General features: G+C 38.3%; 1 protein-coding gene, 1 long non-coding RNA gene and 1 pseudogene across 2 annotated transcripts; all 3 read left to right on the forward strand.

The window, feature by feature from the left end:
- The first annotated feature begins 40,044 nt into the window (after window positions 1–40,044).
- Window positions 40,045–50,544, forward strand: LOC126582779 (methyl-CpG-binding domain-containing protein 11-like; annotated as a pseudogene).
- Window positions 44,560–47,866, forward strand: LOC126582780 (uncharacterized). Its single transcript, XR_007609587.1, has 2 exons — window positions 44,560–44,856; window positions 45,771–47,866. It is a non-coding gene; the product is annotated as an uncharacterized LOC126582780 (long non-coding RNA).
- A 932-nt stretch (window positions 50,545–51,476) lies between the features above and the next one.
- Window positions 51,477–53,325, forward strand: LOC126582778 (glucan endo-1,3-beta-glucosidase 14-like). Its single transcript, XM_050246971.1, has 3 exons — window positions 51,477–51,812; window positions 52,010–53,043; window positions 53,134–53,325. Exons 1-3 carry the CDS (start codon window positions 51,755–51,757, stop codon window positions 53,179–53,181), a joined length of 1,140 nt encoding a protein of 379 aa, XP_050102928.1. The 5' UTR covers window positions 51,477–51,754; the 3' UTR covers window positions 53,182–53,325.
- The last annotated feature ends 18,764 nt before the right edge of the window (window positions 53,326–72,089 follow it).

Raw genomic sequence — 72,089 nt, forward strand, 5'->3', positions numbered from 1 at the left:
ACTACTTCATGTAATTACAACTAGAACCCAAAAATTTCAACAAAAACAAAAACTTCATTAAAGGAGCAAAACAATTTGTCCTTTAGTGATTTTGGGCCTTTACGTAAAAACGTAAACTTTCGGGTCAAGGTGCAAATACACTAAAGTCTCAAAACTTTATGTAATTGCATAAAAGCCCCAAAAGTACCCCCATTATAGGGGTGGCAGGTTATGGTAGTGATAATGAGTGATGGGTTGGTTTTTGTTGAAAATTCAAAGTCAAGTACGTTGAAAAAGATAGGTATGGTGTTGAAATAAAATAGGTATGAGTGTGAAAGTAAAGTATCAATCATGTACATCAACCATGACTAGCATAATTTCAAACACACTTTTTCAAAAGTGACTCGTTGATAGAAAAGTCACACCAACCATCATAAATCAAGACTTTATGTAAACAACATAAAAAAATTCAACAAAAACAAAAACTTCATTAAAGGAGCAAAATAATTTGTCCTTTAGTGATTTTGGGTCTTTACGTAAAAACGTAAACTTTCAGGTCAAAGTGCAAATACACAAAAGTATCAAAACTTTATGTAATTGCATAAAAGCCTCAAAAGTACCCCCATTATAGGGGTGGCCGGTTATGGTAGTGATAATGAGTGATGGGTTGATTTTTGTTAAAAATTCGAAGTCAAGTATGTTGAAAAAGATAGTTATGGTGTTGAAATAAAATAGGTATGGGTGTGAAAGCAAAGTATCAATCATGTACACCAACCATGACTAACATAATTTCAAACACACTTTTTCAAACGTGACTTGTTGATGGAAAAGTCACAACAACCATCATAAATCAAGGCTTTATGTAAACAACCAAAAACTTTGAATCAAAACACCCAACGTTTTGTTCTTGGCAAGAACAAAGCAAGAACATTGAAGAACATCCATGAAAACCCATAAGAGCTCCATGAATGTTTTCACTCAATAAAACTCAAATTTTCACTACTCAAAAGGGTTAACATCCTAGGGTACTTAGGGGGTTCCAAAAGTCACTTTAAAACACTTTGAATAAGACAAACATGAACCCAAAAATCCACCCTTTGGATTTGGCCGAATTTCCCCAAAAACATGGCACCAAATTTTAGCTCCAATGCATGCTCATATGAACTATATCTACAACATTTGAGATGGCAAATTTTCTAGCAAAATTTACATTCAAAGAAGCAAGAATAAAGCTTGTAATAATTACAACATTCAAATTAAAGACTATGAACTATAAAACCCAAAAGGATTCACCAACTACTAGACCTAGGCTCTGATACCACTTGAAGGAAATATTTGTGATAAACAAGTTCATTTGAGCAACATCCACAACATGAAATTAACAATTAAAGGCAGAATCATGCTTGTATGCACTCAAAAACAAAAATTTACCCATGAAATTCAAGGCCTAGTGAGTGTGGTGAACCAAGACTCAACTCAAAACCAAAGTGAGTTGAGAAATCTTATACCTTTGTTGATTCCTCTTTGCATAAGCAAAGGTTAATCACCTAAGAGATAGGGTCTTCATTCCCTTACTTCTTAATTCCATGGATTTCTTGGATGATGATAGTAGAATGGATTCTCCAAGTTCCCAAAATAGAGAACCTCTAAGTGTCCACATCAAGGAGAGCATTGATGAAGAGATCAGTGACCTAGAGGCAGTAAGATTGATAGCTATTTTCCTTTAGTGTGGCCAGCCTCTTAGAGAGAAAAGAGAGCATTGTGTTCTCATCTTTTCTCCAAAAGAAACCATAAGGATGAAATGGCTATAAAGCTGCATTTATACCACCTCACTGTGGAGTGGCAAACTTGCAATTAAGGCAAGTTCACTACCCTTCTCTATATGGCTAGCCTTAAGGGTTTATTGGGCTTTCAAGCCCTTTGTGTTTTCAAGTTGTCATACAACTTGAGTTATTGGGCTCATTGGGCCTTGCTGCCCAAAATTAACCCGATGTCTATAACGAACTTATTCGTTTGATTAATTAACATATTAATCAATCCTAGCCATAAATAATTAAACCATTTAATTATCCTTACTCATCTCTATTGTTTCTTCAATCTCTACTTTACTCGGTGTACGATCCATTAGGTTCCTTTTAGCGAGGCAGTGTGCGATTAGAACTCTTCAAATCAATTGTGAATTGAAACTTACTTTCAATTCTCCCTTTAGCGATTACTCACCTTTAGGATTACAATGCAATACAGTATTTCTCTAATACAATACTCTTGACCATATTGTTTGGTTTGATAGTTTATTTATGTCTACTATCCAATATGATTATTTTACTTATATGATTACCTTGAATGTGAACAACTTCCTAAATCTCATTCATACTCTGGCCAGAGATTCTTAATCATATCATAGAGTATTCTCCCTCAAATGGTTTGAAGGCTAGAGATCTCTTGTTGCGCATTCACTTGCCTCCGTGGCTAAGTGGCTTAACCCCAACTATGTCGTGGACACCCTCTGACGGAGTGACTTTGACATAGTCAAAGATCAAGGACCTAACCACAAGACAACTATAATGCCTTAGGTCAAATGACTACTTTGCATTATCCCAACCATGAGTTCTCATGTGACATGAGTATGAAAACTCCTCGTTGATCGTGTTCAATGGACTCATTCTTTATTGAGCACCTACATGCTTATCTTGGTGTCAGTCACACCAATGACTCGAGACCAGTCACTCTCCCTAAGAGAATACATAATACGTATTGATCTTAACGGACTATCTATGCCCAATTGGCAATCATATGATCAGGAATGTTTAGGATATGTTTACGAAAGAGAATGGTCTCATGAATTTAACTTCTTTAGATCACATTCTCCCAATTGCATATTCCTTGGACTTATTGTGTAAGCATATAACATTTATATGAGATGACTTAAAACAATAATCTTTGCCCTTTATATTAAACTAGATTAGTTTAACATGTGAAATGTCCGTAAAGTATCATCATATAATTGGTTTTAGGGCACATTTCCAACAATTCTTGCCTATAATTGTAATAAGAACTTTTTATATGTCTTATATCACAACAACAACAACAACAACAAAGCCTTTTCCCACTAAGTGGGGTCGGCTATATGAATCCTAGAACGCCATTGCGCTCGGTTTTGTGTCATGTCCTCCGTTAGATCCAAGTAATCAAGTCTTTTCTTAGGGTCTCTTCCAAAGTTTTCCTAGGTCTTCCTCTACCCCTTCGGCCCTGAACTTCTGTCCCGTAGTCACATTTTCGAACCGGAGCGTCAGTAGGCCTTCTTTGCACATGTCCAAACCACCGGAACCGATTTTCTCTCATATTTCCTTCAATTTTGGCTACTCCTACTTTACCTTGGATATCCTCATTCCCAATCTTATCCTTTCTCGTGTGCCCATACATCCCACGAAGCATCCTCATCTCCGCTACACCCATTTTGTGTACGTGTTGATGCTTCACCGCCCAACATTCTGTGCCATACAACATCGTTGGCCTTATTGCCGTCCTATAAAATTTTCCCTTGAGCTTCAGTGGCCTACGACGATCACACAACACGCCGGATACACTCTTACACTTCATCCATCCAGCTTGTATTCTATGGTTGAGATCTCCATCTAATTCTCCGTTCTCTTGCAAGATAGATCCTAGGTAGCGAAAACGGTCACTTTTTGTGATCTTCGCCATATTGCTCCGGTCATTAGTGTGGATAAGTATATAAATGGATAGAGATAGGAAAGCAAACACAAGATGTACGTGGTTCACCCAGATTGGCTACGTCCACGGAATAGAGGAGTTCTCATTAATTGTGAAAGGTTTACACAAGTACATAGGTTCAAGCTCTCCTTTAGGGAGTACAAGTGAATGATTTAGTACAAATGACATTAGGAAATATTGTGGGAGAATGATCTCGTAACCACGAAACTTCTAAGTACTGGAGTGTGGTATCGTCTTGACTTTCCTTATCTGTCTCATAGGTAGATGTGGAATCTTCTCTGGAAGTACTCTTCCTCCATCCAGGGGTGGTATCTGTAACTGGTGGAAATGCACAAGGTAATGTATCAATGTCACTTGAAGCTTACTTGTAGTTTCAGGCTTGGTCAAGCGCGATACAAACCATGTAGTAGGAGTCCCCCAAGTCGCCGAGCTAGGGGATCTGCTGAAAGAGGTAACAGACAAGGTAAGCAATCAGAGCTCCGACTGATTGTTCACATTCTCCCTATCTTGCAGGCAGCATGAAGGATAAAGAGAAGAAAAATGAGAAGAGATGATATGGGATACTTTTGCTTTTGAAGAAGTAACTTTCCACAGGCTTATTCTTGAACTGGGCTGGAGGGTTTTCTGGTTTCCTCCAAAGTATAAGGCCGACTGAAGAATTTGAGGGTCAAAACAAGTCCATCAAATCTAGAGTACGTTCGACCCTGCTGATATGGGATACTTTTGCTTTTGACAGAGTAGTGGATGTATCGGCACGTGTGCTGTTACGCTTGTCTCCACATGCTTCCTTGTATCCTTCTCACTTGCCCTATCTGTTCCTCAGGCAGATGCGGTATCTTCCCTGGAAGCATAAGATGTTGAAGATGAGTACTCGAGAGCAATGCCAGGGTAGGGGGTTCTAGGCAGTCAGTTCCTGGCTGGAAGCTTGATTCCAAGTGCTGACTGATTGCTCTCTTTCTCCTTGTCTTGCAGGTAAGAACAAGGCCAAAGGAAAAGACAGGGAAAAAGCATGATATGGGATACTCTTGCTTTTAACCCTGATGATATGAGATATTCTTGCTCTAGTATAGCTTGTTTACATAGGTATTATCGGGGGGAAAGAAAGTTGAATATTTCGAAAGGCTTCGTTGAGAGTGCCCTCTCAGATAAGAGGAAGGGTTGAGCATTTTTGCAGGTCTGCCTGTCCGTTGGGGATGGAGGTCGACATATATAGGAGTCTCCCTAACATCAAGTAATAATGCTATTCTTTTACCCTGCTTGGTCATAGCACGGTAGTGGGAGCTGCCAGCTTCACAAGTTTTAACTCTGTCAGAGCACTTTGAAAAAGTGGTATGTGGTATCTGGAAAGCTGATGTTGCGTATGAAGATTACATACAAGCTTTATCCAAGGAGATCCGGCTCTTGAAGTTGGGAAAGTGGTGCCTCTTCGGTTTTCGAACAAGCAATCATGTCGGGGATCTGGCTCTCGAGATTCGGAGAACGATGCCTCTTCGATTTTTGAGAAAGCAATCATGCTGGGGGTGTGGCTCTCGAGATTCGGAGAGCGGTGTCTTCGATTTTTGAGAAAGTAATCATGTTGGGAGTCTGGCTCTCGAGATTCGGAGGGCGGTGCCTCTTCGATTTTGGAGCAAGCAATCTTGTTGGGAGTGTTTTCTCGAATATGAGTAAAGGTTGGGCATGTTTGCTAGTCTACCTTGCCACGAAGCACAGAGGTTGACACACAGGGACTTTCCAATTATCCAGCAGTGGTACTGTTCCTTTACCCTCTCTTCGATTTTTGAGAAAGTAATCATGTTAGGAGTCTGGCTCTCGAGATTCGGAGGGCAGTGCCTCTTCGATTTTGGAGCAAGCAATCTTGTTGGGGGTGTTTTCTCGAATGTGAGTAAAGGTTGGGCATGTTTGCTAGTCTACCTTGCCACGAAGCACAGAGGTTGACACACAGGGACTTTCAAATTATCCAGCAGTGGTACTGTTCCTTTACCCTCTCTTCGATTTTTGAGAAAGTAATCATGTTGGGAGTCTGGCTCTCAAGATTCGGAGGGCGATGCCTCTTCGATTTTGGGGCAAGCAATCTTGTTGGGAGTGTTTTCTCGAATGTGAGTAAAGGTTGGGCATGTTTGCTAGTCTACCTTGCCATGAAGCACAGAGGTTGACACACCGAGACTTTCCAATTATCCAGCAGTGGTACTGTTCCTTTACCCTTGTGGGTAATAATATGGTAGCTAGGCCTTCAAAATTTATGTGTCTAAACTTTGTTAGTGTTGTTTCTTTGCTATTCTTTTACCCTTCTTGGTCAGAGCGATGTAGTGAGAGTTGCAAGCTTCACGTGTCTCGACTTTGTCAGAGAACTTTGGCAAAGTTATATGTGGTACCCATGAGCTACTGTTGCGTGTGGGAAGTGGGTGATTGAACAGTACGATTCATGTGCTTTCTACTTCGCCAGAAATCTTCGACAGAATGCCCATAATTTTCGCAAAGCTGAGTGTGCGTGTGACAGGTGCTGACAAGGCTGGAAAAGTAGTCTCCACTTTGTCAGAGAACTTTGGCAAAGTTATATGTGGTACCCATGAGCTACTGTTGCGTGTGGGAAGTGGATGATTGAACAGTACGATTCATGTGCTTTCTACTTCGCCAGAAATCTTCGACAGAATGCCCATAATTTCCGCAAAGCTGAGTGTGCGTGTGACAGGTGCTGACAAGGCTGGAAAAGTAGTCTCAACTTTGTCAGAGAACTTTGGCAAAGTTATATGTGGTACCCATGAGCTACTGTTGCGTGTGGGAAGTGGATGATTGAACAGTACGATTCATGTGCTTTCTACTTCGCCAGAAATCTTCGACAGAATGCCCATAATTTCCGCAAAGCTGAATGTGCGTGTGACAGGTGCTGACAAGGCTGGAAAAGTTGGTGCCTCTTCGATTTCTGAGATCGGCCCTCGTGGTCTCTGAGCAGCCCAGCTTTTGAGAAAGCAAACCTCTTCGATTTCTGAGATCGGCCCTTGTGGTCTCTGGGCAGCCCAGCTTTTGAGAAAGCAAACCTCTTCGATTTCTGAGATCGACCTTCGTGGTCTTTGAGCAGCCCAGCTTTTGAGAAAGCAAACGCCTCTTCGATTTCTGAGATCGACCCTCGTGGTCTCTGAGCAGCCCAACTTTTGAGAAAGCAAACGCCTCTTCGATTTCTGAAGCTTCGTCGAGTGCAGATTTTTATAGAGGCTGACATTAAGTTCCAAAGCACACTTGAATATCCACCAGTAGAAGCTCCATTCTTGCACTTCTAAGATCTTGATTTGTCCGACCTCTTCTCTCTTCTACACCTTTGAAAATGTCTGGCCTCTCCGACCGTCGTTTTGACTTGAACCTTGTTGAAGAGGCAGCCCCGCCTTCTCCAGACAACATATGGCGCCCATCCTTCGTCTCCCCTACTGGTCCTCTTACCGTTGGGGATTCCGTGATGAAGAATGATATGACCGCTGCGGTAGTGGCCAGGAACCTTCTCACTCCCAAAGATAACAGACTACTTTCCAAACGGTCTGATGAGTTGGCTGTTAAGGATTCTCTGGCTCTTAGTGTTCAGTGTGCAGGTTCTGTGTCTAATATGGCTCAACGCCTATTTGCTCGAACCCGCCAAGTTGAATCATTGGCGGCTGAAGTGATGAGTCTCAAACAGGAGATTAGAGGGCTCAAGCATGAGAATAAACAGTTGCACCGGCTCGCACATGACTATGCTACAAACATGAAGAGGAAGCTTGACCAGATGAAGGAATCTGATGGTCAGGTTTTACTTGATCATCAAAGATTTGTGGGTTTGTTCCAAAGGCATTTATTGCCTTCGTCTTCTGGGGCTGTGCCGCGTAATGAAGCTCCAAATGATCAACCTCTGATGCCTCCTCCTTCTAGGGTTCTGTCCAGTACTGAGGCTCCGAATGATCCCCCTCCGGTGCCTTCTCTTTCTGGGGCTCTACCGACTGCCGAGACTTCTCCTAAGCAACCTTTGTGAAGGCTCCCTCTTGTTTGTTTATTTTGACTTAAGTATATGTACATATTTGTAATTTATCGGGGATATCAATAAATAAGCTTTCCTTCATTTCAACGTATTGTGTTAAATCACCAAAGCCTTCTTCGCTAAGTTCTTTGAATTTTCTTTTGTTGAAGCTTGTATGTTGGAGCTTTGTGAGTGGAGCATGTAGGTTGAGGTAGTGTTCCCTTAATTTCCCGAGCGAGGACAACTTAAACATGTTACTTTATTACTTTTATCTGGGAAATAGCTACACTTATTACATCTTTCTGTCATAAAACCTGAGTATTTTTTAAATTTATGAATACAATTCATTATATAGTAATATGGATTATATCTTTTAGAAGATGTATGGTTTCTGTTGAGAGTTGTACCACATTGGTGAGGGACAAGGTTTGCTATGTACTTATATGGCCTTGGGCTACTCCCCATATTGCCAATTGGTTTTATGGTGGAACCTCAATTTCATCATGGTATCAGAGCGGATTGTCCTCGTGTGAAGACAAATGGCCACACGCGCTCCACGTCACCTAGTTGTTGTCCACGTGTAGGCTTGAAAATCCACCACACATGGGAGGATATGTTGAGAGTTGTCCCACATTGGTGAGGGACAAAGTTTTGCTATGTGCTTATATGGTCTTGGGCTACTCCCCATATTGCCAATTGGTTTTATGGTGGAATCTCAATTTCATCAGTTTCATCATTAGAAAAAGATTATTTTTTCTGAAGAATTAAGCAATATTTTTTTTATATTCACTACAATATATACTATAAACTGATTCAACATCTGTATTATCAGAAATGCTTATAGACACTTGTTCTATATCTTCTATTATCTTATTATATTCTCTTGTTTGTCAATTCTGATTTGTTTTGTGGCATTTATTGGCTAAATGATCTTTTGAGTCAAATATATAACATCTACAATCCTTTCTTAATTTATTCTTATTATACCTCTTAACATGTCTTTTGAGACGATATTTGTTAGGATAATTTGTAGTTTTTCTAAACTTATATTTCTTTCGAAATGAAGTATATTTTGGACTACCTTTTGAAACTTGGTTTTCTTATGTTTAAAGTATTTCTTTCTATGTCTCTTCTTTTTCTCTAAGTAATCACTAAAACCGGGCGTATAAATTTCTCCAGAGCAACTATTTTCTTCTTTACTTTTCTTCATTTCCTTCTTTGTCAGTTCTTCTATACAATAATTTGTTAACTTATCAAAAACCAATCCTATCCTAAAAGCTAAATTATTTAACTGGAACATGTTAGTGGCTATTAATTTTCTAGTTTCTTCTGACACACCTGCTGAATTTTGCGAAAGTTTTTTTAGTAGTCTTCTTTGAATTCTTCATAAAACTCATTGCGTAATATTTGTCCTATCAATCAAGGTAACCTATTCATATATCCTTCACAAGTTGATTTTTCTAAAGCGAGTCCTACTCTACTAGTTAGATAGTAAAAAATTATTGTAAGGGGGACAATATTTTTTATTTTCTTAAGATTTGCTTGTTCTAAATGTGCTAATGCTATATTTTGATCTGCTACTCCTCTGATGGGAGCTACCCTTCCCGTCATTAATTCTCTTATAAAGATGGTAAAACTATAAATATTCATTCCTACTTCTGTTCTAGTGTTGAACTCGTTAGGATATTTTTCTTTAAAATTATTATAAACATTTGCTATATCTGGTCCTAAAAAGGTTTCTCCAAAATAAAAAACATCTGTATTCGTCTGTTATCAGGGCGTGTCTTATTAATTCACTTTCCCAAATATCTATAGTTTGCCCCCACATTTGTGGATGTACATGTGCTAATTCTAGAATTAATCCATTAATACTGGATCTATCTAATAAAGGTGTCTTAAATTTTTCATATCCTTTTCCTCTAAATCTGTATTCTTTTCCTGTTTCATTATAGTGATCTGTAGCACTTATATATGGTTCCACTTCCTATACCGACCTTTTTATTTCTTTTTGAAAATGGTACTGGTCTATCAAAATCAGGTCTTCTATATTCCATTCTTTCTGAGCTTTTTGGTTTAGGTTCACTCATTTCTTCGTCAAAAAAAAAAAAAAAAAAAAAAAAAAACTTCTTGTGAATAATCTTGATCTATAATTTTTTTCATTTCTTATATAGTTTTTTCTTGTTTATCTTTAAAAAATTCATAAAATGGTTTCTTTTTCTACAAATATCCTCTCAATTTTCATCTGTCCAATTGAAATATTTTTATACTTCACTTTCTAACTTATCATAATTCTGACAATGATTAGCTACCAATTCTATGTATTGATCAAGTTTTATCGGATTCATTAGTATAAATTTCCTTTAAAAATATTTATCTTTTTAGCTCCATTTATATTTCTTAAATTTTCTAGAAGTTGCTCTATCTTCCAATTAGGATCTTCATATGGTATAAGCTGCTTATCTTTATCTTGTACTAAATGTTTTTCTAAGAAAATAATTTTATTTTCAATAGATTCTAATTTATGCAATATTTTTAGAAGAAAATAATTTGTACTATTAAGTAATTTTAAGGTCTCTTTATTAGCTGATCCTGAAACGGATAGCTGACTAAAAATTATATGTGGTTGTTCTATTAAGTTATTTGTTTCTTTTACTGCCTCATTAAAATAGCTACTATCTTTGTATTTATCCATTGAGATTTTCCAAAAATTCTTCAATTCGGTCTAGAATTGCTGTAATCATTCTTGTCTTAAAGTGAATCTCTAATCTATTTATAAGTTCTGGACTTCTCATTATTGCTTTAACATGTTGTTCTGTTTGCAAAAGCTGATCTAAGAGTCTTTCTTTTATTACCAATAAACTATTTCTATCAGACCAATCTATATAAGATAGGTAAATAGTAGCTATTCATTTTAACTATAATCTATTATAGTCTTTTGTATTTTGTTTTGTGTTTCTTCAATGCTATCTATTCTGTTTTGTAGCTGAATTATTTGATTTTCAACCTTTTTCCATTCCTTTTTAATTTATCTTGTCCTTTCTTTAAATAATCCAAGTTTTCAATAATTCTTTCGTCAGGGAAGATTTTATGCTTTTGTCTTTTAATGGTTTTTAAGTTGTCTAATATTTGAGTAAATTGCTTAATTAAGTTTCTATTATTATCTTGAATTATTATTTTTTGAATATTCTCTTATTTCTTCATACTTCTTATCTTCCAATTTGTTTAGGATTCTAATGTTTATACAGTTTATAAAATTTAATTGTGCGGATAAAATGTGATTATCTATTGTTACATTATGTGTAACATCCCATATCGTTCAGGGGAGTGGATCTTGTAAGCCTTATATATATATTCTTATCTCTACCTAGCACGAGGTTTTTTGGGAGCTTACTGGCTTCGGGTTCCATCGGAACTCCGAAGTTAAGCGAGTTCGTGCCAGATCAATCCCATGATGGGTGACCCACTGGGAAGTTATCGTGTGAGTTTCCAGAAACAAAACCGTGAGGACGTGGTCGGGGCCCAAAGTAGACAATATTGCGCTACGGCGGAGTCGAGTCCGGAATGTGGTGGGGGTCCGGGCCGGGATGTGACATTATGGGGTACATGAGATATATGAAAATAATATTGATGTTTTGATCTTGATATTGGACAATGGAGATTACAATGTTGTCTTTGTTTAAGATCTATAATATCTAATGTTTTTTTAACAATAGTCAAATCTGATAAATTTAATGACATTTCCTTTGCCCATCTATACATATTTTCCAAGAACTAGGCTTTGGTACCAATTTGAGAGGGACGTACTCTCATTCTTGCTTTTATTTTCTAAAGAACTAGTACCTCTATAATTCGTCTTCATATTCTTCTTCTTCTTTCCTACTAAGTTTGTAAACACTAAATGTTATTGCTTGATCTCCATTATAGTGAATGTACATATTGAATTCTGTGGGATCTCTTGTATTAGTATCTACTAAGATATTTGACACATCCCATTCTTTTTCTTCTAATTTTAACATATCTACTTTTTTTGCTTTTAAAACAGAAATTCCTCTACTTCCAAATATTTCTAAGTTGTTTAAATCTAATTTCGTTCTTGTACTACTATTTACTTGTAATTTACCAATAAATCCTACGCAGAGTAACAAGTTGTCTTTATTTCCTATCATATCTTATCCTATTAGATTTTACCGTTATTTGAATATCTTTATAAAAATATTTGAAAGGAATCATAAAGCCAGGTTGACAATAAACCACTCTAGCATTTTCAGACATATCAATCTCCATCATTCCTATTGTGGCAGCGTCTAACTTTTTATGTCTAGTATCTAGTATGCTTATTAAAACTTTAACTCCTAATTGTGATCTAGTTAGACTCGTAACTCCTACTACTATTGTTCCTAAGTATATTAAATTATATTTCTTATCTATTTTATTATTAGACTCTCTTGTAATCAAATTATTCTTGCTTACATCTTGCTTGTCCGCTACTCGAATAATTTGTTCTTGATAGTCACTATATATGACATGTTGATGCACAAAACCGGAGGTCTTGGAACAACGTAAATCCGACCGTGAATCTGCAAGAAAGTAAATAACACAAGATGTATCGTGGTTCACTCCAAGGTTTGGGCTACGTCCACATTGATTGTATTTCTCTGAGAGTATTTGTGAGGGAGAGAGTGTGAGAGCTTTGCTCTAGATAGGAGAGGCTTTGAGAGGGGGTGAGAAGGCCTAGGAATTGGCCTCCTAATTGTGAGGGTGAGGAGTCCTTTTATAGAATAAGGGCTCATCACTTATTACATATTTGCCCTTTCCGTTATCACATAATTACATTTAAGTCTCCCGAGTATTTGTACGAGGTCTAAATACGAGGCCTTAAATATGGTATAAACAGTAATCCCCCAAGTCTTCAATCAAGAGAGTCTTTTGGCTGGAGACTTGAAATTCAGTCCATGTATGGGCCGAAGTAACTAGATGTTGTCTTGAACTTGATGCTAGATATGAGGTGGTGCTCAATCTGAAATGATGCTTAACTAGAAGTAGCACATACTGCGAGGCTGCTCGGCTCGTGGCTTATGTTGCCTTGGTTGGCTCGGCTTGTGGCGTTGAAGGTGAGAGAGTCCCTTTTATAGACTAAGGGCTCGCTTCTCAATACATAAATGATGGGCTAGAGTTGATGCTCGCGGCGAGGCGGTTGCTCAGTAGGCGGTGATGCTCTCTAATGGTGGTGGGGAGTCCCTTTTATAGAATAAGGGCTCACTCCTCAATACATAAGTGATGGGTTAGGAGTGATGCTCGCGGCGAGGCGGTTGCTCAGTTGGCGGCGTTGCTCTCTAATGAAGGTGAGGGAGTCCCTTTTATAAAATAAGGGATCGCTCTTTAGTACATGAATAATGGGTGCTCTCTAATGAAAGTGAGGGAGTCCCTTTTATAGAATAAGAGCTCGCTCCTTAATACATAAATATTGGGCTAAGTCCCCAAAGTATTTTTCATGAGGCCCAGTTGAGGCCTAATATATGGTACAAAATGTAGTCCCCCAAGTCTTCGGTCAATAGAGTCTGTTGGCTGGAGACTTCAAATTGAATCCATGTATGGGCCGAAGTGGTGGTTGTTCGAAGGTGGTATTTGTATACCCTGCACTGAAGCTTTGTAAGTGAAGTTTTGTAAGTGAAGCTTTGAAGCTGGAGCTCTGTAAATGAAGCTTTTGAAGCTAGAGCTTTTGTAAATGGAGCTTTTGAAGCTAGAGCTCTGTAAATGAAGCTTTTGAAGCTGATTGACATGAGTGATGCTCATGAATGTTTATGTATGATTATCATGAGTAATAATCATGAATGTTTATGTATGAATGACATGAGTAATGCTCATGTATAATTTGGAGTACTGGGCGTACTTTTGATCACCTGGTTGGTAGCATGAAGGAGAGTACGGGTTGTATATTTCATCATATGGTTGGTGGCATGAAAGAGAGTATGGGTTGTACATTTCATCACCTGGTTGGTGGCATGAAGATGAGTTCCTTCTTCACCTGGTTGGTGGCATGAGTGGCAAGTTGCCAAATGATATTAGAGTATGGGTTGTACATTTCATCACCTAGTTGATGGCATGAAGATGAGTTCCTTCTTTAACTGGTTGGTGGCATGAGTGGCAAGTTGCCAAATGATATTAGAGTACGGGTTGTACATTTCATCACCTGGTTGGTGGCATGAAGGAGAGTACGGGTTGTACATTTCATCACCTGGTTGGTAGTAATAACGGCAGGTTGCTGAATAATTTTGGGGTACTAGACGTACTTTTGGTCACCTGGTTGGTGGTAATGGCGGTAGGTTGCCGAATAATTGTGGAGTAGTGGGCGTACTTTTGATCGCCTGGTTGGAGTTATTTTGGGCTTATAGGCTTTCACCCTCTACACAACATTCCAGCCCATTTATTTTGGGCTTTTCCATTTTTGTTTTTACCCTCTAATGGGGTTTATATAGATGTCTCTGAAAGATATGAAAAATAAATTACATCATACAAAAACAAGAAAAGTAAACCATATCATTCTGGTGGGGTGTTTATTCCTTGCTTTTGCTTTCTCTTTTCCACTGCACTCTCTCTGTCTCTTCACCTGGCAGACAAAAATAATCATGATAGAATAATAATAGGAAGCTTTATCTTTTTCCTCTCTACTGTCGGTCTGGGTGAAGTTTATGGCTTCTTCTGGAAATAATTATTTACTGCATAGCTGTATCCACAACGGTAGTGTTGACTGTATAGCTGTGAGAGTCTTTGATTTAGTAAAGTAATATGTTTTACTTACTAACACAAAAGTAGAGAAAGTGGCATGCTGGAGGAAAGCCTTCATCTTTTCCTCATCAACACAACTTGTTTCAACTTTTTCACCATCACTCCCCTTTCCTTTTTCACTTTCCACACATTTTTCTTTTTCTCTTTCTTTCGCGTTGTCTGCCATGTGAGCACATGACCCCTCCATGACTGTACCATTTTTTCTTTACACGGTTTTTAAAAGCAGCTGATGATTAAAGGAAGTCACATCTAATCTGTTTGTTGCAACCGAGGACGATGACAGAGAGGAAATAGCAGTGCTGAAAGATGGAACAAAGATATCAGATGAAGATGATAAGACGAAGTAGGATGTGACTTCAGCTGCACCAGCGGAAAACAATGATGAGTCGTCTGATCCGTTTGGGCTGATCAACCGTAACTCCGCCTTTTTTCCACCTGCGGTGTTATGTACTCTATCTTCATCTCCTCCAGTTTCTGCATCACCACAGCCATGTTTGAGCACTGGAACGAGATGTGGTTGTTCGAACTCGCAGAGATGACTCCATTGCCGCGCTCTAAAAGTTTAGCGTTCTAACTTGAGTTTGGTGGTGTAAGCCTCTTGTCGCTTCATACTAAGCGCCCACCTTAGCTTGGCCACCTCAACGGAGCCTTCCATCTCTTTCAATTCCAAATCCACCTTCATCTGGCGGATTTGATCTCCCAAGAGATGAAACGCAGAGACCCACTTCTTTTCTTGCACTCTAACGCGATCTTCGAAGACTTTTCTGTCGACGGTCATCGTCTCGAGCTTCGATTGCTGGGACCGCAGCAACTGCACCAGAGCGTTGAATATGTTTTGCCAGTTCTGGTCACTAAATGAATATCTTCAAAATATCCCAAAGACAGCTCGCCGACAGACTGCCCAAACCCGTAGCCAAATCTATATTGTCCCCGGAGTTTCTAAACTCGTCAGGGTCCAGATCCGGAGAGTCAAAGTCTCTGCCGCATCTTTCCGCGCTTGGCCTTTGAGCTAGAAGAAGGGAGGATGGCGTGATAGGAGCATATTTATGCGACTTAGTTGGCTTGTTCTTAAGCATTTATGTTGTTTTTCTTTAGTTATTTTAGTGTTTAAAGTCATTTTCGTGCAATTTCAGGTTTAGAGACGAATTATGCAAAGAAGTGCAAAATGGAGCATTTTAGAGCAAAATTGAGCTGGAATGGAGTGTATGCTAATGGAGCACAAGGAATGGACGAGTTTGAAGGTCAGAAGAGCTTAAGAAATGAAGAAATGAAAGTGAAGAACAAAGAATTCAGATTTGGAAACCAAAGTTTCTAAAGTTGGAAGTTTCTATTCTTGGAGGTTTCCATTTTCGAGAGTTTCTATTCTTGGCTTTGGGCTTTTAGATGACCTAAACCCTAATTCCTTGTGGACCCTAACCCTAGCCGCACCTAGGCCTCTAGAATATCTGATTTCCTTGCCTTGCAAGGCATTCTAGAAGGCCCATCTCTAAACCCTAACCCTAGCCGCACCTTAGGCCTTATTCCCACTAAAAATCTGATTGTTTTAACCTAATTTCTGGTGGATTTGGGCTTCTAGAAACCCTAATCTGATTGCTAGGGTTTTGAAGTGCCTATATATACTCATTAAACCCTTTTGGCCGGATATATCACCTCCCATATACATCATTCACGTCAGAAACAAAGAGGCTCTCTTTGCCGCACCTTTCCACCACCATATTCCATATTTTCTGCCCAAAATCATCCCTAGCCGCACCACCCATCAACCCTACACCTTTCCATACCATTCCCCATCCATTCTACACCATAAATACCACCCAAAACCTGTTCTAAAGTTCTCTGCCGTAGCAAGGAGGAAGGAGAATTCTTGGATGCGCTTGCTGCCAAGTTGGAGTGTTCTAGGTGTTTTCTTTCTTTGGATTTTAATTTCTAAATTTATGTATCTTTGCTTTGCGAGTATGAGGAACTAAACCCCCCCTTGGCTAGGGGGGATTCGAAACCATGTTTATGCTTGCTATATGATTTAATTACTTCTAATTGCGTTTCATAAGTTGTGAATTCAATTTACTTATCTACAAGAATTAAAACTGATTTGTGTATGTTGGTTAAGGGTCGACACTTAATTTGGATGCATGAATTTGATGCTAGGATATAAGGAAATTTCACCTAATCGTTATGGACTTATATTCATAAGTAGTAAAGGTTGATGATCTCAATCGCGTTAAGTAAATTCTTGGCATAAGTTTCATGCAATCATAGTAACAAGTGCTTCGTCAATGCTTATGGTTTTCATAGAACTTAATGATTCTTGCTTGTATCTCTATTATGCAATCATGTAGGGGACTTGTGGGGAATGCTTTGGGTTGTCGTATGCAATCATCCAATTCAATAACGTTAGGAAAATCTGAAGGTTAATTTAAGCGGACCTAATTAACTCTGGGCGTTGAGAATTCATGGGTTATTGAAAAGCAATTGGAAATCGTTTTGAATGCAAGTATAACATGTGTGGAGATGAACCCCTTAGCTAGCTTTCTATCCATTCAATTCAATCAAATTCGTTTTAAAATCTGTTTTGATTTACAAGTTTATGTTTTGTTTTCAATTTCGTAAAAACCAAATCCCCCTTTGTTTTCAAGTGTCAAATTAGTTAGAGAGTGTGTTAGTTTGTGTTTTTAAGTGTTTTGAGTCAAGTTAAAACCTATTTTCGTCAAAATCTTGTTTAGAGTTCAAAACTGCCCAGAAAGTGGTTTTAAGGCAGTTTTGAGTGTTTTTGTGTTATTTTGAGTCTTTTGGTTTGTTTTGGTGTTTTAAGTTATAGTTTTACATTCTTTGAGTCTAGTTTAGTGTTTTAAACTTTACGTTTTTGAGTCAGTTTTCAAGTGATTTAGCAATCCCTCATAATCCCCGGCTTAGAACGATCCCTACTTACATACTTACTACAATTGATAAAAAGAGGGTTAATTTGAGTGCTAGTTAATATCATATCATGGCGAGGGAGCCGAACGGAGTGGCGAGACCCAAGGCGGCGGAGAAATGGGGTTGGTGGTGGCGCTACTGTAAACGACCGTCATACCCAACACAGGAAATGAAAATATCTTCCAAGCATCCCATCAGCATAGACAGTAGATTCATTTCTTTAACAAGACGAGGTGTTAAAGTTGGCACCGTGAAGATTTGTACAAAGAATACAGAGAGCAGTGGATACTTTTTCAAAGAATGGTCACTTAATTCCTTTATGGCTTCACTTACGACGGCTGGGTAATAACTCAGAAATACTTTGGCAAACTTATATTTGAAAACTGGTTTTCCCAGCAGTTTCAGTAGCAACTCATGCAGCCTTTTCGTAACAGTGTCATTCAAAAAACCTCTATGCTCTCACAAGAATCCCCAATAGATCCCCTGATGCTAAAACCGTCTTGGATAAAGATTTGGTTTTGGAAAGGAGAAAATAGGGAGATGACAGGGAGGAGCAAAACAACATACTTTAAGCCGAGATAGATACTCTCTCTCTCTCTGTAGATTGAATGGGTATGTTTCTGAGTGTGGGTGTTGGGTTGTTTGGTTCTTGGTTTCTGCAGATTCACAGTGGTGAGATTTGATGAAAAAATGAAAGAGGACCGACATAGTTTTTTGTGTCGATTCCCACAGACGGCGTAAAATATTGATGCACAAAACCGAAGATCTTGGAACAACGTAAATCCGACCGTGAATCTGCAAGAAAGTAAATAACACAAGATGTATCGTGGTTCACCCCAAGGGTTGGGCTACGTCCACACTGATTGTATTTCTCTGAGAGTATTTGTGAGGGAGAGAGTGTGAGAGCTTTGCTCTAGATAGGAGAGGCTTTGAGAGGGGGTGAGAGGGCCTAGGAATTGGCTTCCAAATTGTGAGGGTGAGGAGTCCTTTTATAGAATAAGGGCTCCTCACTTATTACATATTTGCCCATTCCGTTATCACATAATTACATTTAAGTCCTCTGAGTATTTGTACGAGATCTAAATATAAGGCCCTAAATATGGTATAAACATGATACATCCCGACCGAGATCAAGGCATGCTGGTCGTCACGTGAGGGTGATGTAGCCATGTGCACAGTGCAGAAGCAATAAGGATAAGAAATATATGAATAATTAAAAATCGAAACTACTAAAGTGCATTAGAAAACATGAAGTGTTAGGAGTAAAACACAAAAAGTAAATACTCATAATCAGAGTATAACAAGTCTAGGTACAGTCCATGTCACATCCCGGCCCGGGGCGGACCACTTCCCGGGCCCACTCCACCACCATAGCACGATATTGTCCACTTTGGGCCCCGACTACGCCCTCACGATTTTGTTTCTGGGAACTCACACGAGAACTTCCCAGTGGGTCACCCATCATGGGAGTGCTCTTGTGCACTACTAGCTTAACTTCGAAGTTCTGATGGAATCCAAAGCTAGTAAGCTCCCAAAATGCCTCGTGCTAGGTAGGGATGGGAATATACATTTAAGGATCACTCCCATGGGCGATGTGGGATGTTATAATCCACCCCCCTTAGGGGCCCGACATCCTCGTCGGCACACCACGACCAGGGTTAGGCTCTGATACCAAATTGTCACATCTCGGCCCGGGGCGGACCACTTCCCGGGCCCGCTCTACTATCGTAGCAAGATATTGTCCGCTTTGGGCCCTGACCACCCTAGGGGAGTGATCTTTAAATGTATATTCCCATCCCTACTTAGCACGAGGCCTTTTGGAAGCTCATTGGCTTCGGGTTCCATCGGAACTCCGAAGTTAAGCGATTAGCATGCGAGAGCACTCCTATGATGGGTGACCCACTGGGAAGTTGCTCGTGAGTTCCCAGAAACAAAATCGTGAGGGCGTGGTTGGGGCCCAAAGCGGACAATATCGTGCTACGGTGGTGGAGCGGGCCTTGGAAGTGATTCGCCCTGGGCCGGGATGTGACAAATGGTATCAGAGCCAATCCCTGGCCAGAAATGTGTCGACGAAGGGGGGTAGATTGTAACATCCTGTTGGAAATGTGCCCTAAAACCAATCATATGATGATACTTTACGGACATTTCACAAAGTTAAACTAATGTAGTTTAAATATAAAGGGCAAATATTATTGTTTGAGCCGTCTCATATAAATGTTATATGCTTAAACGATAAGTCCAAGGAATATGTGATTGGGAGAATGCAATCTAAAGAAGTTAGATTCATGAGACCATTCTTTCGTAGACACATCCTAAACGTTCCTGATCATAGGATTGCCAATTGGGCATTGACAGTTCATTAAGATCAGTACGTGCTATGTCTTCTCTTAGGGAGAGTGACTAGTCTCGAGTCATTGGTGTGTGTGACATCAAGACAAGTACGTAGGTGCTCAATAGAGAATGAGTTCACTGAACACGATCAACAAAGAGTTCTCATATTCATGTCACATGAGAACTCATGGTTGGGATAATGCAAAGTAGTCCTTTGACCTGAGGCATCACAGTTGTCTTGTGGTTAAGTCCTTAATCTTTGATTATGTCAAAGTCACCCCATCCGAGGGTGTCCACGGCATCGTTGGGGTTAAGCCACTTAGCCATGGAGGCAATTGAATGCGCAACAAGGGATCTCTAACCTTCAAACCGTTTGGGGGAGAATACTCTATGATATGATTGAAAATCTCTGATCAGAGTATGAATGAGATTTAGGAAGGCGTTCCAAATCACATTCAAGGGAATCATATAAGTACACGAATCACATTGGATAATAGACATGAATAAACTATGAAACCAAACAATGTGGTCAAGAGTATTGTATTAGAGAAAGACCGTATTGCATTTGTAATCCTAAACTGAATAGGTTCTCCACCTCTTCTAATTAGCTTGGGTAACCATGATATGCTGCTAGGTGTCACTCATGGTTTGTGGAAGCCCTAAACGTGTATAATCACTAAAGGGAGAATTGAAAGTAAGTTTCAATTCACAATCGATTTGAAAGAGTTCTAATCGCCCACTGCCTCGCTAAAAGGAACCTAATGGATCGTACACCGTGTAAGGTGGAGATTGAAGAAACAATGGAGATGAGTAAGAATAATTAAATGGTTTAATTATTTATGGCAAGGATTAATTAATATGTTAATTAATCAAACGAATAAGTTTGTTAAAGACCTCGGGATAGTTTTGGACCTTAAGGCCCAATGGGCTTCGAACGTCAAAGCCCATGGACTTAAGTTGTATGACAACTTAATGAATAAAGATTCACAAGGGCCCAAAAGCCCAAATCCCTTAAAGTGGCCGGCCATGTTAGAAGAATGGCTTTTTGGTTCTTTAGGTCACTTATTTGAAGGGACTATATAAAGGACTTTATAGCCTAAATTCATTAAGGGTTTCTTTTGGAGAAAATTGGAGAGAACATGTCTCTCCCTTTCTCTCTAAAGAGGCCGGCCACCCTAGAGGAAATTAACTAGCAATCTTGCTTCCTCTAGGTCACTCATTTCTTCATCCTTGGTGTGGAGACTTAGAGGTTCTCAATTTTGGGAACTTGGAGAATCTATTCTTCCATCTAATCCATGGATCTAAGAAGCAAGGAATGAAGGCCCTCTCTTTGGGTGATTAACCTTTGCTTATGCAAAGAGGAATCTACAGAGGTATAAATTTCTCAACTCACTTTGATTTGAGTTGAGTCTTGGTTTACCAATCTACTAGGCTTTGACTTTCATGGTTAATGTTTTGTTTTTAAGTGCATGCAAGCATGATTCCGCCTTTTAATTGTTAATAGCATGCTATAGATGTTGCTTAAATGAACATGTTTTCACAAAATCATCCTTCAATTGGTATCAGAGCCTAGGTCTAGTAGTTGGTGAATCCTTTTGGGTTTTGTATTTCATAGTTTTGATTTAAAAGTTGTAATATGTTACAAGCTTTATTCTTGTTTCTTTGAATGTAAATTTTGTTAGAAAATTTGCCATCTCAAATGTTGTAGATGTAGTTCATATGAGCATGAATATTGGAGCTAAAATTTGGTGCCATGCTTTTGGGAAAATTCTGCCAAATCCAAAGGGTGGATTTTTGGGTTCTTGTTTGACTTGTTAAAAGTGTTTTCAAGTGACTTTTGGAACCCCTATGTACCCTAGTTTGGTTATATGTTATTTCCCTAAAGTTTGAGTGGTTTTGGGATGTTTTTTGGGTGAAAAATGTTCATGGAAATTTTTGAGTTTTTCATGAGTGTTCTTCATTGTTCTTGACATTTTTGCCAAGAACAAAAAGTTTGGTGTTTTGATTCAAAGTTTTGATTTATTTCATAAAGTTTTTGTTTTATGATTTATCATATATTTAAATGTATTAGATATTTATTTAAAAGGTGTAAGAAATATTGGTGGGTGTGAAATGATTAATTTCCTTTCACACACACCACTTGCATGACATTTATGTCATGCACCACTTGCATGCTTTATGTCTAAAACTACAAATCAACACACACATCACTCCCTTTGCTTCCTATAACCGGCCACTCCCTCATAGGGAGTACTTTTGGGGCTTTTATGCAATTACATAAAGTTTTGATACTTTTGTGTATTTGCACTTTGGCTCAAAAGTTTACGTTTTTACGTTTAGGTCCAAAAACGCTAAAGGACAAATTGTTTTGCTCCTTTAATGAAGTTTTTGCATTGTTTAAATTTTGGGTTCTAGTTGTAATTACATGAAGTAGTGGACTTTTGTGTTTTTACAAAGTGACCCCCAAAGTTTATGTTTTTTTTTGCAATATGGCCCAAAAGTTGTGGTAATTGCATTTTGGCCCAAATTAGGTTGAGAACAAAATTGTTTTGTCTCTTTAAATGAGAATTGGATTTTCATTTTATTTAGCCCCATTTAAATCAATTTTATGGATACAAAAACCAAATGAAAATGTTGCATTCAATTTAATTAGTTAAAGTGTTAATTAATTAAAGGGTGATTATGAACCTAAGCCTACGATAATTGAGCTATGTGATAGGCCGTTTCAAATTTGTTTGAACCATGAGAATGTGTAGATTAGATTTTGGTTGTAATTTGATTTAATCAAATGTTGTAAAAGAGCATAAGCTCTTCTTTACTTTAAAGTAATTTGTATTATGCAAATGTTGTAATGAGCAAAAGCTCACTTTACTTTGAAGTACTTCTTTCTTGCTTTATATGATATGCATGAAAATGAAGTAGTTGGGTCCAACGCCCCTAAGACAACACGCCTTAATGTGATTAAACGCGTAACTAAAATCAATCACCATCCCTAGACCGAGATTCAACACAAGGCTCGTGTTGAATCTAATCAAAGGTTCATAGTCATCCTAAGGCCCTAAGGCAACTATATAGTCCATCAAATGAATGCAAAAGTTTATGTTAGTAGTATCATATACTCTTTCTTTAAAAACCGTTTTATAAGCATAGTGGGAGTATTATATACAACTAAAACAATCATATGGACCAATGGTTGTAATAGGACCAAAATCGTTTTAATAAGATTAAAATGTATGTTTATATATGATGAGACCTAAAACCCTCAAACCAAACCATTATTAAGTTGATAAGCGTGAGAGTGCTTTGAACACTCTTTCGTGGCCTTCCACCGTGGTAAGCTCCAATCGTTTATGACTTGTACACCGCCTTCACCCTATCATGGGGGAGTGCAAAGTGCATGCTTATACTCAGGAGGAATTTATTTAAAACATTTGATGAGGTTAAGGTAGGCAACGAGTGTGGCCAACATCGTATCATCGTGAGGTCATACTTGAACCCCTATCTAAACCGGCATGGTGGGAAAGAACTTAACTAAGAGAAATGGTGCCAACATCGTATCATCGTGAGACATTGTTTTCTAGAGGCCAAATAGATGGGTACTTGCAAGAGATGCAAATGAGTAAGCGTACTCTCTCATTATTATTAATGCTAGCCAACATCATATCATTGTGAGGTGGGCTTGGTAGTAGTGAGTCTCCCATACCCTACTAAGAGTTTCCTCCAAAACTCTCGAATTCCAATGAGGGATATGGAATTTGCCAAAAATAGTGGGTGGTGCTATTTGATTTAAAGACCCGGATCAAATGGCTTAAAATCAATCAATTTATATTCGTTATGTATTTATTTACCAATATATTTGCAAACGCTATCCAACACTTGACAAATAAAAGCCGAAAGCTTTAGTTTCCGGACTTGGTACTACAAAACCATAGATTGTCTTTAATGGCTTGTAAATGTACCTAAGTGGTCTCATCCTCACAATCTTCCTATTGATAATGTATCATTAGAAGAATATGTTAGAAAAAGTCTATCATAAATAGGACAACACTTTTAATGTCATAATTCTTCAATTACAAATTGTTGTATGAAGAAATAAGAGTTGCTTTGAACAACCCTTAGTCAATGCAAACACTATTGCTTGTTTCTTTGTGAAATGAACAAAGAACTTGAGAAGAAAGTGATGTGAAAATTATGTTGACACTCAAATTAACCCTCTTTTTATCAATTGTAGCAAAGTATGTAAGTAGGGATCGTTCTAAACCGGGGATTAGGAGGGATTGCAAAATCACTTGAAAACAGACTCAAATACGTAAAAACAAGTTTAAAACACTAAACTAAACTCAAAGAATGCAAAACTAAACTTTAAAACACCAAAACAAACCAAAAGACTCAAAACAGCCCAAAAACACTCTAAACTGCCTTAAAACCACAATCTGGGCAGTTTTGAACACTAGACTCAATCTTGGACGAAAATTGGTTTTATCTTGACCTAAGACACTTAAAAACACAAACTAAAGTGATTTCTAACTACTATGACTCAACTAAGTAAAGGGGGATTGATTTTGGACGAATTTAACTTTGAAAACAGAAACTTTGAAAATAAACTTTAATGAAAACGATTTTGATGAAATAGAATGGGGAAAGGCTAGCTAGAGGGTTCCTTCTCCACACATGAAACATATGCATACGACTCGATCTCCAATTACTCTTTCAACAAACCATGAATGACAATGCCCCAAATTAACTAGATTGACCAATTAATTCTCAGATTTCCCTAGATTCATTGAATTGAATGGGATACGCATTACAACCAAATTATTCTTATCAAGGACCCTAACTATGGAATACGCATGATAGAGACACATATCAAAGATCATTAAGTTCAATGGAAATCATAAGCATTGACGAGGCATTCATAACTATGGGATACGCATGTTACTCTTGCCTAGGATTTACTTAACACAATCGTGACTAGCGACTTTTACTACTTATGAATATAAGTTAATAACGATTAGGTGAAATTCCCTTATACTCTAGCATCAAATTCATGCATGCAAACTAAGTGTCGACCCTCAATCAACATACATAAACATGTTATCAATCAAATAGATAAGTAAACCACATTCACGATTCATGAAATCATAATTGGAAGAAATCAAGTCATATAAAACATATGATCATGGCTTTGAATTCCCCTCTAACTATAAAGAAATTAGTTCCTCATGTTCGCAAATACACAAAGACAAATAAATTTAAACATTGACATAAAGATATAAAACACCTAGAAACGCTCCACAATCCAAGCTCCTTGAATGGCATGCACGGCTCCAAGTTGTCTTCCTTCTTCTCCTTGCAAACTCACGGCACAAGAGGTATGAATGGTGAATGGTGTAGTGAAAATCTGGTAGAGGGTGGTGAATGAATAGGTGCGGCAATGGGTTGTATATATAGGCTGAAAATTCACATTCCTAGGTAGCAAAGGACAAGGTTTTAAAGGCCTAAATTGCATAGGATAATAACATCCAATCCTATAAGGAAAACAAGTCAAAAACCCAAAGGGATTGGGAGATAAGATGCAGCACAAAGAGTGTGAAATGATAAGGCTTCTAGAAACCAAAATCCTAAAGGAAATAAGGTAGAAAATTCGGCACAAAGTTAGGGTTCTAGAAGGATAATACAAGGCAGATTTTTAGGGGTTTCTAGAAAGGTTCTAGGCGCCCTTTTGTGTAGGATAAGGTTAGGTCTTCTAGAAATCCCATTTTAAGCATCCTAATCTAGTTAGAAACCCCCCTAATTGGCTGAAATGTGGATAGTTTAGGATAAAGATAAGATAGGATAGGATGAGGTTTATTTGAATAAGATAAGCTAAGATAAGGTTATGGATGAGGTTTTGGATAAGATACCTTATCTTGAGCTGATTCTTTAGCTTTAATTCTTCTTCTTCATGTAGGAAACCTTGCTTGAGTAGGAAACTTCATACATCTAGGAATCCATCTTCAATTAGGACTCCTATATTGATTAGGAATCCCAATTCATTTAGGAATCCTTCATTCAAGCCATTTCCTTCTTCAACTAAGAAACTTTGTATCTTCAATTCTTCAACTTTGAAACGCCTTCCTAGCTTCACCAATTCCTCAAATTCGTCCATCCCTTGTGCCTCATGTGCATGAACTCCATTTTAGCCCAATTTTGCTCCAAAATGCTCCAAATTGCATCCTTTTGCTCACTTTGTCTCTAAAACCTGAAAACACATGAAAATAGCTTAAAAGACTAACTTAACTAAGAAAACACAACATAAATGCATAAGAACTAACTAACTAAGGCGCATAAATATGCTCCTATCAGAAAGCACAATGGCATGGACACTTTATGTGCCATGATTCTTCACTTACAAATTGTTGTATGAAGAAATGAGAGTTGCCTTGAACAACTCTTGAAAGTTTGTAATTATGTTTAGAACATAATGGTTGGTTGACAAAAATAGTCCATCAACATGGACTTATGATGATTTTGAATCATTGAGTGTTGAAGTGTTAAACCACTTCTAGAGACGGAAAAATAGGCTAGGACTTCACCTTTATGTCCCTATCCTAATGGTTCACTAAGTTTATTGTAAACTATATAGTGAACAATAACCACACACTCTCCAAATTGTTTGATGTGTATAACACAATTGAAATAAGTTTCAAGAGAGATAATGGGAGTTTAGGGACCATGACTATTGTAGTCAAAGGAGAAGTCAAATGAAGAAGATAAAATTAACTCCAAGGGAACAAACTTTCTTTATGAAAGGATGGACATTGGAAGGGGTATTTGCAAGAAATGTCTTGCAAATGTCAAGAACACACCTTTCGAAGGTGTTGTAAATTGTTCTTGAATAGTTCAAAACAGTTGGTTCTTCTACTTGAATGCTTGATTCCGTATTAGCAACTATGTTTTACAATCGTTGTAAAAGTGTGACTAATAAGAAGTAGAAGAAATATGAGAGAAGAAAAGGTGCTTCACATTCGGAACGTGAATAAAATATAGATCTCTACGAAAGCAGATAGTACTTACTTCCTCATATGAACTACCAAAGAAATTGGAAAAACCAAAGATTGTCTTTACATTCCAATTTTAAGGAACTTAATTCCGTCACTATAGTAGAGATGGATGAATATTTTGTTTGACAAAACATTGTTCTTTATTAATTAATGATTGGATTATTGTAATCTAATTGATTGTCTCTATAGTAGAGATGATATGGTAGTGTTAACTGTTTAGAACATAATGATGCTTAAAACCCAAAAGGTTGCAAGGTAGTGACTAATCCCAACTGAGTTGTGATACCTCTAAAACATAAATTACGAGTTGGTCATAGATGAATGCTTTGGATCGTTAGATCCGGATCCAATACCTTCTTGTTAAAATTGTATAGAGGCGAAATGTTCGAATCTTTATTCTTTTGGAAAGAAGAAAGAATCACAAAGTTGTTGAGGTTAATTCACTTAGATGTTAGTGGCACTTGTCCACAACATAATACTACTCATGCAAGATGACATTCACCGATGATCACTCTCGGTTGGACTATAGTTTATTATGAATAAACACAAGTCCGAATACTTTGCAAAATGTTTCAAAGAATTCAAGAAATGTAAGTTGATGAGTAAGACGTCTAAAGTATTGATCTCTTTAGATTTGATCCAAGGAAAAGTAACACTTTAGATGAGTTTCCTTGAAAGATATCAAGGAGAATAGCATCATAAGATAATGAATTTCTCCATTAGGAGAAGAACGAACTCGAATAAGATTTAGTTCGTTGGATGTTATCTATTACCCATATATATGATATATATACTTCTAAAACAATATGATTGTCAATTAGAAGATCTTCCAAAATTTTCATAACTCCATAAGATGTAGTTGGAAAGAAAGACAAAACTTAAGCATGTTAAGATTTGGGGTTGTATGCTAATAAGCAATATTTGTTTGATAACAATCTTGTGGGATATCCTTAAATTAACTTTTGGATATCGCTTCTATAAACCAACTAACAAATGTTGTTTTGTTGGGTAGTTCATTGTAATCCTACAATGTGATTTGCCTAAGAGCAAATGAACGAGAGATAGAACTCAAAGAATGGGTTCTTTGAGAGACAAGATAATAATCAACAAATATAACAACCTAGTTCCTATACCAAAAGCTCCAAGGTAGTCGAGAAGGATTTTTAAACCGTCTCAATTGAATGGTTTGAACTTTATGACTATGTCATAGAGTTGCACCTCTTAATTCGAAAGAAATAAGAATGAAAATCCTTATGACTACATTGAGTGTATATATGATATATACTCAAGGAAATGGTAAAGTACCATTTGACCCGAAATAATGAAACCTTCATAAGCTAATTAGTAGCTTAAGGTAACTACAATCAAAAGAATGGTTGACTTTGAAGAAACCATCTTTGACGTAGTCTTGGTTTCAATTAATTCGAAGATAGATAGCTACAACTAAATGGTGATTCAATGTTTGAACATAATATGGGTTTCCGAAACCATTATTAAGATAGTCTTAATAATATATGTCTAAAACTATGAATCACAAGACATGTAAGTTGTAGAGATCCATCCATCATGAATCTTAGCAAGCTAGTGGGAGCTATAAGCATTTTATGAGAAAAGGATCAAATCGTTTGATTTCTCATAAAGATGTAAATGAATCTTTTGTTTACTAGGTTTACAAAAGATTAGTGGGAGTTAATCATATTCCTAAAATTTAACATATATATGATATATTAATTTTGGAAATGAAAAGAATACTTCTTCGTTAAAGTTATGACTTTAAAACATTATATGAAGATGGAATGTATATGGGAGACATAGTCTATATACATGTGATGGAAATCTATATTGATAGATTTTAGGATATAATTGGATTATATCAAGCCCTAAACATAGACAAAAGATGATAGGAAGTTTCTCATATGATGATGAACTTCAATCAAAATGACAATTCTAGTGAGACTAAGAAGTTGCTCTTCTCAAAGAGAACGTACTCTTTGACTCCCAAAGAAATAATGCGTAAATAGAATCCTTTATGCATACGCATAAAGGTGATTTATGTATTTCATATTGTATGAAAAACATTGATATGAGTTGTACCTAGAACGGTACAAGACGATATCAGTGCAAGCCCAGGATCAGAACCATGGCAACTGTCAAGTAAGTCCTTAAGTATTTAAGAAATACTAAAGGATAGATTCCTCAATAATTGAGGAAGAATTAGAGTAACCTAATGGAAGCATAAATGTATTAGATTATGAATCTAATCCATCATTGGATGTTTCTTCATTATGAATGAAGAGATAAACAGATATCTCTTTATTATGACTAAAGAGATATTTAGATGGAAACATTAAAGTAATGACTTTAGTGTGTTCCATTATGATGCAAAATATATTGCCATATAGAAGCTTACAACAATGTTGTTTGGATGGGAAAGTTCATTTATGAACTCTCTATTCGGTTCCAACCAGAAAGTGTATCTAGTGTATCGACACTATGACACTAATGGGGCGATAGCTCAAGCCAGGGAATCAAGGTCTCATCAAGATCCGAACTCATATGGGAGACTAAACCACATGATTGAGAATCATGTATAATGGTGACGTCGTTATTCTCAAGGTTGCTTCTATGGATAACATATAGATATCCATTGTCTAGGCCTACTACTCAGCCATTTATGACATGACTACATAAGAGGTATCATCACTGATGACCAAGCTGATTAGCTCTAGTGCAAGTGGGAGATTGTTGGAAATGTGCCCTAAAACCAATCATATGATGATACTTTACGGACATTTCACAAAGTTAAACTAATGTAGTTTAAATATAAAGGGCAAAGATTATTGTTTGAGTCGTCTCATATAAATGTTATATGCTTAAACGATAAGTCCAAGGAATATGTGATTGGGAGAATGCAATCTAAAGAAGTTAGATTCATGAGACCATTCTTTCGTAGACACATCCTAAACGTTCCTGATCATAGGATTGCCAATTGGGCATTGACAGTCCGTTAAGATCAGTACGTGCTATGTCTTTTCTCAGGGAGAGTGACTAGTCTCGAGTCATTGGTGTGTGTGACATAAAGACAATTACGTAGGTGCTCAATAGAGAATGAGTTCACTGAACACGATCAACGAAGAGTTCTCATATTCATGTCACATGAGAACTCATGGTTGGGATAATGCAAAGTAGTCCTTTGACCTGAGGCATCACAGTTGTCTTGTGGTTAAGTCCTTGATCTTTGATTATGTCAAAGTCACCCAATCCGCGGGTGTCCACGACATCGTTAGGGTTAAGCCACTTAGCCATGGAGGCAATTGAATGCGCAACAAGGGATCTCTAACCTTCAAACCGTTTGGGGGAGAATACTCTATGATATGATTGAAAATCTCTGATCAGAGTATGAATGAGATTTAGGAAGGCGTTCCAAATCACATTCAAGGTAATCATATAAGTACACGAATCACATTGGATAGTAGACATGAATAAACTATCAAACCAAACAGTGTGGTCAAGAGTATTGTATTAGAGAAAGACCGTATTGCATTTGTAATCCTAAACTGAATAGGTTCTCCACCTCTTCTAATTAGCTTGGGTAACCATGATATGCTGCTAGGTGTCACTCATGGTTTGTGGAAGCCCTAAATGTGTATAATCACTAAAGGGAGAATTGAAAGTAAGTTTCAATTCATAATCGATTTGAAAGAGTTCTAATCGCCCACTGTCTCGCTAAAAGGAACCTAATGGATCGTACACCGTGTAAGGTGGAGATTGAAGAAACAATGGAGATGAGTAAGAATAATTAAATGGTTTAATTATTTATGGCAATGATTAATTAATATGTTAATTAATCAAACGAATAAGTTCGTTAAAGACCTCGGGATAGTTTTGGACCTTAAGGCCCAATGGGCTTCGAACGTCAAAGCCCATGGACTTAAGTTGTATGACAACTTAATGAATAAAGATTCACAAGGGCCCAAAAGCCCAAATCCCTTAAAGTGGCCGGCCATGTTAGAAGAATGGCTTTTTGGTTCTTTAGGTCACTTATTTGAAGGGACTATATAAAGGACTTTATAGCCTAAATTCATTAAGGGTTTCTTTTGGAGAAAATTGGAGAGAACATGTCTCTCCCTTTCTCTCTAAAGAGGCCGGCCACCCTAGAGGAAATTAACTAGCAATCTTGCTTCCTCTAGGTCACTCATTTCTTCATCAATCCATCCTTGGTGTGGAGACTTAGAAGTTCTCAATTTTGGGAACTTGGAGAATCTATTCTTCCATCTAATCCATGGATATAAGAAGCAAGGAATGAAGGCCCTCTCTTTGGGTGATTAGCCTTTGCTTATGCAAAGAGGAATCTACAAAGGTATAAATTTCTCAACTCACTTTGATTTGAGTTGAGTCTTGGTTCACCAATCTACTAGGCTTTGAATTTCATGGTTAATGTTTTGTTTTTAAGTGCATGCAAGCATGATTCCGCCTTTTAATTGTTAATAGCATGCTATAGATGTTGCTTAAATGAACATGTTTTCACAAAATCATCCTTCACATCCCACATCGCCCAGGGTAGTGATCCTTAAATGTATATTCCCATCCTTACCTAGCACGAGGCCTTTTGGGAGCTCATTGGCTTCGGGTTCCATCGGAACTCCGAAGTGAAGCGAGTAGCATGCGAGAGCAGTCCCATGATGGGTGACCCACTGGGAAGTTGCTCGTGAGTTCCCAGAAACAAAACCGTGAGGGCGTGGTCGGGGCCCAAAGCGGACAATATCGTGCTATGGTGGTGGAGCGGGCCCGAGAAGTGATTCACCCCAGGCGGGGATGTGACAGTCCAGTAGGACAAGTACTAGTTATACAGTACCATAAGATGTCCTACAATTATTTTATTATGTCAGAACCGTCGAAGTCCTCAAGGCCACCAATAGCAAGCTTACCTAAAACCTGGAGAGGCACAAAACAGAAAACGTGAGTGGGCAAAAACAAATGTTTTACAAAACCAATTCATTTATCAACATTTCTAACCCCTCGCTGTAAAACATGTATAATTTTTCCCAGAATCATATATATATATGTAAATATATCAATTCAAATCATGCTTCACATAATCATTTTCATATGTATGCCATGCCAAGATATAACTGAGTAAGTAAAGGTGAGAATAACTTCATAGAAATATAACATATTAGCCGGAACCCCTGTGGTAGTCTGTACGGCTGAATTTATAGCTCAAAAGTCAATCTAGCCGGAGTCACTACAATGACCTATACGACACTATACTGCACAAGAGTCGGAACCAAATGGAAAGGTCTGGACGACAATACTGGGTGTAATATAATTATGCTCAATACTACTCTCACATAATAATTGGGCAATAAATCGCAAGTCACCTATGAGTCAGAACCGTAATAAAGGTCTGTACGACAAGACTGTGCACCTAAATTGGATCCAATATGAGCATATGGTGTGGGAGGTGACATTATAACAGGCCTGTGCCATATCTATGGCTAAAACACAATCACCCTAGGTGCAGGTTGATTCAATCACATATCACATCATCGATAATTCACATAACCAAACATAACTCACTTGAGCTTACCTGAGCGTCCACAGCACCACAATTATATATAATGCATCATATAACAATTCATATACGAAATATAAATTCATATGCATGTCATTTAAGGCATACTTCATTTAAACTTATTTTTCTGGGAAAATATCAAGTATATAAATATATACTGAAAACCAAAAGCCTACTCACTGGTATGTCGAAGGGTCGTAGCCCCCGGGTCGCCCTTGAACGCTCTCGTCCTCGGGATAAGTCTCACCTATATGCGAATTAACTATAAAAACGTTATTTAAAGCACATAGACAAAACTAGCTAATAACTTCTCATACAATGCTCAAATGGCGTGTTTGAATATACCAACTTTGATCTACACAACTCCACGAACATCCCCATATTTTTAGAAAAATTTTACGACCATCCACGCGCAACCACGCACCAGCCAAGGCACGGCCAGACACGCCGCCCACTCGTGGGCACGTGCCTGGCACACCAACGGCAACAGTGACGCCATTAGGAATATTCCATTAAATAGTAACAGAATCCATTAAATAGTAATGGAATCTGTTAAAGTTAACTAACGCCGTTGGAATATTCCGTCATCCCCAACCTCGAACCTCCAGCAACCGTCGCCGGCATCGGAAACTGGGTAAAATTGAAACCTTGATAACTCACTCGATATTCAACCAAATTTCACGAATTTTATGTCAAAATGAAGCTTAGAACAATTAGAACAAACGTATACCAGTTTTAGGACCTAAATCCCACGAGATTCGTTGGAAAACTCTTTGATATTCTAGCCAAACATGTAACTTGCTGTTCTCGCTATTCTGACGTTCAAAATCATCCAATGATCCACTCCTAGACTCATGAGGACCTCCTTAAGCTACCTATAAGCTTGAAATCCCCAAAAACGTGAGATTTTATGTTTGCATGAATAGTGCCATAATCGGAGATCGAGGAAACTAGGGTTTTTGAATGAGTCCTTACCTAAAAATGGTACCATTCAACTCGTATGAACCTCAGGAACACAATGGTGTCCTTTAAACCTTCGATCTGCAAGTTTTCTTCTGAATTTGATGTTGTCCGTACATGAGGGAAAGAGAGAGAGTGAGTCCGAGAGAGGAGAGAGCATGGGAGAGAAGAGAGATGAAGGGTGTGTGTGTGAGTGGTCCATATGGTTCACCAACCAAAACCACATAAACTTAGTCCAATTTTTGTCCAAAAATTACGGAAAAATGCAAGTTTGAACCACCCTTATCATGCATGACGACATGCGTAACTAGCTAGAGGTGAATTCGAAGCCATGATTATATGTTTTATATAAATTGATTACATCCAGTTATTGTTTCATAAAACATGAATGCGATTTACTTATCTGCTTTATAGAGAACTTATTCTTGTATGTTTATTAAGGGTGCACACTTAGTTTGCATGCAGGGATTTGATGCTAGAATATAAGGGAATTTCACCTAATCGTTATAAACTTATATTTGTAAGTAGTAAAAGTCACTAGTCATGATTGAATTAAGTAAATTCTTGGCAGGAGTATCATACTTTTCATAGTTACGAATGCCTTGTCAATGCTTATGATTTTTACATAACTTAATGACCTTTGATATGTGTCTCTATCATGTTTTTCATAATTAGGGAACTTGAGAAGGATAATTTGGTTGCGTCGCTAAGTCCAATTCAATGAACTTAGGAAAATTTGAGAGTTAATTAGTGTTGTTCACAATTAATTTGGGGCATTGTCATTCATGGTTTATAGAGATAATAACTGGAAATCGATTTATATGCATATGGTTCATGTGTGGAGAAGAATCCTCTAGCTAGCCTTTCACCCAATTTTCGTACCAAACTTAATTTGTTTTTTTTCAATTTACTTGTTTTAAGTTAGAATTAATCCAAGAACATCCCCCCTAATGTTTAGTGTCAATTTAGTTTAGTTTTCAGTTTTTAAGTCTAATTAGTGTTGATTAGCATCCCTTCTAATCTCCGGCCTAGAATGATCCCTACTTGCTCATACTAAAATTGTCTAAATTATAGGGTTTAATTTGTGTGTTAGTTTCTACCACATCAGAGTAAATTAATTTTATCATAGAGCTCACTAACTCTCTCATGGACATTACCAAAGACCTCTTTATTCCAAACTTTAGACAAAGTTTTCATGGCTCCTAAATAAACCCTTAGGTTATCATCTGGATTGCTCTTAAATTCAAAACTCCAAGCTTTTTTCACAATATTAATAAACTCTGGGTGATTCAACCACATAGCCATAAACTTGAAGTCACAACGCCCAACGACATTACACTGGTTATTAGGATAGCAATCCAAAAGGATAGGACTATGGTCTGAACAAAAAATTTGATAATTATGGAGAGTAGCATTAGGAAACTAGAACTCTATCTAATCTTTCAAAAATGAGAGTGTTGTCTTTATTATGACCATTACTCCAAGTAAACGGGACCCCCGAGGCAGAAAGAGAAACAAGGCCTCCATCTTTCAAGAACTTAGCAAAATTTACCATGTACACATTTGTATTCCTTTCTCCACCCACCTTTTCACTAGGATTTAAGATATTATTGAAATCTCCAATTAGCATCTAGGGTTGAGTGTTAGAATTAATCTTCTAAAGACTCCAAAGTGATAGGAGGATATTTATGCGACTTAATTAGCTTGTTTTCTTGCATTTTCATAGTTTGTTTGTGTTTATTATAGTGTTTTAAGCTATTTTCGTGTGTTTATAGGGCCAAATGACAAAGTTGGCAAGAAAGTGCAATTTGGAGCAATTTGAGCAGTTTTGGGCCAAGAATGGACAGCTTACATATGGAGCACAAGGAATGGACGAATTTGAAGTTCAAGAAAGGCTAGGAATGTGCTAAAGAGTTGAAGAAATTAATCCAAGACAAAGAAGATAAGGAATCAACTCAAAAGAATGAGATATTATCCAAAACCTTATCCAACCTTATCTTATCCAAACAAACTTGATCTTATCCTATCATATCCTAATCTTTTCCTAACTTAATTCCTGCTGTAAAGGGGAGTTAATTTCTGATTTAAATCACCTAGAAACTTTTCTAGAAGGCCTTATCTATTCCTACATTGGTGCTGCATGTTTTTAGGCCTTGTTCTTCTAGAAATCAGCCACATAACATTGTTTCTAGAATTCCCTACAAAAGTAGCACCCCAAACCCTTCTAGAAACCCTAAAATATGCATAAACCCTAGTTCTTTTCCCCTTGGATTGAGGCCCAAGCCTTTGCCGAAAATCCTAAGCCTTTTCCCTTCAGAATTTGTCAAAACCCTAGGCTATAAATATGTGTTTTTAGCCACAATTTCGTCCACCACCCTCTACCATATGTTTCTACACCATTCACCATACACACCTCATTGTGCCGTGGCTTTGCAAGGAAAAGGAGCCATTTTCCGTGCCTTGTCATTCAACATAGGATTGTTGGTGCTTTCTTAGGTGTTTTCTATCCTTTACTTTCAATGTCTAATTTAATGTTATCTTAGTTTTTAAAGACATGTGGAACTAATTTCTTTATAGTTTGAGGTGAATTCGAAGCCATAATTATATCTATATATGAATTGATTACATCCAGTTATTGTTTCTTGAGTCTTGAATGTGATTTGCTTATCTGAGTTATTAAAACTTTTTTATGCATGTTGATTGAGGGTCGACACTTAATTTGTATGCATAAACTTGATGCTAGAGTATAAGGGAGTTTCACCTAATCGTTATGAACTTATATTCACAAGTAGTGGAGGTTGCTAGTCACGATCGTGTTAAGTGAATCCCTGGCAGGAGTATCATGCTTTTCATAGTTACGAATGCCTCATCAATGTTTATGATTTTCAAAGAACTTAATGACCTTTGATATGTTTTCTATCATGCTTTTCATAGTTAGGGGACTTGAGAAAGATAGTTTGGTTATGATGCGTATCCCGTCCAATTCAATGAAATAAGAAAAATCTGATAGTTAATTTGTGCTGTCACGGTTAACTTGGGGTGTTGTCATTCATAGACAAAAGGGAACAATACTGGAAATTGGTTTGTGTTACATATGTCATGTGTGGAGAAGGATCCTCTAACCAGCCTTTCACCCTTTTCAATTCATCAAATCCGTTTTTATTAAGTGTTTTATGCAAAGTTTCTGTTTTAAGTTTTAAATTCATCAAAAACAATCCCCCATTCATTAAGTCTTGTTAGTTGAGTCATAATCTATTTTCTTTTAGTCTTTTGACTCAAGTTAAGTCTTATTTTCGTCCAAATCACTTGTTAGGTCTAGAATTGAGTTTTTTTTATTGTTTGTTGCTGTTTTGAGTGTTTTAAGTCAGTTTTGAGTCTATGGAGTCTAGTTTAGTGTTTTTGAGTCTTATTTGTGTTGATTAGCATCCCTAGTTAATCTCCGGTCTAGAACGATCCCTACTTGCTTAATACTACAATTGTCATCAATAGGGTTTAATTTGTGTGTCAAGTTAATTTTCACATCAAAAAGATCATTCCATAGTTGGGGTTGCATGCATTTTTGCAGAAAGGCATAATTAAAAGTGCATAAAAAACTAACACCAGACTTTAAGATCTTAATACTGCAATGGATAAATCTAGGGCATGAGGCAATAATATTAATAGATAAATTCTAGTCATTCTAAAACAGGCACAGACCACTGGCTTACCCATTTCCTTCAGCAAAAAACATCCTATTAAACCACTTACAAAAAACATTCCTAGAGATTTTACTAAGACCAGACCTAGGTTCTAAAACATAAAATGCATTAAGCTTAATTAAACTACAAAGAAACTTAAACTGAGGGACAAAGTCAGGTCTGCCCCACCCTTGCAATTCCAAACTAGGCACCTTATATGTCAACGTCCTCAGCGTTGTAGCTAGCACCGACATCACCATTACCATTGTTTCTACCTCTTTTCCTACTCCCTAGATATTGAATATGCTCATTGTTCTATTCTTCAGCCTCTATGAACTCCTCATCTTCCTCTAATGTATTTTTACCTTTGTCATCATTAGCTTTATTCTTAGCTCCTCCCTCCACAGTCACACCAAAACTTATGTTACAGCCAGACCTCCACTTGGAAACTAAATCCGCTTTCGAAACCCAGGTCTTGTTGTCTCTCAGAACATTGTCATTGGTCTTACCATCCCACCAAGCACTGCTACTACCCCCGCCAGCATACTTGTTCTTCCTAGATCCCACAGTGTTCTATTCCTCACTCACATTCACCTCCTGGGTTCTATTTTGGTCTCTCACCTCCCGATCATCCTCATATTTAGAATTCACATCCCCCCCAATCACCAGTTAGGGAAGGACAAGCATAACCCTCCCCATGTAGCTCCTGCCTAGTTTCCTCACTAATCTCAGCACTAGCAGGGTGAACCAGCGACTCATCATCAAAGAGCTTATCCACCAGTGGCTATTGATCTTTATCTTCAATAGAAGGGCATAAGTGGCCTTCCGTCCTCCTTCGGCCATAATAGAAGCAGACTTTGAACAACTTCTTGTAGGTCAACAACATTGGGTTTTCGCCTTCATCGTTAATAATCATCACCATTTTCAATGGAAGCCTAAGATCCACCTCAAGCAACACCCTAACAAATAAACCATTAAGCCTCGATAAAGAATTCTTATCAGCCATAATAAAGGTTCTCATAGGTTGCATGATCACCTCCAATATTTTAGCATCCAAATATTGTACCCGAAGTCTCAGAATACGAACCCAGACTCTAAGATTAGATATCATTTCCACATCACGGAAAAAGTGGTCCACCTCTCCAAGTGGAAGATTTGACCTCGAACATAAAAAGGTATGTTGTCTAACACATACTCAACCTCCTTTTGGTCAGTAAACTCCACTGCATACAATGGTGGCCAAAGTGGTCAAGATAAAAGGGATTCTTGACCCCCGATCCCCAGGTAAGTCCTAACGTCCACTTAATGGTTCTAGCTTCAATCTGTTTCCCCACAAGCTTTCCTATGAGAACCCTACTCTCCATATGTTCCACAATAAGGCTAGAGTAGAGACAAGTCAAAACTCTTGTAACTCCACTCTCAAGAGTAAAAGTACCCGTATGACTCTCAACAATCACAAGAGGTTGCCCAGGCTGGGGAGAAGCGAAACTTAACCCATGATGTTAACTTGGGGCTAGAATGGATCCTAGGATGCCTAGATGATGAAGCTTCAAGTTGGGAGATAATAGTCAATTTGGGTAGTAAGGTTGAAGGCTAAACTTTCAGATGTAAGGCAAAGGTGAGAAAAACTTTCAAGTGCATCTAATTTATAATCAACAAGAAAAGGTTTAGTCACGCACAAAAACCAACTGGAATTTCAAATGACAAATCAAGAAAAAACAACACGCAACAACATCTTCCATACTTTTGAACACGCATAAGTAATTAGAGGCAATGATTGATTAAAAAACACACACCCAAGCACATCAACAAGCCACACTTTGCAGGTTAAATTAATTTTAAAATTCTTTAAGACATTACCGAGGTAATAATTACCCTCAAAATTAGCACCCTAACAAGGCATAAGCCACATATTCAAATTCCCCATGCATAGCTAAGCACTTGATATTGCTTGTCCACCCAAAAAATATCAGACCTTTGCCGCCATTAACAAGCTTCCTCCCTATAAAATCACATTCCCCCAACACACATAGCCCAAACTAGGCATGCGCATGGAGAAATGGGGCAATCAGAGATGGAGAGATTCAACTCAACAACCCAACATCTCCAGAAGAAAAGAAAACAATCTCACATCATCCCAAAGGTCACTGAACGAGACATGATCACCAAACGTCGATTCCGCTTCCATCACCATAGACCATTCAAGTATGTATTTCATTACACCATTTGCCCGCAAAGCGTGCTGAATCATTACCCCAACCCCTATTATCCAACTAATTAGCCATCCTAATAGCTAAAAGGGGGCCAAAATCAAGAAATTGGATACCCCCAAGAAGAACCCTAACCCTAGGCGGCCCCTCTTTTCTCTTTTGACTCTCATCCCACGTTCACTAAGCCTACTATGCACCACATGGAAGAACATGGAAAACCACACAACCTACCCCATTCTTTAACACAAATACATAGGTGGGTAGGAAAAAAAAAAGAAAGAATTGTTTAATGAAAGTGGATTATGTGTGGATGTTTGAACAAATACATTTATGGAGTTTTGGGGTGAATTTTGATGTATATAATTTTCTTTTTATTGTTTTAACAGTTGAATTTATTTTTTGGTTGTTAGATCTTCTTTTTACCGTTAAATTTGCTCATATTCGATTTCACCTATTGGATTTAATGCATTTATAAATTTGACTTAAAAAAATTGAATTGGAACCATTGGTCGAATCAACAGTCCAACCACGTGGGCCGTTTGATAAAAAAAAATAGTCGTTTGTCTTTTTTTAAGTGACGAACAATGTGAGCAACTTGATCCGAGCACTGGGTCCTAGCACTAGCCACTAGCCACTAGCCACTAGCCATAACTCATTGAATAAGCTTTGAGCGAGTTTAAAACTTAAATTTTGAGTTTTAATCAACCAACCATTGGAGTTAGTCTTAAGCCTTAATTCCTTTCCCTCTGGTTGGATTTTGTGACAGTTTCCTTTTTCTCGTTAGAATTTTTGTGACGGTTTTATTGCTGAAAAGAGAAAAACAATAAAAATAAAAATAAAATTAGGAAAAAAAGGAAATAGACAGGGAGCTCCGAAGTCCCAACGGTTTTTCTCAGAGCTTCTAAACACACACGTCCGTTGCCCACACGCACAAACTTCACAACTTCAAGCGTTTTAGAGAGAGAAAGTGAGGGAGAGGGTTTGAGTAATTGGCGAATTCTGGTTTAGGGTGCAGCAGCAGCAGCAGACATGGAGAGCAAAGTGGATGAAGTTTCTGTTGAGCTCTCAGCTCCTCCTGCTTGGAAGAAGAAGGTCTCTCTCCTCTCCCCCCCCCTCTCCCTTTTTACTCACTCAAATTTTATTTTTAGCTGTATTTGATTGCTGTATTCTTTTGTTGCAGCTCTGTTTTGCTTCGAATTTTAGGGTTCTTGCTCTGGTTCTGCTTAATTTGCTTCAATTTTTCGCTTTAGTCACAATTTGTTTTGAATTGCTAGGTTTTCAAAGTTAGGTTTTCACTTTTGCATTTGAAATTTTAATTCATGGAAGTAAAATTTGTGTGCCAAATAAGGGAAGTAACTTTAATTGTTAAGATTTCCTTTTAAGTGCTCTGCTTTCAATTTGGTCTGTGCTGATTGTTGTTGTATACTTTTGCTCTTGTTAGGGTAAATTAGTAATTAATTTTGGTGAGTACCCACAAATTGTATGTTCAAATATAGGAATTAGGAATATTTAACTTTATCCTGTAAGATGAAGGAATGTTTTTGTTGGCAGTTTGTGGGATTCTCTGTTAATACGTTGGAAAGCTTACTCTTGTAAAAGTAAAAATCAAGCGTTTCCGTATTAAGGCAATGTAACTCTGTAAGTTTAGTTCACTAATCTAAAAAACTTGGAGAAGCTGAATATTATTAGCTGCAAATAGATCCTGGCAGTTTCCTTCACTGTTGCAACTTGCTAGAGGTGATCCAGAACTTAAGATTTGTTAGTTCTTCGCATGACGAAGCAACCCGTTTTAGGGAAATTATCCAAAAACCACTTATCCTTGAAACTATAAACTTTTCTTCAAAAATTGAGACCCACTGATATTGCTGAACTCAAGAATCTTCTTCAAAATTTGCACCCCCGGTGATTCCATTTATATCGATAGGTGCTGTGAAAGTTTGCAAAAGGAATTTTTTAACTGTTTTCTGCTTCGACGGGTTCCTTTTGTTATTTTTTTGGTAGATTTGATTCCACTTGGTCATAACTGATCTGTCAATCTGTTAATTGTCCGCCGTTAATGAATATACTCATGAGGTAATCTAATCACATCAAATCTTGTTCATTTACACTTGGCTCACTTAAGTCATGAATGCATTTCCACATGTCTGTTTTTTTCTTTGCCATTCTTGTCTATGATGTACAATGATCATATATGGAAATAATTTGTAGCCTCCCTTTGTAGAAACCACTTCAAAACCTACAAACCTAATGTTGCACTGTCACATAGGTTATACAACTTTTAGGCTTGGGGGAATTCCAATTTTTTGTATACTTTTCTGTACTCTGGGTTACTTAACAGCCAGGTCAGATAGAACGTGGTCAGATAGAATTTTGATGAGGAATCCCATTTTATTAGTGCACTAATTTGCTTTCTCAGTTGTATACTACACTAACTTCAGAAACAGTTTTGATGAGGACTCCCACCTAGGAGCCCTAGCTAGCAGCTTTACCTTAACCTAATATCTGCCTTGGGTTACAATTGCTTCCATTAAATTTGTATTATTTGACATTTGATGTATGGCCTTTAGGTTGTGGACATGAAGTTTGTCTATCAATGTTTAGTGAACCACCAATACTTGATGATTTGGGTCCTATAGAAATAGATTGTGTACCCTTTGTGTATATCAAAACTTGATTTAAAATCAATATTCATATAGTATGTTTTAAAGGCAATATTCAGTAAGTCAAGGTGGTTAAGTGGGGACAATATTGGTGCATGGCAGCCTTAGTAGTGGACTCTTATGGAGCCCGTGACACATCAATTGGTATCAGAGCCTAGTTTGGCTTTGGGGCAAGTTCAAGGTGGAAGGCACGTGGTCAGATTTTGTTACACGGTGGCAGCTCATTACTCTTGGAGGACCGGGGGAAAAGGGTGGAGCATGGCTAGTAAAGCAGGGCTCAGGAAATCCTAGTCTGCAAGGAGCTAGGTGGAGCAAGGGCTCCTAGCGGGCCTAAAAGAACAGTCCTTGTCAAAGGAGGTAGAGTTGCTGGGACTGGTGCGGTGAGCATACCATTCTTGGAAACGTGTGGGCTGTTGTAAAGGATGGCGTTACCTTGGCTTGCTCTCGCCAAGGTGGAGATTGTTGGTGTAAAAGATTGGCTCAATACAAGCCAAGATGGATGTGAAGAGAATCCCATATCAGAGAAGTACAACAATATTCTAAAGGTTTAAATATAGGTGTTCCACTTCTAATTTGCCGAGGTCTTTTGAGATAAAACTCCACACCTAAGGTCCATTGGGCTTGATACCACTCAGGGTATTGGGCCTAGGTGGTTAAGTGGAGACAATATCGGTGCATGGTAGCCTCAGTAGTGGATACTTATGGAGCCCGTGACACAACACTAAGGACAAGGAACTGGGTAATATTAACATGGGGCAGAAGGTTTCCAGATCAGGAAATTCTGTTTTTTTTTCTCTTTGGGTGGCCAACCATATATTTTCATTAAGATTTGAGATCTATAATAGGCAAACCTCTGTTACATTCTAACCATCTGGCAAAGAGTATTTTCTGATTGGAATTTGTGTTGGCTATATGCAATAGTGCTTACACCCAACACTGTGTGACCGCCGTATGCCACTGAAGCTCAAGGGAAAATTTTATAGGACGGCAATAAGGCCGGCAATGCTGTATGGCACAGAATGTTGGGCGGTGAAACATCAACACGTACACAAAATGGGTGTAGCGGAGATGAGGATGCTTCGTTGGATGTGTGGGCACACGAGAAAGGATAAGATTAGGAATGAGGATATCCGGGGTAAAGTAGGAGTAGCCGAAATTGAAGGAAAGATGAGAGAAAATCGGTTACGGTGGTTTGGACATGTGCAAAGAAGGCCTACTGACGCTCCGATTAGAAGATGCGACTATGGGACAGAGGTTCAGGGCCGAAGGGGTAGAGGAAGACCTAGGAAAACTTTGGAAGAGACTCTAAGAAAAGACTTAGAGTACTTGGATCTAACGAAGGACATGACACAGGATCGAGCACAATGGCGTTCTAAGATTCATATAGCCGATCCCACTCAGTGACTTGGATTTTCCAAGTCTCCAACCAAGAAGTTTTCCTCACTCGGGAAATTAAGGGAACACTACCCCAACCTACATGCTCCACTCAGAAAGCTTCAACATACAAGCTTCAACAAAAGAAAATTCAAAGAACTTAGCGAAGAAGGCTTTGGTGTATTTAACACAATACGTTGAAATGAAGGAAAGCTTATTTATTGATATCCCCGATAAGCTACAAATATGTACATATACATGAGTCAAAATAAACACACAAAAGGGAGCCTTCACAAAGGTTGCTTAGGAGAAGTCTCAGCAGTCGGTAGAGCCCCAGAAAGAGAAGGCACCGGAGAGGGATCATTTGGAGCCTCAGTATTGGACAGAACCCTAGAAGGAGGAGGCATCAGAGGTTGATCATTTGGAGCTTCATTACGCGGTACAGCCCCAGAAGACGAAGGCAATAAATGCCTTTGGAACAAACCCACAAATCTCTGATGATCAAGTAAAACCTGACCATCAGTTTCCTTCATCTGGTCAAGCTTCCTCTTCATGTTTGTAGCATAGTCATGTGCGAGCCGGTGCAACTGTTTATTCTCATGCTTGAGCCCTCTAATCTCCTGTTTGAGACTCATCACTTCAGCCGCCAATGATTCAACTTGGCGGGTTCGAGCAAATAGGCGTTGTGCCATATTAGACACAGAACCTGCACACTGAACACTGAGAGCCAGCGAATCCTTAACAGCTAACTCATCAGACCGTTTGGAAAGTAGTCTGTTATCTTTGGGAGTGAGAAGGTTCCTGGCCACCACCGCAGCGGTCATATCATTCTTCATCACGGAATCCCCAACGGTAAGAGGACCAGTTGGGGAGATGAAGGATGGGCGCCATATGTTGTCTGGAGAAGGCGGGGCTGCCTCTTCAACAAGGTTCAAGTCAAAACGACGGTCGGAGGGGCCAGACATTTTCAAAGGTGTTGAAGAGAGAAGAGGTCGGACAAATCAAGATCTTAGAAGTGCAAGAATGAAGCTTCTACTGGTGGAGATTCAAGTGTGCTTTGGAACTTAATGCCAGCCCCTATAAAAAATCTGCACTCGACGGAGCTTCAGAAATCAAAGAGGCGCCTGCTCAGAAATCGAAGAGGCGTTTGCTTTCTCAAAAGTTGGGCTGCTTAGAGATCACGAGGGTTGATCTCAGAAATCGAAGAGCCGTTTGCTTTCTCAAAAGTTGGGCTGCTCAAAGACCACGAAGGCCGATCTCAGAAATCGAAGAGGCGCTCGCTTTCTCAAAAGCTGGGCTCCCTAGAGACCACGAGGGCCGATCTCAGAAATCGAAGAGGCACCTACTTTTCCAGCCTTGTCAGCACCTGTCACACGCACACTCAGCTTTGCGGAAATTATGGGCATTCTGTCAAAGACTTCTGGGGAAATAGAAAACACATGAATCTTACTGTTCAATCACCCACTTCCCACACGCAACAATAGCTCATGGGTACCACAGATAACTTTGCCAAAGTTCTCTGCCAAAGTTGAGCACGTGAAGCTTGCAGCTCCCACTACATCGCTCTGACCAAGAAGGGTAAAAGAATAGCAAAGAAACAGCACTAACAAAGTTTAGACCCATAAATTTTGAAGGTCTAGCTACCATATTATTACCCACAAGGGTAAAGGAACAGTACCACTGCTGGATAATTGGAAAGTCCATGTATGTCAACCTCTGTGCTTCGTGGCAAGGTAGACTAGCAAACATGCCCAACCTTTACTCACATTCGAGAAAACACTCCCAATAAGATTGCTTGCTCCAAAATCGAAGAGGCACCGTCCTCCGAATCTAAAGAGCCAGACTCCCAACATGACTACTTTCTTAAAAATCGAAGAGAGGGTAAAGGAACAGTACCATTGCTGGATAATTGGAAAGTCCCTGTGTGTCAACCTCTGTGCTTCGTGGCAAGGTAGACTAGCAAACATGCCCAACCTTTACTCACATTCGAGAAAACACTCCCAACAAGATTGCTTGCTCCAAAATCGAAGAGGCACCGCCCTCCGAATCTCGAGAGCCACTCTCCCAACATGATTACTTTCTCAAAAATCGAAGAGACACTGCTCCCCGAATCTCGAGAGCCAGACCCCCAGCATGATTGCTTTCTCAAAAATCGGTGAGGCACCGTTCTCCGAATCAATCGAAGAGGCGCTCGCTTTCTCAAAAGCTGGGCTGCTCAGAGACCACGAGGGCCGATCTCAGAAATCAAAGAGGCACCTACTTTTCTAGCCTTGTCAGCACCTGTCACACGCACACTTAGCTTTGCAGAAATTATGGGCATTCTGTCGAAGACTTCTGGTGAAGTAGAAAGCACATGAATCTTACTGTTCAATCACCCACTTCCCACACGCAACAATAACTCATGGGTACCACAGATCACTTTGCCAAAGTTCTCTGCCAAAGTTGAGCACGTGAAGCTTGCAGCTCCCACTACATCGCTCTGACCAAGAAAGGTAAAAGAATAGCAAAGAAACAGCACTAACAAAGTTTAGACACATAAATTTTGAAGGTCTAGCTACCATATTATTACCCACAAGGGTAAAGGAACAGTACCACTGCTGGATAATTGGAAAGAACCTGTGTGTCAACCTCTGTGCTTCGTGGCAAGGTAGACTAGCAAACATGCCCAACCTTTACTCACATTCGAGAAAACAGTCCCAACAAGATTGCTTGCTCCAAAATCGAAGAGGCACCGTCCTCCGAATCTCGAGAGCCAGACTCCCAACATGACTACTTTCTCAAAATCGAAGAGAGGGTAAAGGAACAGTACCATTGCTGGATAATTGGAAAGTCCCTATGTGTCAACCTTTGTGCTTCGTGGCAAGGTAGACTAGCAAACATGTCCAACCTTTACTCACATTCGAGACAACACTCCCAACAAGATTGCTTGCTCCAAAATCGAAGAGGCACCGCCCTCCGAATCTCGAGAGCCAGACTCCCAACATGATTACTTCCTCAAAAATCGAAGAGACACTGCTCTCCGAATCTCGAGAGTCAGACCCCCAACATGATTGCTTTCTCAAAAATCGAAGAGGCATCGTTCTCCGAATCTCGAGAGCCAGATACCACAGACCACTTTTTCAAAGTGCTCTGACAGAGTTAAAACATGTGAAACTGGCAGCTCCCACTACCGTGCTATGACCAAGCAGGGTAAAGGAATAGCATTACTACTTGTTGTTAGGGAGACTCCTATATATGTCGACCTCCATCCCCAACGGACAGGCAGACCTGCAAAAATGCTCAACCCTTCATCATATCTGAGAGGGCACTCCCAACAAAGCCTTTCGAAATATTCAGCTTTCTTTCCCCCCGATAATACCTCTGCAAACAAGCTATACTAGAGCAAGAATATCTCATATCATCAGGGTTAAAAGCAAGAGTATCCCATATCATGCTTTTTCCCTGTTTTTTCTTTTGGCCTTGTTTTTACCTGCAAGACAAGGAGAAAGAGAGCAATCAGTCAGCACTTGGAATCAAGCTTCCAGCCAGGAACTGACTGCCTGGAACCCCTTACTTGATTACTTACCTGGCATTGCTCTCGAGTACTCATCTTCAACATCTTATGTTTCCAGGGAAGATTCCGCATCTGCTTGAGGAACAGATAGGGCAAGTGCGAAGGATACAAGGAAGCATGTGGAGACAAGCGTAACAGCACACGTGCCGATACATCCATTACTCTGTCAAAAGCAAAAGTATCCCATATCAGCAGGGTGGAACGTACTCTAGATTTGATGGACTTGTTTTGACCCTCAAATTCTTCAGTCGGCCTTATACTCTGGAGGAAACCAGAAAACCCTCCAGCTCAGTTCAAGAATAAGCCTGTGGAAAGTTACTTCTTCAAAAGCAAAAGTATCTCATATCATCTCTTCTCATTTTTCTTCTCTTTATCCTTCATGCTGCTGCAAGATGGGGAGAAGGTGAACAATCAGTCGGAGCTCTGATTGCTTACCTTGTCTGTCACCTCTTTCAGCAGACCCCCTAGCTCGGCGACTTGGGGGACTCCTACTACATGGTTTGTATCGCGCTTGACCAAGCCTGAAACTACAAGTAAGCTTCAAGTGAAATTGATACATTACCTTGTGCATCTCCACCAGTTAAAGATACCACCCCTGGATGGAGGAAGAGTACTTCCAGAGAAGATGCCACATCTACCTATGAGACAGATAAGGCAAGTCAAGACGACACCACACTCCGATACTTAGAAGTTTCGTGATTACGAGATCATTCTCCCACAATATTTCCTAATGTCATTTGTACTAAATCATTCACTCGTACTCACTAAAGGAGAGCTTGAACCTATGTACTTGTGTAAACCCTTCACAATTAATGAGAACTCTTCTATTCCGTGGACGTAGCCAATCTGGGTGAACCACGTACATCTTGTGTTTGCTTTCCTATCTCTATCCATTTATATACTTATCCACACTAATGACCGGAGCAATCTAGCGAAGATCACAAAAAGCGACCGTTTTCGTTACCTATGATCTATCTTGCAAGAGAACGGAGAATTAGATGGAGATCTCAACCATAGAATACGAGCTGGATGGAAAGAGTGCATCCGGCGTGTTGTGTGACCGTCGTAGGCCACTGAAGCTCAAGGGAAAATTTTATAAGACGGCAATAAGGCCAGCGATGTTGTATGGCAGAGAATGTTGGGTGGTGAAGCATCAACACGTAAACAAAATGGGTGTAGCGGAGATGAGGATGCTTCGTGGGATGTGTGGGCACACGATAAAGGATAAGATTGGGAATGAGGATATCCGAGGTACAGTAGGAGTAGCCGAAATTGTAGGAAAGATGAGAGAAAATCGGCTCTGGTGATTTGGACATGTGCAAAGAAGGCCGACTGACGCTCCGGTTCGAAGATGTGACTACGGGACAGAGGTTCAGGGCCGAAGGGGTAGAGGAAGACCTAGGAATACTTTGGAAGAGACTCTAAGAAAAGACTTAGAGTACTTGGATCTAACGGAGGACATAACACAAAACCGAGCGCAATGGCGTTCTAGGATTCATATAGCCGACCCCACTTAGTGGGAAAAGGCTTTGTTGTTGTTGTTGTTGTTGTGTTAGAAAACGGGCACAAAGCCCAAACAACCACAACACAAAAAGAAAAACTTAATTCCAGTGCTAGAATAAACAGCTCTTGGCCAAGACACTCCAACTAAATCATCCAAAACAGAAACAGAAACTTCAGGAGGAGGATCCTTAAAGAAAGAACAACCCAGTGTTTTAAGTTGAATTTGAAATGAATAATGTTTTGATGTTCTGATATTTCCTATTCTTTTCTTTCCTTTATACATTTTCAATATTTACTTTACACTAGATAAAGTGTTGACTGTATAGGAAACAAATGTTTACACTGACAATGAGTATATACATTATACACGTACATTTATATATATATATATATATATATATATATATGTATATGTATATGTATGTTTACACAGATATATATATATATATATATATCTTTGTGTGTGTGTGTGTAAAATTGTTTGGGGAATACAAAAATGAATGGTTTTCAGTTTATTAACGTTGTTATCCTATACACTGCATGCTTTATCATCATTGTTCTAGTTCTTATGATCTCAGAACTTCCCCCATATGTTTATCCTTGTCACTCTTGAAAGTATAAAAAATACATGTGCAAGGAAGAAAGGATTTAGTGAGCCGAGATCACTAACTAATACAAATCTAATACTAATGAAAATGCTATTATAATAGAAAAGAACTGTCTTTTCTGTATACTCAAACTAATCCAAACCTAAAATGGCTATGAAGTCTTAAAACATAGAGAAGAAAGATGCACATAACCTTTGAAATTGTTGGAAGTTTATCCCGGTAAAGTTTGCAGACAACCTACTCAAAACAGCTTGTGAAAATTGAATGATATTCTGGTGACAGATATGATGTTCTGTGCTTTCTGCAGAACTATTTGCCTAGCTTTATCTCAATGTATGTGTTTCAAAATAAAGGGTGTGTGCTTCTCTAAATCCCCTAATATGGTCCGTGCAAATATTGTTGGTAATAACAAGGACGTTTAGTTAAATTAAGTCCATGTGGTTATTGTACATAATTCTCGGATCTGGTTTTCAACAATTTTCTCTTTGTTCTGCAGTTTTGTCCCAAGAAGGGAGGCACACCATGGAAAAATGAAATCATATTCATTTCTCCAACAGGAGAGGAGATTAATAATAAAAAACAATTGGAGCAATACCTAAAAGAACATCCTGGTAACCCCTAAAAGAACAATTGGAGCAATATCAGAGTTTGATTGGAGCACTGGTGAAACCCCTAGGAGATCAGCTAGGATCAGTGAAAAGGTCAAGAAGGCTCCATCACCAGAGAGTGAACCTCCGAAAAAGAGAGGCCAAAAATCATCAGGTTCAAAGGACAAAGTGGAAGCTGCTGGAGGAGAAGCTGATGCTACAAATGAAATTCAAATGAAAGATGCAGAAGTAGATGAGAAGAAAGATGGAGGAAAAACTGAGGAAGAAACTGACCAGACTAAACCAGAGGATGGTAACGATAAGACCCCGACTGATGCTAAGGAAACTCTAGGTGAGGAGACAAAGGAAGATGTAGTAGAGGAAAACCCCACAGAGGAAGCAGCTAAAAACAACAAAGAAGATGTACCACAAGCTGAGGGAGAACAAGCAAATGGAACTAATGACAACAAACAGGATGACACAGCTACTGTGACTGTTGAAGCAAATGGGGCAGCAGAGAAAGAGAATCTGTATGGAGCCGCACCTCCTATGGACGGAGAGATCAAAATGAAACACGATGCAGCAGAGAATGATGGGAAATGCAATGCTCAAGCTGAAGAAAAAATCAAGCCCAAGGACGGGGAGGTTGTTGAAAATGGTAAGGTTGAGCAAGGGGCGCAAGCTGATGCCCCACAACAATTGAGCAGCTGAACATACTCTACCACCTTTCTTGTGAGCTGTTGAATGTTATGTACTACCATTTATCGCAGTTAGGATTCTGTTAGATCCATTGAACTTTGGTTTGCCCCCTTTGTTCCAAAGACTCCAGGAGTTATGGATGATTGTGATGTTAATATTGTAATGTGAGACTTAACTGTATCTAGGGAACCTACCGGTCTGGTAGAATAGGTTGTACTTGTAGATTCTGCAACTATGGTTATGGAGTAGCTTAGATTGTAGAACGTAAGAGGTCCATATTGGACCGGTTGCTTTTTATTCGTCGTAGATGGTGACTTGGTACATTTTGTTTTTTAATTTGTTACTTTAGTAATGTGACTAAAGTTTTATTCATCTTGTGCTGCTTGTGTTCTGAAAATTGAAAATGTTCGGCCGCTGGAGCTTTTGTTTGAGGGGTGCTGTTTTCAGCTGTTTCCATATTTTGGAACGGAATTTTATTTTCGCAATTTTTTATATAAAGGGGAGGGAAGATTGGGTACTAGATTTTGCAGTTTTGCTCTGCTCTGCAGTTTGTAGGGGTTAGGTGAGAGCCACATTCACCCTAAACTGGATATAGTACAAGTTTATGCAATCGCATAAGGAGGGCAGAGCTAGAAAAAAGGGAGTGTCAAAACTTGTTATCCTTTAGTTTGGGTCCCACATTCTTGGTACAATGGAGATGGACATACATAAAATGTGTAAGCCCATCTCCATTAGACAGAATAATATTAGATCCAAAATTTAGGTTAGGGTTCTTTTTCCTTGTTCATTGCAATGGAATCTCAAAACATGTGAAGGTGACATTATAATTGTGTTGAGTTTAATACTCAACTAGTAGCTGGCTTCTTGTGTGATCTAACCTAATCTCCTTTCCTTACGGTAAGATTATTCTCTCCCCTTAGGTTTGAAAATTGTTGTACAAAACGAAGCCTCAATTTGCAATTGCTTTTCCTATCTTTGTTTCACTCGACATCTCCAATTTGGGGAAGTGTTTCTTACTATTTTTTCCTTCATTCATGCTCATATTTGTTTATGGCCTTAAATTTGAATAATTTATAAGAAAATCGAAGGAAAAATATACACGGTGTGGAAAAAGAGAATAAATTTCATTTTCTCAATATAAGGTTATTCTCCTTTCCCAAGAAAGGTACTATCATCCATCCCAAAGAAAGAACCTTTAGAGGAGGACACAAAAGCACTCCTATGGAAACAAGACGAGAAAGTGGAAAAGGTATACTTTGAATTTGAGATAGACAGTTTAAAACTCCAGAGAGAGAGAGAGAGAGAGAGAGGGGGGGGGATCTCTTGTATGCCCTTCCCCAAAAAACATTTGTCACCTTTGTATTAAAAATAAAGTTAGGAATCTAGGTATTCTTGTTCACAAGAATCACAACAATCTCATGACTCGGGGAAGGCTAAGAATCTTGGATGTTAGGGATGCCTGAAGCAAAAGTATTGCATCATCCAAAGGATCGCTTACGGCGGTTTCTCGGCCGAGGTTCCCCAACATTCCTTTTCTACAAATGGAATGCTCTTTCATTGTTAATTGATCACCGAGAATTCAATGGACCTCTCTTTCCTCTGCCTCCTCCTACTCTTCTCAACCGCTGCATTTGTCAATGGTAATTTCTTCGACTCTTAAGTTCTTTGAGTTTCAGAAACATGTTCCTCGTGCTATATCAAACTCTTTTTATCATAAGTGCTTCAACAATTAGTCTTTTACATGTTAATTTTGAAATTTGTGTTCTTCATATTATATTGCCTTCCAACCTCTCTATTCATTCAGCTGGCTAATTAATTTTTCTGTCTTTGTATTTAGTTGATGCCTCTTTTACCGGAACATATGGAGTAAACTATGGCAGGATCGCCGACAATATACCTTCGCCTCACAGCGTGGTGACGCTTCTTAAAGCGGCAAAGATAAAAAACATCAGGATATATGACGCTGATCATGAAGTTCTCACCGCCTTCAAGGGATCAGGTATAGAAATAATTGTAGGACTGGGAAATGAGTTCCTCAAAGACATCAGTGTGAACGAGGATCGCGCCACAAATTGGATAAAAGAAAATGTGCAGCCATACATTCCGGGGACTCACATTTCAGGAATAGCAGTGGGGAATGAGATCTTGGGGGGAACTGATATAGAGCTCTCGGAGGTCTTATTGCCTGCCGTAAAGAACGTTTACAATGCGCTTAGCCGGCTTGATTTGGCTAACTCCATTCAGGTCTCGAGTCCACATTCGGAGGCTGTGTTTGCAAATTCCTACCCACCATCGGCCTGCATTTTCAAGGAAGATGTTGCTCAATTCATGAAGCCGCTTTTGGAATTTTTCTCACAGATCAAATCCCCATTTTATATAAATGCATATCCATTTCTGGCATATAAGAGTGACCCTGAGCACATTGACCTTAACTATGCTCTCTTCAAGAAAAATGCCGGGATTCGTGATACAAAAACCAACCTACATTATGACAACATGTTTGATGCAATGGTTGATGCGTCGTATTTTGCTCTGGAGAAGGCTGGATTTGACAAGACAGAGGTCATAGTTTCCGAAACTGGTTGGGCGTCTCGCGGGGATGAAAGTGAAGCAGGAGCCAACGCCAAAAATGCCAGGACTTACAACTACAACCTGCGGAAACGGCTGACGAAGAAGAAGGGGACGCCTCATAGGCCAAAGACGGTTGTGAGAGCTTACATTTTTGCTTTGTTCAACGAGAATTTGAAACCGGGGCCGACCTCCGAGAGGAATTTCGGATTGTTCAAAGCTGATGGGAGCATTTCATATGACATTGGCTTCACTGGACTTGTTGGACCTTCTGCAGCATCCTCATCTCTTCGTAACTACAAAGTATGAGTTTCAAAACTACTCATTAATTCAAGTGTTATTTTTTATTTTATTTTGTTTCTCATTTATCTTAACTTTGGTTTATATTTTCAGGTTTTCACAAGTTGTGCAGCTCTTCTGCTACTATTGTTAGCATCATAATGTCTTTGACGATTAACACATATTGTTGCAACATGATCTCGATGTATAGACAATTCGATTATTTTTACGTTATGATTCCATTGTCAAGTTAGATACCAGCCAATATTGCTGACGGTTTTCTAATAATATTCTAGCAGTTTACAATTCCTTGTCTCTCTTTTCTTTTCTTGTATTTTCTTTTCTTACCTAAAATAACGAAATTGAATGGAAATTTCAAAAAACTTGACTGCATTGGTACATGGCATCATGACTTGGTAAATCCATATCTCGCGACGACCAATAAAAAGGTCGTACCCAGTGCACAAGGCTCCCGCTTTACGCAGGGTCTGGGAGAGGTGAATGTCGGTTAGCCTTACCCCCATTTATGGAGAGGCTGCTCCCAAGTCTCGAACCCAAGACCTACCGCTTATGGGCGAAGACACTTGCCATCGCACCAAGTCTCGCGACGACCAATACTACCATAAATTACTATTTTCCGACGAAACAAATTTCGTCAAGTAACTTTACTTGACGGAGTAAAACATTTTGTTGGACAAAATTGGTCAACGTTTTGGTTTTTTTTTAGAGACTTTAGTTGACAAAAAAAAATTCAACGAGCAGAGTGAACTTTGTCGAGCAAAGATGTCGTGCCAAGGAAAAAAAATTGGCGCATATTATGCCACCTCTCTTCCTCCCCTTGTTTCTCTCCTATCTCTCTGCAAAGTCATCTCCCTGTCTGTAAACTCCCATCCCCCTCTTAGCTCTCTCTCACTCGCCACCTCTGCTCTTTATTTCTCTCGCCCTCTCTCTCACTCACCATCTATGCTCTCTTTGACTGTTATATTAGGAATTTTTTTCTATGAATTGATTCGATTTATATGTGAAATGTTGTGAATATTTGTGAATTTGTACAGGGAAGGGGGTGGGTTTGATGGTTGGGCACGTTGGGTGGGCTTGATAAGTTGTTTTTCTAATTTTTTTATGAAATATTATAGTTTTTAGGTTGTCTAGAATTATTAGGAAATTTTAGATATATTAGAAATTTTTGAAATAGTATAAATGTTTAAGAGATATTAGATGTGGGGCCATGATTTTCCAATGTTAAAGTAAAGCTAATTGGAATAGAGTTACCTCAGAAGTCAGGTCATGTACTTAACGGATCCGAGCGAGCTGTATCAGATGGAATAGCGGTGCTACCATCACCTTGTTCTGGGAAAACGAATTCCAAAGTGATTCTACTGGATGACCATGCTTGTTCCGTAAGACACGGGACTTGATCTGGATAAGGACATAATCAGATTCCTCACAAGTCTTAAAGTTCCTACAATCTAGGAATTGACATGCACTGAAAGTAGATACACTCCTAAGAGGATGCAATATCTAGTCCTATATATCTTCTAGGATTCTTCTGGTTTAGTACAAGGATTTTATCCTAAAAAGGTCTCTTTCTAGGTCAATATAAATACGCTAATCTAAATTCATCTTTTGTAACTCATTCTTAACACCCTTATTCTCTTGCCCACTACTCGAGTCTAAAATTGTTTACTAACTTGACCGTCGGATAGCCTTTGACCGGCACACCCACTTCGGTCTTGAGCTTACTCACAGATGTTTCTTGTTTTGCAAGTTACCTTAATCTGTGCCTATATTGATGTGAAAATTACTTGACACACAAATTAAACCCTATTGTTGACAATTGTAGCAAAGATGTAAGTAGGGATCGTTCTAGACCGGGGATTAACTAGGGCTGCTAATCTACACAAATAATGTCATAACCCGTCCCGGAATTTCATATTCGTTGATATGAAATGACGGAATTGCCCTTAATGGTTGCTAAGGTACGTGTGACATGTCAATTGTTAAATGTATACTCTCCTTATATTCTTGGAAAAATTTAAATAGATTAAAATGGTATTCAATTTGTGTGGCTAGGGACTTAAGAATTGGGATTGTGATTGTTTTGGATGGACCACACACATACGGGACAACCATTCATCCAGTGCTCTCTCTCTCTTCCCTCTCAGTTTCTCTTTCTCTCTCTCTCTTCCTCTCGAAACCGTACGGACACATTCACCCACGATCATCCAAGCACGGATCGAAGGTTTCAAGGGCACCATTGTACTCGTGAGGACCCAACGAACTCACCCATACCCATTTCAGGACAATCCAAGCTCATAGTGAGTTTTAGGAGGTTCTCACGAAGCTCGGGGACGTTCGTTTGGAAGTTTTGGACGTCGGGATCACAAGGTTCGAAGGTGGCCGGTTTTGGGTGAAATTTCCTGATGTGATTTCGAAGGATTTGGAAGTTTTTAAAGGTGATACCTATCCCGAGGACGAGCGCATTCAAGGACGTCACGGGGGTTACGACCCTTCGACTTACCAATGAGTGGGCAGTATTTTCTGTATTTACCTATATACTATTGATTTTTCCTAGAAATTGAATTTAAATGAAAGTATGTTTTGAAATGCCATGCATGCATATTATATGAAATATATGAATTAGTATTTGATGCATATTTGTGAATTGGTGCTGTGGATGCACATGTGAGTATCAGGTGAGTTTTATGTTATTCATATGGTTCATTGATGATGTAATTGCGTTGAGAGCTCATAACTTGCACCCCTGGTGTTAGTGCTTATATTATTTACCCCGCACCACAGGCTCACCTTGGATCCAAGTAGGTGCATGTCGTACAGACCATTAGAGGGTTCCGACATGTCGAACAGACCATGAGAGGTGGTTCCGACTTGTAGGTGATTTTAGATTATTATACAGTTGTTGATGAGAGAAGCACTAGAGCGTATTCTTACACCTTTCTTATCGTACATACTACTTCAGGTAGTTCCGATGTATATGCAGAGTAGCGCCGTACAGGTCACTGCGGTGACTCCGGTTGGATTGAATATTGAGCTATAGAATTAATCGTACAGGACCAACTGCAGGGTCTCCGGTTGATTCCTTATTTCACCTATTATAATGTTGCATCCTTATTCTGTTATTGACGCTTATAGCATGGCATACTTTCTGGTTTTTGATAAAGATTGGTGATTTGAGATATATGAGGATTTATATGCATATTATGTTATTTTCTGGGAAAGTATACAGGTTTTACAGCGAGGGGTTAGAAATGTTATTAAATGAAATGTTTTAAAAAAGCTTTGTTTTACTGACCCACTCAATTTTGTTTTGTGCCCCTCCAGGTTCTAGATAGTAGCGTTGGTGGCCCACGAGGATCTCCACGGCGTTCTGATAGACTCCTTAAATGTAGGACTCATCCGCGGGTGTTGTAATTTAGTTATAGTCCTACTTGACTGCACCTAGTACTTATGCTCTGAATATGTGTGTTTCACACTTAAACTTACTCTAGCATGTTAGTTGGATATTATTGCTAGTAGATGTTTTTATTCCTTCGTATTTCCTTTATCTTTTGCTTCCGCGTCACACTTTTGGTTACGTCACACCCACATGATGGCTAGCACGCCTTGATTCTAGGATCGGGGTGTGTCAAATAAGACTCAAAAACACTAAACTAGACTCTATAGACTCAAAACTGACTCAAATGACTCAAAACAACAACAAACACTCAAAAGGACTCAATTCTAGACCTAACATGTGGTTTTGACGAAAATAAGACTTAATTTGACTCAAAAGACTAAAAGAAAACAAATTATGACTCAACTAACAAGACTTAATGAAAGGGGGATTGTTTTTGACGAATTTAAAACTTAAAACAAGAAACTTTGCAGAAACAAATAATGAAAACGAATTTAAGGTGAATTGAAAAGGGTGAAAAGCTAGTTAGAGGGTCATTCTCCACACATGACATATGCATACAAACCAATTTTCAGTTATTATTCCTTTAGACCATGAATGACAACACCCCAAGTTAACCGTGATAGCACAAATTAACAATCAGATTTTCCTTAAATCATTGAATTGGACGGGATACGCATCACAACCAAATTATCCTTATCAAGTGCCCTAACTATGAAAAGCATGAGAGAGAGAGACATATCAAAGGTCATTAAGTTCCTTGAAAACCATAAGTATTGACGAGGCATTCGTAACTATAAAAAGCATGATACTCCTGCCAAGGATTTACTTAACACAATCATGACTAGTGACTTCCACTACTTGTGAATACAAGTTCATAACGATTAGGTGAAACTCCCTTATACTCTAGCATCAAGTTTAGGCATGCAAACTAAGTATGCATCCTCAATCAACATACATAAACAAGTTTTAATAACTTAGATAAGCAAATCACATTCAAGACTCAAGAAACAATAACTGGATGTAATCAATTCATATAAAACATAGAATCATGGCTTCGAATTCACCTCTAACTAAAAAGAAATTTGTTCCTCATGTTCGCAATTAAACAAAGATAACTTAAATTAGACATTGAAAATAAAGATAGAAAACACCTAAGAACGCTCTAGCAATCCAATGTTGAATGGCAAGGCACGGCTCCAAGTGGCTCCTTCTTCTTCTTCCTTGCACAGCTGCAGCACAATGGGATTGATTTGTGGTGGATGGTGTGGTAATCTGATGGTACAAGGTGGTGGTTTGAATTGTGGCAGAAAATATGTATTTATAGGCTAGAGTTTTGCGCAAAGTAGTGGAGGAGAAGGATTACACAATCCTAGAGCAATAGGACTAGGAAATTCCGCATAAAGCTTCTAGAAAGGGATTAAATTCGTCAGATTTCTAAGGGGGAAAAGGATCAGGTTATTTGCATTGTTTCAGGGATTCTAGAATCAGATATTAGGTATTCTAATGTGATAAGGAGTCCCCCTTGCAACTGGAATTAAGGTAGGATAGGATTATGATAGGATAAGATAAGGTAAGGTTAGTTTGGATGAGATAAGGTTGGATAAGGTTTTGGATAAGATAAGGCAGTTTGGATAATATCTCATTCTTTTGAGCTGATTCCTTATCTTCAACGTCTTGAATTAATTTCTTCAACTCTTTAGCACATTCCTAGCCTCTCTTGAACTTCAAATTCGTCCATTCCTTGTGCTCCATATGTAAGCCATCCATTCCAGCCCAAAACTGCTCTAAAATGCTCCAAAATGCACTTTCTTGCCAACTTTGTCATTTGGACCTACAAACACACGAAAATAGCTTAAAACACTATAATAGGTAGAAACTAGCTATGAAAATGCAAGAAAACAAGCTAACTAAGTTGCATAAATATGCTCCTATCAAATTCCCCGACACTTAGCTTTTACTAGTCCTCAAGCAAAACAAAACAAACAAAACATAACCTAGACCTTCCAACATTCTGATAGGAGCATATTTATGCAACTTAGTTAGCTTGTTCTTGTGCATTTATGTTGTTATTTCTTTGTCAATTATGTATTGTAAGCTATTTTCGTGTGTTTGTAGGTCCTAATAACAAAGTTGGCAAGAAAGTGCATTTTGGTGTATTTTGGAGCAATTTTGGGCTGAAATGGATTGCATGCATATGGAGCAAGTTGGATGGACGTTTTTGGTGTTTTAAAAAGGGTTTCAACATATGCAAAAATCTGAATAATGAAGTTGAAGTGTGAAAGTGTGCAGATACATACACTTAAAGAACAATTTGAAAAGAAAAAAAGTGAAAGATGTCATTTGTTGGATTGCTTTACAAGTTGTATTCACATTTCCAGCAACTACAAACATAATTGCAAGCTGAAATGATGCATAGCATGTGTGTGAAAGTGTCTAGCAGCAGGTGCATGTGTGAAGAGGTGTAAAGTGGCCAAAAATTGGTGTTTGCAAGATGAAATAATGAAAAACATGTGTGTGAAAGTTGTCTAATAGCTAGTACATGTGGAAGTGAGCTGGAACACAAGGTAAAGAGTGCAGAAAATCAAGTTTGAAGGCACATGGACAACTCATTTGCCGTGCACTCCATCCATTGTTATAGCAACCTTTCACCTTTCCTTTGTCTACCATGTGCACAATATTCTTGTCCACTCATTGCACTCATGGCTGCACACACCACTCCATTTTACCCCCATGCCGTGCATCATGACTCCCCTTTCACCCATGAATCATTTCAGCACCACTTCATTGAATCATTGCTGCACACACAACTCCATTTTCTACTACAAATGCCATGCACTTCCTCTATAAAAGGAAGTGCGTGTAACAGCCATAGTGTGCAGATTTTGATCCATCAACACAATCAACCCTTCACCATAACTCACCTATATCCATCCACCATCATAATTTACCACTCATACATCAAACCACACCTTGTGCCGCAACAAAGAGAAGAAGGAGGACCCTTGGACGTGCTTGCCATTCAAGTTGGATTGCTGGAGCGTGTTTAGGTATTTTCATTCTTTGTTTTCAATGTTTAAGTTTATGTATCTTTGTTTTGCAAACATGAGGAACTAAACCCATCTTGGCTAGGGGTGATTTCAAAGCCATGATTATGTGTGCAATATGAGTTGATAAATTCCAGTTATGAATTCTTGAATCATGAATGCAATTAGCTTAACTGTTTGATTGATAACTTATTTGTCTTTGTTGATTGAGGATCGATACTTAATTAGCATGCATAAATCTGATACTAGAATATAAGGGAGTTTCAAATAATCGTTACAAACTTATAGTTACAAGTAGTGGAGGTCACTTATAAACGATCGCGTTAAGTTTAATTCCTAGTATGAGTGACATGATGTCATAGTTGCAAGTGCTTTGTCAATGCTTATGATTTTCATTAAACGTAATGATCTTTGATTGTATCTCTATTATGATGTCATGTAGGGAACTTTTGAAGAATTTTTTGGGTTGTCGAATGATGTCATCCAATCCAATAATACAAGGAAAATCTGAGGATGAACTAGTGATGTCACGGTTAATTTGGGGCATTGTCGTTTATAATTCAATGAAGGCGTAACTGGAAGTCAAGTTGTTTTCATACATGACATGTGTGGAGAAAGAGCCTCTAGCTAGCTTATCATCCATCTAATTCAACCAAATTCGTCCAAAATTTGTCTTAAGTTTTAGTTACTTGTTTTTATTTTAAATTCGTCCAAAACTCAATCCCCCTTTACTTTAGTGTGTCTAATTAGTTAGAATCTGTTTTAGTTTGTGTTTTTAAGTGTTTTGATTCAAGTAAAAGTCAATTTTCATCCAAAGTCATTCCTAGTGTCTAGTTTAAGTTTAATTGGTTGTTTTAATCTATTTTGAGTATTTTAAGTTTGCTTTTAGTCTTGTGAGTCTTGTTAAGTGTTTTTAAGTTTAGTTTTATGTTTTTGAGTCAGTTTAGAGGTTATAAGCAAGCCCTCCTAATCCCCGGCCTAGAACGATCCCTACTTATACATATACTACAATTGTCAAAAGAGGGTTTTAATTTGTGTGTTAAGTTAATTTTCGCATCAAGTTTTTTGGCGCCGTTGTCGGGGATTAGCAACTTTACTAATCCCCCGTTGTTTCTTTTTCGTGTCTTTTGTTTTAGTTACTGACTTTGTTCTGTTTGTGTCTTTTATTTTTACTTTTGATATTTGATTTAGTTTTGTTTCATTGAATTCAGGTACTAGAGAAGTAAGACATGGATTTTGCTACCATTCAAGCTCAATTGGCGAAACTTACTTCTCAATTGTCACAATATGTCGAAAGGACCACAATGCAAAGTGTCCCTACATGTGGTGTGTCATATGGGCAAGGATATCCAACTCATCAATGTTCTCAATTTGCTGCGAATGAAGATGCTTGGGGTTATCAAGGCCATAGCCAATCATGGGACAACATGTTTTCCAATGCTTGCAATTCGGATTGGAGAGATTATTCAGATTACATAGAACGTCAACAATTCTAACAAGATGGATATTGGCAGCAAGAAGAGGAGTTCTATTAAAGACCTATGTAGCCATCACAACCTCATATACAATATGCTCAATCAAACACAGGTTCGTCAATAGATTATGATCGAATTTTTGATGAAATAAATTCTTTGGTGCAGGGCTCACAAAATCAAGCCAAGGAGGCTCAACAAAATGGATATTGGCAGTAATCTGAGGAGTTTATTTAACACCTATGCAGCCATCACAGCTTCCCCCACAACAATTCCAATCAAATTCAAGTACGTCCACGGATAGTGATCAAATTCTTCAATTACTAACCTTTTTGGTGCAGGGGCAGCAAAATCAAAATGAAACAATGCTCAATCAAGCTAAGGAGATGAGCGAATTGAAAAATCAACTTGGAGAGATTATGGAGTTCACGGCACAAATTCAAGAGCAAAGTGAATTCTCCAACTCAACTATTGAAAATTTGAAGGAAGATTTTGAAATCTATGATGCTATCACTTTGGGAAGTGCTATGGAGGTTGGAGGTGAACCCAAGACGTCTAAACCAAGCCAAAACATGGATGAATAGCTGCTGCTTGAAGAAGAAGAGAATAACAAGGCCACGACAAGGGAAGAACCACCCTTGGCGCAGCCCCATATGCCCTCTATGCCGTCCACTACAACCAAGGTAAGCCTAAATTCAATTCGCCCTGACCCTGTTTCACCAAATGTCCTTATTCCTTGCAGGATCATGCAATCCAAGGAAGAAGAGGGTGAGAAAGGCATCTTCGAAACCTTTCCAAAGAATCAAGAGCAAGAAGTGGATGGGGAATGTCTAGAATTCATCAAAGAAGATACACTTGAGACGAAAATTCTCAAAGAAGTTGGATTTTATGACACGGGACAAGTCATAACTCTCAAAACACCAAATCTGGCCAAGTTCCATATCCCTGCAACCTTCAAAGATGTGGTGTTCATAATTGAGTTTGTGTCGGAGCAAGCAAGTAAGCCATATTCTCCAACTTCGATTTTATTTTATACTAACTTGCTGATTTTGATGATTCAGGCACCTACACTAGAATTTAAACCATTGTCGGATCACGTCAAGTATCACCTTCCATTCAAGGATTAATTCCATGCTATGGGCCCTATCCAAGCTTAGAAGGAAGTTTCGTTCGGCTGGAAGACATTAAAGCAAACGCTTCTTGGGAGGCAACCCATGTATTCAAATAAGGAAGATCTTTGAATCGCTCCACAATTAGTTTTGCGTTCCTGAAAACCTTCCCTTTACTGCATTTATTTTGCCATGATTGTCTTATTTATTTGTTGCTTGTTTAATTGTTTTTGGTGTGGGTTTATGTTTGAAACATTGATAGGTAAACAAAGTATTTTTACATAAATTTTCATGGAACATTAGGTAGAAAGGTAGAAAAATACAAGAAAGTGCAAACAAGCAAGAATAAGCCTTCATTGGTTAGGTGGTGCCCCAGCATTCGTTGGACCTCTGGAAAGACGAAGCACCAGAGATTGATTTTCTGGAGCCTCAACACTTGGTGAAGCGCCAGATGACGAAGGCAAAAGTTACCGTTGGAGTAACGCCACAAACCTTTGATGATCACTCTGAATTTGAACTTTGGACTCCTGCAGCTGGTCAAGCTTCCTCTTCATACTTGTTGAGTAATTAGTTACGAGCATGTGCAACTCTTTATTCTCATGCCTAAGCACTCTGACCTGTTACCGAAGACTAGCCATCTCAGCCATCAATGACTCAACCTGATGAGATCGAGCAAGAAGGTGTTGGCCTATGTTTAAAACTGCCTGCACATCGGGCGCTGTAGGCTAGAGAGTCCTGAACAGCCAGCTCATCAGACCGCCTAGAAAGAATCCTATTGTCTCTAGGAGTGAGAAGATTTCTCACCACGACTGAAGCGGTTGTATTGTTCATCATCATATAATCCCCAACTGTAAGAGGACCATTGGGGGATACAAAGGACAGTTGCCAAAAGTTGTTTGGAGAAGATATGTCAATATCTTCCCCAACATTCAAGTTAAGACGACGGTCAGATGGGCAAGACATTTCCTAAGGTGTTGAAGAAAAAGGTCAGACAAATCAAGATTTCAGAAGTGCAAGAAGGGAATTTCTACAGGTGGCAATGCAAGTGTGATTTGAAACCTAATGCGTGCCTCTATAAATCAGCACTCGAGGGAGCTTCAGAGGTGCCCGCTCAGAAATTGAAGAGGCGCTTGCTTTCTTAAAAGTCTGGCATGTTCAGAAATCGAAGAGGTGAGCTCAGAAATCGAAGAGACGCCTGCTTTCTCAAAAGCTGGGCCTGCTCAGAAACCACGGGACGATCGTAGATATCGAAGGGGCACTTGCTTTTCCAGACGTGTCAGCGCCTGTCACATGCACACTTAGCTTTGCAGAAATCACCGCCAATTTGTCGAAATGCCGATTTCAGATATTGAAGGGGCACTTGCTTTTCCAGACGTGTCAGCACCTGTCACATGCACACTTAGCTTTGTAGAAATCACGGGCAATTTTTCGAGGCTTCGATTTCAGATATCGAAGAGGCACCTGCTTTTCCAGACGTGTTAGCACCTGTCACAAACACACTCAAATTTGTGGAAATTATGGGCAATCTGTCGAAGATTTCTGGTGAAGTAGAAAGCTCGTGAATCTTCCTGTTCAATCATCCAACGGTTGCCGACACAAGTAAAAGAACAGTGCCTCTACCAGCTATTATGAAATTTCTATAAATGTTAACCTTCACCCTCCATAGCAAGCCAGCCTCACTTAACTTTTCTTCATCTCCGAGAATGCATTCCTAACGAAGCCTCTCGAGTCACTCAGTGTTCCTCATCCCCTGGGGTACCTTTGCAAACAACCCATCAAGAACAAAAGTATTTCATATCATGAAGGTTGAAAGCAAGAGTATCTCATATCATGTTTTCTCCCTGTCCTTCTCCTTGTCTTTGTTCTCACCTGCGGGACAAGGAGAAAGAGAGCAATCAACTAGCAATTGGTATCAATCTTCTGATCTGGAACCAACTGCCTGGAATTCCTTCCTGATTGCTTACCTAGCATTGCTCTCGAGTACTCATCTTCAACATCTTATGCTTCTCGAAAAGATACCACATCTGCTTGGAGAACAGATAAGGGAAGTGAAAATGATACCTCGAAGCATGTGGAGACAATGTGCTGATTCATCCACAGTTAGGGACAAGGAGAAAGAAAGCAATCGATGGGCACTTGGACAGATTAAACAAAGAAACAGACCATCACCTCTACCTCGTGCCTGCCTGCCGTGCAGAAAAAACAAGCAGAGAAGAATGCAGGCTGCACAATCAAATCAACCCAGCAGAAAGAGTCTGAATTGAAACCAAGGAACTCTCCTATTCCTTGCTCAGAATTCCAATCCAGTTCGAGATCAAAGCTATGGAAAGACAACAAAATCATCTACCTCCATAACCAGATTTGCGTTCTTAAACTTTACTCTTTCCTGTTTTTACTTTGCCATACTTGTCATGTTTTATTAGTTGTGTGGTTTGCTTGTTTGAGTGTAAGTCTATGTTTGAAACATTGAGGACAATGTTTGGTTTAAGTGTTGGGGGGGGGGTGTAAACAAGCTGTTTTGCATGATTTTCATGGATTTTATTCACCTATCACTTACAATGTTGTTTTTCATTGTTTTTAAGTGTTTGTAGTGTGTTTTGACATAAAAATCTGAAAATTTGATAAAAAATTGAAAAATTGTTTTGAAAAAGCCAAAATGAGTTGTTTTTGTGTGTTTGTTTGTGTCTTAGGTACCTTCCAACACAATAAAGAGGATTTGGTTTTTAAGTACATGATTGTTAAAGCAAGTTGCAAACATGGATGAAAGTTTGATATGCTCTTTGATTTATGCTTGCTTGTAGTTATAGTTTATGAATTCACATGCAATCACAAAAGAATAATAAAAAAAAAAATCAGTTGTTGTAACATGCTTGAAGGAAGGAACTCAAACTAACGCTACATCCCTGAGAGACTTGAGCCTAAATGTTTATTTGGAGCCTAAATGTTACTTTGCTCACTATTGCTTTAAGAACGTTTGTTTACCCTTACCTTTCTTTGTTAGCCAACACCCTTAACCCCGTTACAACGCTTGACTTCCATCTTGAGTGTTATGTGTTTCAATATGTGGAGTTTGAAATTGGTATGAGCATATGATATCACTGGTTCTCGCTTCTAAGTAGTAGCATTCCATTCATGAGATCATATATATACATGAATTAATAATTCTAGAAATTGCTTCTTTGTTGAAAAACATATGTGAGTACTAGTTTTCATGTTTACTCAATCTTCTCACATATACCTAGTATAGGGAGTGTAGTAAGAAATTCTTGTGTGAAAATAAGAGTGTATCTAGTAAGGAATTGAGGAAATTCTCTAAGGTATGTTACCACATTCAAAATGTTGTTTTAATTGATTAAATGTGAGCTAGTGAATGGTGACTATGATTAAGTTTGCTCGAGGGTAAGGATTGCTTAAATCTATGTGAGTGGTGATCTTTGGCATGGCATGTTTCATTAAAAATCCCTGAGGCAAATGTTGGAAGGTCTAGGTTATGTTTTGTTTGTTTCGTTTGTTTTGTTTTGCTCGAAGACTAGCAAAAGCTAAGTGTGGAGGAATTTGATAGGTGCATATTTATGCGACTTAGTTAGCTTGTTCTTGTGCATTTATGTTGTTATTTCTTTGTCAATTATGTATTTTAAGCTATTTTCGTGTGTTTGTAGGTCCTAATAACAAAGTTGGCAAGAAAGTGCATTTTGGAGCAATTTTGGGCTGAAATGGATTGCATGCATATGAAGCAAGTTGGATGGACGTTTTTGGTGTTTTAGAAAGGGTTTAAACATATGCAAAAATCTAAATAATGAAGTTGAAGTGTGAAAGTGTGCAGATACATACACTTAAGGAACAATTTGAAAGGAAAAGAAGTGAAAGATGCCATTTGTTGGATTTCTTTACAAGTTGTATTCACATTTCCAGCAACTACAAACATAATTGCAAGCTGAAATGATGCATAGCATGTGTGTGAAAGTGTCTAGCAGCAGGTGCATGTGTGAAGAGGTGTAAAGTGGCCAAAAGTTGGTGTTTGCAAGATGAAATGATGAAAAACATGTGTGTGAAAGTTGTCTAATAGCTAGTACATGTGGAAGTGAGTTGGAACACAAGGCAAAGAGTGCAGAAAATCAAGTTTGCAGGCACATGGACAACTCCTTTGCCGTGCACTCCATCCATTGTTGCAGCATCCTTTCACCTTTCCTTTGTCTACCATGTGCACAATATTTTTGTCCACTCAATGCACTCATGGCTGCACACACCACTCCATTTTACCCCCATGCCGTGCATCATGACTCCACTTTCACCATTGAATCATTTCAGCACCACTTCATTGAATCATTGCTGCACATACCACTCCATTTTCTCATACAAATGCCATGCACTTCCTCTATAAAAGGAAGTGCGTGTAACAGCCATAGTGTGCAGATTTTGATCCATCAACACTATCCACCCTTCACCATAACTCACCTATATCCATCCACCACCATAATTTACCACTCATCCGTCAAACCATACCTTGTGCCGCAACAAAGAGAAGAAGGAGGACCTTTGGACGTGTTTGCCATTCAAGTTGGATTGTTGGAGCGTTTTTAGGTGTATTCATTCTTTGTTTTTAATGTTTAAGTTTATGTATCTTTGTTTTGCGAACATGAGGAACTAAACCCATCTTGGCTAGGGGGTGATTTCAAAGCCATGATTATGTGTGCAATATGAGTTGATAAATTCCAGTTATTAATTCTTGAATCATGAATGCAATTAGCTTAACTGTTTGATTGATAACTTATTTGTGTTTGTTGATTGAAGATCGATACTTAATTAGCATGCATAAATCTGATGCTAGAATATAAGGGAGTTTCACATAATCGTTACAAACTTATATTTACAAGTAGTGGAGGTCGCTTATAAACGATCGCATTAAGTTTAATTCCTAGCAGGAGCGACATGATATCATAGTTGCAAGTGCTTTGTCAATGCTTATGATTTTCATTAAACGTAATGATCTTTGATTGTATCTCTATTATGATGTCATGTAAGGAACTTTTGAAGAATGTTTTGGGTTGTCGAATGATGTCATCCAATCCAATAATACAAGGAAAATCTGAGGATTAACTAGTGATGTCATGGTTAATTTGGGGCATTGTCGTTTATAATTCAATGAAGGAGTAACTGGAAATCAAGTTGTTTGCATAAATGGCATGTGTGGAGAAAGAGCCTCTAGCTAGCTTATCATCCATCTAATTCAACCAAATTCGTCCAAAATCTGGCTTAAGTTTTAGTTACTTGTTTTTATTTTAAATTCGTCCAAAACTCAATCCCCCTTTACTTTAGTGTGTCTAATTAGTTAGAATCTGTTTTAGTTTGTGTTTTTAAGTGTTTTGATTCAAGTAAAAGTCAATTTTCGTCCAAAGTCATTCCTAGTGTCTAGTTTAATTTTAATTGGTTGTTTTAAGCTGTTTTGAGTATTTTAAGTTTGCTTTGAGTCTTGTGAGTCTTGTTAAGTGTTTTTAAGTTTAGTTTTATGTTTTTGAGTCAATTTAGAAGTTATTAGCAAGCCCTCATAATCTCCGGCCTAGAACGATCCCTACTTATACATATACTACAATTGTCAAAAGAGGGTTTTAATTTGTGTGTATGTTAATTTTCGCATCACATTCGCCTCAGGGATTTCCAATGGAACACGATACATTAAAAATCACTACGCACATAGATTTTAGTTGTCCCTACCCTCGAGGGCATACTTAATAACAGTCACTACTCACTAGCTCGCATTTAATCAAATTAAAACATGGTTTTGATGTAGTAACATGCCTTAGAGAATTCCCTCAATTCCTCACCGGATGTACACTATATTTTCACACAGATTTTCTAACTACACTCCATACACTAGTTATATGTGAGAAGATTGATGAAAACATGTAAACTAACACTCACATATGTTATGATCAAAGAAGGCAATTTTTGGAATTATCAATGCATGTATATATATATGATCTCATGAGCGGAATGCCACTACTTAGACGTGGGATCCATGGATACCATATGCTCATACCAATCCCAAACTCCACATATTGATACACACAACAACCAAGATAAAATTCTAAGGGTTGTAACAGGGCTAAGGGTATTGGCTAACAAAGAAAGGTAAGGATAAACAAAGGTTCTTAAAGCAATAGTAAGCAAAGCAATGAAATCAACTTAGAATTCACTCTTGAATGCAGCAAATAACTTGAAACACTAAGGGGATTTCGTACAACTTAGGGTCATATTCAACTCCTTTCTTCAATAACCAATACTTGTGAGTTCATTCTTACTTATTTTGAACTCTTTTTCTTTTCTTTTTTCCACTTTTTCTTCTTTTTCACGTTTTTTTTTCTTTTTCTTTTTTTTTCTACTCGTGTACATAACCTTCCCCCACACTTGATTTCTACAATATGTTTGATCAAAAGGAATTCCTTCTAAGTCATGCTCCACTATACTTTAAGAACAAGGGTATGGATAGTCCTATTCTAGGCTAGGTCGGGATAATGTGGCTAACAAAGAAAATAGGCTAAAACAAGGGTATGGATAGTCCTACTCAAAGGGGTTAAACCTACAATACATATGAAAAGGATTAAGGCTTTTTGGCTTTGGTGGTAACTACTAAACAACTTCATCTTGTTATATGTTATACATTCAATTTTAAGCTTTGAATGAAACGGGCATGAGTTCTAATATTTGGAACTAAAATGATAAAATGCATTCTAAGTAGCAACCAAGCAAAGAATGATCAGATCATGCAACGACTTTAGAAAACAAGAAATCACAGATTAATAACTCTCTAAATAATGTTTAGGCTCAAGTCTCTCAGGATTGTAGCGTTAGTTTGAGTTCCTTCCTTCAAGCATGTTACAAAAACTGATATTTTCCTTTGTGATTACATGTGAACTCGTTAATGACAACTACAACCAAGAATAAACCAAAGAGCATATCAAACTTCCATTCATGTTTGTAATTTTCTTTAACAGTCATGCAATAAAAACCAAATCCTCATCATTGTGTTGGAACGTATTCTAAGACACAAACACACAAAAATGACTCTAAAATGACTCTTTTTGGGTTTTTCAAAACGTATTCTACTTTTTTTTTTCAAATTTTTGTATTTTCTGCTAAAGACACACTAAAACACATCAACACACACTACAAACACTTAAAAATAGTGAGAAACAACTCTAGTGGTGCTAGGTGGTGAAATCCTACGAATTTTCAACAAAAACACTTGTTTACCCCCCCCGGTACTTAAACCAAACATTGTGATCAATGTTTCAAACATAGACTCACACATAAGCAAGCAAACGACACAATGAACAAACATGACAAACATGGCAAAGTAAAAGCAAGAAAGAGTAGAGTTTAAGAACGCAAATCTGGTTATGATGCCATAGCTTCCTAGTTCTTCTTTATTCGCATGGGTTGTCTCCTAAGAAGCACTTGCTTTAACGTCTTCCAGCTGGATGATACTTCCATTCAAACTCCCCTAGGTCCCACAGCACGGAGTTGATCTTTGAATGAGAAGTGATACTTGAAATGATCTAGGAATGGTTTAAATTTTGTGTGCTCCGACATGAACTAAAGAATAAACACCCCTTCGAAAGTTGTAGGACTAGAAAATTCAACCAGATTTGGTGTTGTGAGAGTTATGACTTGTCCCGTGTCATAAAATCCAACTTCTTTGGGAATTGTCGTCTCAAGTACATTCCCTTTGATGAATTCTTGATATTCCCCAGCCACTTATTTCTCTTGAATCGTTCTTCTTGTTATACAAAGTTCTTTGAACAATTCAACACATTCTGGAACTTGATTTGTTGTACCAAGAATTTGGATATTACTTTGCACCCTTGGAAGGGTTTCCAATATGTCTTTTTCACTTTCTTCTTCCTTAGAAATCATGAACCTGCAAGGGATAGGGACATTTAGTGGAATGGGGTTAGAAAGAATTGAATTTGGAACAACCTTACCTGAATTGGATGATGTAGGAGCCTTAGAAGGCTGCGGCAAGGGTTGTTCTTCCCTTGCCGTGGCTTTGTCTTCCTCATCTTCTTCAAGCATTAACTGTTTGTCTACTTCTGTGCTATGTTTAGACATCTTTAGTTCAGCTTCAACCTCCATACTACTTCCTAAGGTGATGGCTTTAGCAATTTCAAAATCTCCCCATAGATTGACAATGGTTGAGCTGGAGAGATCACTTTGTTTTTAAATTTGCCCCATGAATTCCATCATCTCTCCAAGTTTTCAATTCGCTCATCTCCTTAGCTCGATTTGCTATTCGATTATTTTGATTTTGTAATCCCTGCAATACAGAAGTTAGTAATTGAATAGCTTGATCATTATCAAATAGCGAACCTGAATTTGGTTGGGCATATTGTTATAGGGGAGACTGTGGTAGTGCATATGGCCATTTATAGAACTCCTCAGATGGCTGCCAATATTCTTCTTGTTGAACTTGTTGAGGTTCTTTCCACATAGAATTTGAATAATCTCTCCAATCTGAATTGTAAGTGTTGGAAAACAAGTTGTTTCTTGATTGATTATGGCCTTGATAACCCCAAGCACCTCTATTCTCATTGAATTGAGGACATTGATGAGTTTGATATCCTTACCTATAGGACACACCAAATGTAGGGACACTTTGCATTGTGGTACCAATATATCACGCTACCATATCGCTTAACTCCAAACAAAATCTATCAAAAGCACAACACCCACAAGAACAAAAGAATCAGGGAATTGCCGATAGAAAACGGAGCCTTCACTGAAAGGCAGATCCTTTCCCATGATATGTAGGGAGTCATTTATGGACCCAATTGCAACTTTGTTGTCTGCACGAAGGAAATTCATGGAGAACTCATCTCCTAACGCCCAGAGGCAGCGTTGAGGGGGAGTGAAATGTGCAATGGCATAGGACCCCTAAATTTAAAGGGCCACAAAAAAATTTTGGTATCTTATATTTATATGTAATAATGTTATATATTAAAAAAATATTTTTATTAGCACTTTAAAATCTTATTGTGCACTTTTATAAGTGTTATTTTTTTTTCTTTTGAGATATTAGAAATGCCAATAGCAACACCTTAAAAACGATTTTCTTTTCAATTATATTATATAATAATGCTATATATTCAAGTGAAACTTTAAAGTTAGAGTTTTTGAAGCTTTTTTTTTTCTTTCTTTGGTTGCTTAAGATTGAACTATTTTTTATTATTTAGAGAAAGTTATGTTTGTAACTATTTTTACTTATTTAATGATACTTGTAAACCTAAATGTTGTTTTGATTTAAGTTATTATTTTCTAGTACCAATATATTGTCCTACTTAAAAAAAAATTTAAAATAAAAAAACTATCTTAAAAAAGGGCCCTTTTATAAATGTCGCACAGGGCCCCCGAAATCTCATAGACGGCTATGCTAATGCCCCACCATGGGCTTATTGCCAAAAGTGATCGCTGGTGTAAATTCTTACATTATATCATCTTTTCCTTAGAGCTACCTCAGTGATTTGATTCCCTTTCCCAATGATATGTAGGCAATCCTTTATGGATTCAATCACACCCTCTTGTCAAACAATCCCATTCCCTTTATCAATAAAGAAGTTCTGGAATTTATCTGTCTTATTTAGTTACGTTCAATGTTTTGTCAATCTATCTGTCTTCAAAAACTTTGCACAGTTGCAAATTTGACAAAATTCAAAAATAAACACCCCTTAATGTTTCTTTTTGCTTTTTGAACATCTTATTTGAAATAATCTTTTTGACTCATTTGACCGATTGGACTAACAATAACGGAAGTGCAACAAAGTCAAGGAACGGAAGTGAAAATTTGAGTCAATTACCAAAACAAATGTGTAGGTAGTTGAATCACGGATGAAAGTAAGCATATTCTATTCTTTTTTGGTACAAAAATTAATCAAACTTTATTATATTAAGAGGAAATTATAATTCCATTCAACTTTTCTATATCTTCTGGACAAAATAGTTGACACACCCCGACCTAAAATCAAGGCATGCT

Source organism: Malus sylvestris, chromosome 9, assembly GCF_916048215.2.
Source record: "Malus sylvestris chromosome 9, drMalSylv7.2, whole genome shotgun sequence".
In the NCBI taxonomy this organism is placed as follows: Eukaryota; Viridiplantae; Streptophyta; class Magnoliopsida; order Rosales; family Rosaceae; genus Malus; species Malus sylvestris.

Excerpts from the sequence above, each read along its gene's own strand:
- LOC126582778 (XM_050246971.1), top strand. The coding sequence starts at position 51,755 with ATGGACCTCTCTTTCCTCTGCCTCCTCCTACTCTTCTCAACCGCTGCA. Across the intron at positions 51,813-52,009 it reads AACCGCTGCATTTGTCAATG|TTGATGCCTCTTTTACCGGA; the intron begins GTAATTTCTTCG and ends CTTTGTATTTAG. Across the intron at positions 53,044-53,133 it reads CATCTCTTCGTAACTACAAA|GTTTTCACAAGTTGTGCAGC; the intron begins GTATGAGTTTCA and ends TTATATTTTCAG.